This window comes from Triticum urartu, chromosome 2 (assembly GCF_003073215.2).
Source record: "Triticum urartu cultivar G1812 chromosome 2, Tu2.1, whole genome shotgun sequence".
Taxonomy (NCBI): domain Eukaryota; kingdom Viridiplantae; phylum Streptophyta; class Magnoliopsida; order Poales; family Poaceae; genus Triticum; species Triticum urartu.
In genome coordinates this window covers 638,943,437-639,015,525 of record NC_053023.1, presented here as the reverse complement: position 1 = coordinate 639,015,525, position 72,089 = coordinate 638,943,437, and the positions used below count along the sequence as shown (strand labels likewise).

Genomic DNA, 72,089 nt, shown 5'->3' with positions numbered 1-72,089 from the left:
CCGCCACCTTCTGAAGGTGATGAGGCAACTATAACCGCAATGTCAGCTCTTGCTGCAGTGGGTCAGTACCTATCCACTAACAGTGCCAAAAGCACGTTCCTGCGTAATACTGGTGAGGGAGTCCTGGATTAGGGGGTCTCCGGGCAGCCGGACTATATCCATTGGTCGGACTGTTAGACTATGAAGATACAAGATTGAAGACTTCGTCTCGTGTCCGGATGGGACTCTACTTGGCGTGGAAGGCAAGCTAGGCAATACGGATATGTGCATCTCCTCCTTTGTAACCGACCTTGTGTAACCCTAACCCTCTCCGGTGTCTATATAAACCAGAGGATTTTAGTTCATAGGACAACATACAATCATACCATAGGCTAGCTTCTAGGGTTTAGCCTCTCTGATCTCGTGCTAGATCTACTTTTGTACTACCCATATCATCAATATTAATCAAGCAGGACGTAGGGTTTTACCTCCATCAAGAGGGCCCGAACCTGGGTAAAACATCGTGTCCCCTGCCTCCTGTTACCATCCGCCTTAAACGCACAGTTTGGAACCCCCTACCCGAGATCCACCGGTTTTGACACCGACGTTGGTGCTTTCATTGAGAGTTCCTCTGTGTCGTCACCATTAGGCTTGATGGCTCCTACTATCATCGATGGCGATACTGTCCAGGGTGAGACTTTTCTCCCCGGACAGATCTTCGTGTCCGGCGTCCTTGCACTGCGGGCCAATTCGCTTGGCCATCTGGAGCAGATTGAAAGTTACGCCCCTGGCCACCAGGTCGGGTTTGGAAGCTTAAACTACATGGCCGATATCCGCGGAGACTTGATCTTCAACGGATTCGAGCCTCTGCCTTGTGCCTCACGCGGTCACGATAAGTACGATTTAGCTCTACCATCGGACAGTGTTAAGGAGATCGCACCGGCAGCCGCTCCGACCCTCAATTCGGAGCAAGTTGCGCCTTCCGCGGACGGGTGGATGGACCCCGCCACGGAGGCCTTACCCTCAGCAGCGATCGAGCCAAACATCGACTTTACCTTGCACGAGAGTCGTGTTGTTAAACTGCCGGATACTTCTCCGGCCACGGACTCCGAACCGCCTGCACCCGTTCCGATCGGATCCGGTTGGGCGCCAATCATGGAGTTTACCTCCGCGGATATCTTTCAGCACTCGCCCTTCGGCGATATACTGAATTCATTAAAGTCTCTCTCCTTGTCAGGAGAATCTTGGCCGAATTATGCCCGGCAGGATTGGGATGCGGATGACGAAGAAATTCGCCGCCCACCCACCACCCACTTAATAGCCACTATCGATGACTTAACCGACATGCTCGACTCCGACTCCGAAGACATCGACAGTATGGACGACGATGCAGGAGACGAACAGGAACCACTGCCCACAGGGCACTGGACGCCCACTTCACCACATGACGTATACATGGTGGACACACCAAAAGAAAACGACGACGAGGAACGGAAGGATGCAATGAAGGGTTGTTCCCTTGAGAAGCAGTCAAAACGGCAGCGTAAGCGCCGCCCCAAATCCCGCCTCGGTAGAAACAACGATCATACAGACCCAGCGTTAGAGCAGGGGGAACCATTGCCGGACCACGGCAACACGGAGAATCAAGCCGAACAACCCGACTCTGTCAAAAATCGTAGTCCAGATGACGTCACACCGGACAGACACCCAGAGCAACAGAATGCCCATCAAAGGCTCGTTTCCACCACGAGGAGTCTAAAAAAGCAGAAGCAAAGGCTCAAGGCTGCGCAAGACACACTCCAAATCAGATGGAGCAAAGTACTCAACACAGCAGCGAAGTACGGCGGTAATCGCCCCACCAAGAGCTACCCGAAGCGGAAGTTGCTACCTGAATTTGATGAGGAGGCCTTAGATCCCCCACAACCAAAAATCAAAACAGCCATCTGGCCGGATAGGCGACCTCACGGCCAACATAGAGCAGCAAATAACGCCGCACATAAGCCAATACGCGATCCACGCGAGGACTCGCATCAAAAGGATGGTGCAACCAGATCCATCTATGGACCACGTAAGCGCGCTCCAGCATACAATGCAACACAACAAACATCCGAACAACACGGTACACCCAGATACAGGGGTGCCGCACATCCCCTATGTTTCACCGATGAGGTGCTGGACCATGAATTTCCAGAGCGATTCAAACCCGTAAATATAGAGGCATACGACGGAACAACAGACCCTGGGGTCTGGATTGAGGACTATATCCACCATATCCATATGGCTCGAGGAGATGATATCCACGCCATTAAGTATTTACCCCTCAAACTCAAAGGGCCAGGTCGGCACTGACTTAAGAGCCTCCCCGAAAGCTCCATTGGAAGCTGGGAAGAGTTCAAAGACGCTTTTCGGGCAAATTTTCAAGGGACTTATGTCCGACCTCTGGACGCGGACGATTTGAGTCACATAACTCAACAGCCCGGAGAGTCAGCCCGAAAGCTTTGGAACAGGTTTCTTCCTAAAAAGAACCAAATAGTCGACTGTCCGGACGCCGAAGCCTTGGCAGCTGTCAGAGTAATCGACCACGGGTACCCCGAGGACAGCAAGACGATATTTCAAAACATCGGGGCTAGCAAAGCCCCTCAGTCCGACTGCCCGGCTGCTCCTGCCGGCTCCCCGTCCGACTGCTCTACCCGGCCGGCTGCCGACTACGCCAACCAGCCAGCTGCCGACTCCGCCAACCAGCCGGCTGCCGACTGCAGCCCAACCCGACACCGACAAGACCCCGACATGGCGGCCATACCGCGGACGAGACGGTTGTACCTCGATGCCATCATGTATAGTGTCACTTGTCCCCTGGCACTATTTATGAAGTGACCCAGGGGACAAGCATGACACCCCACCATGCCTACATAGCTTACTCTCTAAGCTAGCCATGCCTATATATATGGGCATCCATCCATCCATCCAGGATGATGGACACTCTCACGCACACACCCACGGCCAAGTGCCATTTGGCCACTAGAGCTTGCATGCTCATCTGGCCACCCGCATATATACGAGGTCAGATGCCTATGGCACTGACCTCAGATACAGCTCCAGGAGCAGCTCTGTACCAGATATACCAGATACACTTAGACATGCAGCAATAGGAGTATTATCTCTAGGAGAGCTCCGAAGCTGGGTAAACCACCGCGTGCTACTCGCATACCCGCTCCCGGGCCTACCAGCAGCAGTCTTACCCACACACTAAGCCCTTGTGGCATCTGTCGACTCGCAAGCCCCCCGTGAGAATACCACGGCAGTTGGAGCCCACCGTGGGGCGGTACTTTGCTACCACTCTGCTGCTGGTTTCGCAGTCCGGGCGGGACCATCTTCGTCATCTCCGCCGTGGCTGTCGCGCCGTCTCTCCGGTAGCGCTCGGGGGCTCGACTTCAACCCGCCACCGGAGCGGCCGCGCGGGACGGCGCGCCCTCGCCGTCATCCTCTTCGTCTTCACCACTATGGTGTCACGCAGTCCCTCCGTTAGCGGTCGGGGGCTCGACATCGACATGCCCCCGGAATGGCCGTGAGGGCCGTCGCGTCCTCGCCTTTGGCCTTGCCTTCTTCACCACCACCGCAACGCCGACCGTCCGTTCGCACGCGCGCCGCGCGCGGGGTCTCGTTTCGGTCGGCCGTGGCCATTCGCGCGCTGCTTGCATCTGCTCCCCTCCTCGCTGTGCCTTGCTCTGGCTGGAACGTGTTGTCGCTCCTCCACATTTCGCCTATACAAGCTAGGTAGATGCTAGTCAAACGTGGTCAAACACTATCCGTACACCATTCAGATGCTAGCCATACATTAGTCAGATGCTAAGTTTCCTCTGAGCCTCCGAGATGCTGGCTCGCCTGCGTCCCGCTTCGCCCACGCGCACGCCCAGCCGCGGCCACACTGCTCCGTCCGCGCGCCTCCGCCCGTGCCGGCACCCGTGCCCGCGCTGGCCTCCACTCTACCCCGCTTCTCCGCTGGACGGCCGCCTCCCGCAGCGCCGGATCCGGGTCCAGCTTCCCCTGCGCGCCTGCGGCTCCGCCCTGGCCGACCCCGGATTGCCTCGTCTGTCCCCGCCAGACGCCGGCTGCGGCCACGACCCATCGCCCGCTATGCCTCCTGCGCCGGCTGCTCATGGCCCGCCGGGTCCGGCCTCCGCGTCTCGCCGGTCTTCCCCGCGCTGTCCGAGCTGGCTGTGGTTACGACCCTTCGGCCAACCGCTGCCTCGCCCCGGTCCAGCTTCATGCGCGTTCGGCATCCGCCTGGCCTGCCGCCCGCAGGCCGTCTGCCCCGGCCGTCCGGCTCCCTACGCGCCCACAGCCTCCGCCGGCTGCGGCGCACGCCGTGTGCGCCGCTCGTCTCCGCCCGCCGGTCACACCGCCTGGCACCCGCCCGCCGGCACGCGGCCCGCGCCGACTGCAGTCTCAGCCGGCCCCGTGACTACGCGGCCTCCCGCCTCCTGCAGGCCGGCCTGGCCTCCCGCGCCGTCTGCGCTCCGGGCCTCGTCCCGCTCCCAGTGTCTGAGTCACCGGCTTCTGCGCCACCTCCCGCCGCGCCCGCCGGCTTCGCCCAGGCCGGCTCCGCCCACTCACCAACTCGGCACGACCGGGCCGCCGCCTCGCCTACCCGGCCTCCCACAAGACGGCTGGCCGGCTCGCTCGCCGGGTCTGGCCTCCTCCCGCGCCGCCTGTGGTTCCGGCCTCCCCCGAGCGCCTCCCGTGTCGGGCCTCCTCCTGGTCGTACGTCGGCCGCCTGCTCCACCTCAGCACCGGGCCGGCTCCACCGTGCTCCCTCCGCCGTCCTATGATACGGCCGCGCCCGAGCGCCCCCGACGTCCGCGCGCGTTCTGGCCATGCGCTGCCCGCCCTGCGGCCGGCTCCGTGTCGCCGGCGTCGCCAGCCGGCTCGCGCTCCGCCGGCTCCTCTCCGTCTCCGCCCCGCGCCTCCGCCTCCAGTCGGCCGCTACTCCGGGCCGGCTCCTGACCCGCGCGCCTCTCGCCCCCGCCTCCGTGGGCCACCCCTGGTCGGCTGGCTCCGCTTTCGCCCGCGGCGGACACTTCCTCGGCCCCACCTCCAAGCCTCACCCTCGGCCGCCTACGCCGTGTCCGCCGGGTCGCCAGGCCGGCCTGGCCGCCTGCTCCGCTTCAGCGGGCCACCAGGGTCGACTCCCACGCCCGCCTGCTGCGTTGCTCCGCCTGCCATGCTCCTCTCACCGGCTCCACCGTGCTCCAGCCGCGTCCGGCCTCTGCTCCCGCCGGCTTGCCGCTCCAGCCGGCGGCCGGCTTCGCGCGTCGGGTCCGCCTCCTCCCCGCACCCGTCCGGCTGCTAAATCCGGCTGCTGGCTCGTCGCCTCGGCTGACTGGGCTAGCTCCCAACCGCCCCCTGCGCTGGCCGGCCTTCGTGAGCACCTCCCTGGGCTCGGCCGCCGCCGACCCTCCTGCGAGCGCGCCCGCGTCGCCTCGCGCCTGCCGGCTGCTCCCAATGGGCTCTTCTGCAGGCTGCACAAAGAAGAAAGGGAGGGGGAGTCTGACTGAAAAGTCAAAAGAGCCGGCTCCCCATCCCGTCCAAAAGAGATGCCGGCTGAATATGGGTCCAGCTGCAACAAAAAAAGAAGAAGAGAGAGAGGTAGGATGCGAGCCGGCTTCTCGTTTCCAGAAGTCCGACTACCCAGCCGGATGGAAAAGAAATATGTGTCCGGCTGCCCGTAGCTGGACAAAGAGAAGGAGAAAGAAGACAAAGTAGTTGCCGGGAGATCCGGCCCGACTGCTCAGCAGTCGACCCGAATCTCGGGGGCTACACCTCGCGGGTGCGCTGACGCGCCCCCGCGAGAGAGAAGACAAAGTAGTTGCCGGGAGATCCGGCCCGACTGCTCAGCAGTCGGCCCGAATCTCGGGGGCTACACCCAGCGGGTGCGCTGACGCGCCCTCGCGCGAGAGAGAAGACAAAGTAGTTGCCGGGAGATCCGGCCCGACTGCTCAGCAGTCGGCCCGAATCTCGGGGGCTACACCTAGCGGGTGCGCTGACGCGCCCCCGCGAGAGAGAAGACAAAGTAGTTGCCGGGAGATCCGGCCCGACTGCTCAGCAGTCGGCCCGAATATCGGGGGCTACACCCAGCAGGTGCGCTGACGCGCCCCCGCGAGGAAGAAGACAAAGTAGTCGTCGGGAGATCCGGCCCAACTGCTCAGCAGTCGGCCCGAATCTCGGGGGCTACACCCAGCGGGTGCGCTGACGCGCCCTCGCGAGAGAGAGAAGAAAAAGTAGTTGCCGGAAGACCCGGCCCGACTGCTCAGCAGTCATCCCGAATCTCGGGGGCTACACCCAGCGGGTGCGCTGGTGCGCCCCCGCAAAGATTGCAGACAAGAGAAAAGTTTTGTCCGGCTGCCACCAGCCGGCAGAAGAGAAAACGAAGAAAAAGGGCGTTGCAAGACGCCTCGCCGCCTGGCCGGTCGAGCCTGACCAGCCGGGACCCCCTTCGAGCACCCGGGGGCTCGAGGGCTACACCCAGCGGGTGCGCCGACGCGCTCCGCGAGCGCCGAGTCGCGCCGGCTGTCTTCGACGACCGCGACTACATGAAAATCAATGTGAGCTCCTCGCCCGCATATTTTTGCATCGTGCAAGCACGGATAACCCCGAGCGATGCTCGGGGTCTATCTCCGCATTTTAATTACAGTTGCATCACTATTCGCCCCGGTGCCAGCCAGAGTTGGCCCGGGGGCTGGCCGCTTGGGCTAAGACGTTTTGTTCCCGCAGACGGCTTAGTAGCATGCGCAGTACCAAAGGCTCACTCTTAGTCACAGACCACAGAGCGGCTGTCCGGCTAGCAAGGGTGAACACTGGAGGCCACCCACGCGAAAAACGTCCGGGAAGAAAAACGGTTCGGGCGACCCGGCCGTTTTCCTTTACAAGTATCTACTCGGTTGAATCTGCTCCAAGACTCTGAGTACTGTACACTCCACTTCGCGGCCCACTCTTAGCCACAGACCGCAGAGCGGCTGTCCGGCAAGCAAGAGCACAAGCCAAAAAGCGGAGGGAACACGAAAAAGATTAAGGGGGCTCGGACGAAACCGAGTCGGCACCCTCCGCATAAAACTTGCAATGCTAAAAGCAAACATTTGATATATCCACATGGACTAACTTTGTCTTTTTTCATGATCATTTCCATGAACACTCGCCAAAAAACCTCCTCCCAACTTTGCCAAGTTGCCCGGAGGCTTGGGGGCTACTGTCGGAGTAATCGACCACGGGTACCCCGAGGACGGCAAGACGATATTTCAAGACATCGGGGCTAGCAAAGCCCCTCAGTCCGACTACCCGGCTGCTCCTGCCGGCTCCCCGTCCGACTGCTCTACCCGATCGGCTGCCGACTACGCCAACCAGCCGGCTGCCGACTCCACCAACCAGCCGGCTGCCGACTGCAGCCCAACCCGACATCGACAAGACCCCGACGTGGCGGCCATACCACGGACGAGACGGCTGTACCTCGATGCCATCATGTATAGTGTCACTTGTCCCCTGGCACTATTTATGAAGTGACCCAGGGGACAAGCATGACACCCCACCATGCCTACATAGCTTACTCTCTAAGCTAGCCATGCCTATATATATGGGCATCCATCCATCCATCCAGGATGATGGACACTCTCACGCACACACCCACGGCCAAGTGCCATTCAGCCACTAGAGCTTGCATGCTCATCTGGCCACCCGCATATATACGAGGCCAGATGCCTATGGCACTGACCTCAGATACAGCTCCAGGAGCAGCTCTGTACCAGATATACCAGATACACTCAGACATGCAGCAGTAGGAGTATTATCTCTACGGAGAGCTCCGAAGCTGGGTAAACCACCGCGTGCTACTCGCATACCCGCTCCCGGGCCTATCAGCAGCAGTCTTACCCACACACTAAGCCCTTGTGGCATCTGTCGACTCGCAAGCCCCCCGTGAGAATACCACGACAGCAGCTTTTAAGCATAGCGTCCGTGACGAATGGCTTGCCAGACACCTTGGCCAAGAAAATCTAAGAACAATGGTGGCATTAACAAGCCTCATGACCCGCTTTTGCGCGGGTGAGGATAGCTGGCTAGCCAGATGCAGCATCAGCAACCCCAGTACATCTGAAGTTAGAGATGGAAACGGGAAATCACGGCGCAACAACAATAACAAACACCGGAATAAAGAAGACATCACGAAGAGCACGGCAGTAAACGCCGGATTCAGAAGCTCTCAGCCAGGTCAGCAAAAGCCGCCCTCTAAAGGCGCCAGAGACGAACTGTCCAGCCTAAAAAAATTCTGGACCAAGTATGTCAGATCTATAGCACCCCTGGTAAACCCGCTAATCATACCCACAGAGAATGTTGGGTCTTCAAGCAGTCCGGCAAGCTAAACGTCGTACACAAGGGGGATAATACACCAAGCAAAGACGAGGATGAGCCTCTCAAGCAAGACACTGGGGAACAAAAGAAATTTCCACCAGAAGTCAAAACAGTAAACGTGCTACACGTGATCAAGGGGAGAAACAAAGCGGCACTCCCAAAAAAATATGCCCAATGGCCTATCACCGCGGAGTCCTGCCACTGGTTGTCTCAACCGATCACTTTCGACCATCGTCATTACTCAGCAAGTATCCGGCGTGCAGGATGGGCTGCCCTGGTATTAGACCCAATAATTGACGGATACCACTTCACACGAGTCCTGATGGACGGTGGCAGCAGTTTAAACCTGATATACCAGGATACAATCCGCGAAATGGGGATAGACCCAACGAAAATTTGCCATAGCAATACTACCTTTAAAGGTGTAACGCCTGGCCCAGGGGCTCATTGCACGGGCACGGGCTCCCTGCTACTAAAGGTTTATATTCGGCTTCCCCGATAACTTCCGTAGCGAACATTTAACCTTCCACATTGCTCCGTTCCAAAGTGGCTATCAATCACTACTTGGACGCGAAGCTTCCGCTCGCTTTAATGCAATACCGCATTACGCTTCACTCACGCTCAAGATGCCCGGTCCACGTGGCACCATTACAGTGAATGGAAATGTTGAGCGATCTTTGCGCGCCGAAGAGAATGCGACTGCCTTGGCAGCCGCACACTAAAAAAGGCCTCACCAACCAAAGCATTTGGTAGGTCATCAAGACCACGGACACGGTTAGACGAGTCCGGCGCAGCTATATGTAATTCACACCGGATTGATGGCCACACTCCTATTACAAATACAAGGGGCTCAACGCGCGCAGACAAGTGGCAATTTTTACTCATCTTGAATTATACATGGTTTCTTTAAAAACTACCTTTTTGCACGACAACTTTTTCACCTAAGTTCCTCTCTTTTACAGATGACCATCGTGCTACACCCGTCCAGAATACGGCACAACGGAGACACAGGCGCAGACGTGCAGCAGGGACCCGCTCCAAGGATTCTTTTTAGATTAAGACCCTGCGTAAACCTTTTTTACTGTCTCTTGTTGATACACATCCCTCGGATTCTTAGTACAATTGAGAAGGATGTTGACGTCTTGGCATGTGGCCACGCCAGAATAACGCACGTACCTGGACATAAGGGGCTTCTTACAAAGGGCACTATTCAGGCCCGGTTTATACCATAAAGACCGAATACCTTAGGGAGTGTTCGGCGTCGCGAGTTTGGCCTTATATGCATCAGCTCTGAATCATGTCTTTGGTCAAATGTTGGGTTTGCCCGGCTCCTGTGTTTTGGTGCCTTAAGTTCCGTTCTATCGGCTAAGGCAGCACCAGGAGAACTACTGCGATTGTGCCCTGGTTCATCCGGACAAGCACCTCAGTAGAGAAAGCTGAAAACTGACTGTCATGATATAGCGCGAGACTGGTCAACCACTCGATGACCTGTCGGAATGTTAGAATTCCTCCGCTTAAACGAAGGGTCGTTTCCCGGCCAGGCATATACGCACCCCGAATTCAGGAGAGTGCGGAGCCACCAGGGGCTATATAGTAGCCCCACCGTCAAACTCCTATGGCTAAGTGAAAGTGTTAAAGCATCATAGTCCGGTTGCCTCGTTCGCTGCGCTATCACCTCCTTAGTAGGACCAAGACGCTGGGTTAAGTGTGAACACACGTTTTCTACGAGCACCTCCGCATTATATGCATGGGGGTTGAAGCCGACGACTGCAATCTTTCAGGTTATATACATATATACATAAACAGCCGCACAGGAGGCATCATATTACTTTCCGGCAAAAGTATAAATACAGCCTTACTACATTTCATAAAAACATTGTGTTTACAATGGGAATACATGTCACTCAAACATAATATTCTTCGAGCACTGGGCCTCTATTAAACGAGCACCCTCAAGAACTTCTTCAAAATAGTGCTCGGCAGCCACTCGGCCTATGGCCGAACCCTGCGCCGCAACAGTGGTAGCATCCATCTCTGCCCAGTATGCTTTGACACGGGCAAAGGCCATCCGTGAGCCTTCTATGCACGTCGACCTCTTCATCGCATTGATGCGCGGCACCGCACCAAGGAACTGTTGCACTAAGCTGAAATAGTTGTTCGGCTTCGGTTTCTCCGGCCACAGATGATCTACGACTGACCTCATGGCAAGTCCGGACAATCTATTAAGTTCGGCCCATTCGGCTAGCTCATCAGTCAAGGGAAGCGGACGCTCTGGAACGTTAAATTGCAACCAGAACAGCTTGTCCACTTCACGATCTGTCCGCTCTTGGAAGTATTCGACCGCATCAACAGCGCTCGCTGCCAAGTCCATATATGCGTCTGCCGAACTCCACAACCGATCCAGAGAGGCATACCACGGATCTCCGAACTTCCTCTGCAGCAGAAAGGGCTTCCCAGCCGCAATATCCCCGGCTTCACGCAGCTCCTCCTTCTTCGCCCTCATAGCAGAGCGGGTGTCTTTGGTCGCCATCGTGGCCTTTTCAAGGTCCGCTGCCTTCACTCGGTTCTCTTCTTCAAGGAACTGGCAACGGTCGGCAGTGTCTTATTTTTACGGCCATCTTAGCCATCTTCTCTCTGCTTTCGCAATGCGCAGCCTTCTCGGCTCTTAACTCTTCGGCTGCCTTTAAAGCAGCCGCATTACTAACTCTTGCTTGTTCCTTGGCTCGGGCAAGTTCCGCCCGAAGGGTCTCCATGGTGGCAGCTCCGTCTGCAGTAACAACATATTAAAGATACTGGCATCATGCTGCTCTTATTATGTGACATTCACCAGAAAACATTACTTACCATATGACTCGTCAAGCCGCTTGTTAACAAGCTCGATGTCGGCGTCTGCCGCATCCAGTTGCCGCTTTAGTTCGGCAAACTCATTAGTCCGGCTAGCCACCGGAGCTTCCACCACCTACACATAAAGGCAGTCTGGTTATTACCTGGGACTATGATCCTCTATTCGCAGCCGTTCTCGACAACAACCAGAGTCTCAGGGGCTACTATCTACATAGGGCACACCTAACATGTGCGGTACTATCAAAAAGTATATCATTTCACGTACCTCAAAGCCCATCAGTAGACTCATAAAGGCTTCATGTAATCCGCTTTCGGTGGACGAAATTCTTTCCATCACCATACCCATCGACGTACGGTGTTCTTCTGAGATGGCCGCTCGCTCCAACAGCTCCCTCAGAACATCCGACCGCATACCAGACGGTGCCAGACTCTTTTGTTTTCTCTCTTCGAGAGCCGGACGCTGGGGACTTCGGGTGACTATGGGATTATCTTCTTGCCTCACCGGATCCAGAGAGGCCCTCCGTGAAGACACTTCAAGGTCGCCCGCTTCTTGAGCGGGGGAGTCCGGGGGAGGCGTTTCGCTCTCCATCATCTCCGGAAGAAGATCCCCCGAAGACGAGCTTAGCTGAGAAGGGCTAAGATCCGAACTGCAAGATATATGCTTCTGTTATTTTCCTCATAGGAAAGGTAGTATATCTTCACTATTAAAGTATTTTTGATCACTTACGGCTCGTTAGAGGGCTGATCCCCGCGCGGACTTTGTGCGGCAAGAGCACCCCCCCGAGGTAGGACCCTCTGTTGGAGACTTCTTCTCCCGTTTGGAAGCCTCGGTTTCTGGATCCTCAGAGGCAGTCCTCTTCCTCCCCCGTAGCGAGAGAAGTTCAGAGTCTTCTCCTTGGTTATCCTCCCTTATGTAGGCGCTCATTCCCTCGGTTGGAACTGGCAGCGATGGGGGCCCGCTTTCGCCCACATTATTCCCCCCTGTATCTTCCTTCGAGGGCTCCGAGCAAGGTGCGAGCTCGAGCATCTTTTCCAGTACCAGATTTTCCAAACCCTCAGGGAGGGGGGCCGAACACCGAATCATCTTCGCCTTTGTTAGCCAGTCCTGGTCAAAGGGTGATTTCTTAGAAATGACGTCATGGTAAATAAAAGACGGTGTGTTCGGCTAGAGGATTACTTACTTGGTCGGCGGCACGGTTGCTACTCAGGCCCACGTCCTCGGTAGTATCCGGACACTCTGCTTGAGGTTCGGAGAATGACTTGTACATCTCCTCGTGCGTCAGGCCGAGGAAACTTTGAATAGCGCGCGGTCCTTTTGGGTTGAATTCCCACAAGCGAAGGGGCCGACGTTTGCAAGGCTGGACTCGACGAACCAGCATGACTTGCATTACCATAACCAAATTAAAATCTCCCTCGAAGAGATCTTGAATACGGCTTTGCAGTATAGGCACGTCCTTGGCTGGACCCCAGCTCAGCCCTCTGCTAATCCATGACATCAGTTGTGGTGGGGGGCCCGAGCGGGAAGCGGGGGCGGCCACCCACTTGGCACTTCTGGGGGCTGTGATGTAAAACCACCCCCGTTGCCATAATCCGGACACCTCTAGAAAGAAACCTTTTGGCCACGGAGCTCCTGCAATCTTGCTTATTAATGCTCCTCCGCACGCTGCGTGCTGTCCCTCGATTGTCTTCGGCTTCACATCAAAGGTCTTGAGCCACAGGTCGAAGTGAGGGGTAATGCGGAGGAAGGCCTCACACACGACAATAAATGCTGAGATGTGGAGAAAGGAATCTGGGGCTAGATCGTGGAAGTCTAGCCCGTAATAGAACATCAAACCCCTTACGAAGGGATCCAGAGCGAGGCCTAGACCTCGGAGGAAGTGGGAGATGAACACAACGTCTTCGTTGGGTTTGGGAGTAGGGACGACCTGCCCTCGGGCAGGCAGCCGATGCGAAACCTCGGCGGTCAGGTATCTGGCCTCCCTCAACTTCTTGATATCTTCTTCCGTAATGGAGGAGGGCATCCATCGGCCTTGAAGGCTGGATCCGGACATGATTAAAGGTCCAGAGCACCTGACCTGGGGGAAGGATTCGATTGAGCACGGGAGAGAAAAGAGTAAAAGCCTTGGCCCTTTATAAAAAGGGTGAATACCAAGCGTCCTCTCCATGGCCGTTTGGGGCTTGCCTATAATCTAGGAGTCCTAGATGCGGTTGGGTTACCCACGCCCGTATTGATGAGAATCCCGTGATAAGGGGACACGATCTTTGCTTTGACGAGACGTGTCAAAAAAACTGCCTTGCGTTATGTGCGGGGCTAGTTAAAGGAACGGTTTGAATAATCATCGGGCCGTGACATAATGTCGTATTGCCAAAACAAGTCAGCAAATTGGATTTGTGGAAATATTATTCTCTCTACGATGGTATGTGGAACTTATTTTGCAGGGTCAGACACTATCCTTGTATTCAAATTCTTCCGTGGTGTATTCGGAGGAGGAACCCGCCTTGCAATGCCGAAGACAATACTGCGCGCCGGACTCATCGTCATTGAAAGCCTGGTTCAGGGGCTACTGAGGGAGTCCTGGATTAGGGGGTCTCCGGGCAGCCGGACTATATCCATTGGCCGGACTGTTAGACTATGAAGATACAAGATTGAAGACTTCGTCTCGTGTCCGGATGGGACTCTACTTGGCGTGGAAGGCAAGCTAGGTAATACGGATATGTGCATCTCCTCCTTTGTAACCGACCTTGTGTAACCCTAACCCTCTCCGGTGTCTATATAAACCGGAGGGTTTTAGTCCGTAGGACAACATACAATCATACCATAGGCTAGCTTCTAGGGTTTAGCCTCTCTGATCTCGTGGTAGATCTACTCTTGTACTACCCATATCATCAATATTAATCAAGCAGGATGTAGGGTTTTACCTCCATCAAGAGGGCCCGAACCTGGGTAAAGCATCGTGTCCCCGGCCTCCTGTTACCATCCGCCTTAGATGCACAGTTCGGGACCCCCTACCCGAGATCCGGCGGTTTTGACACCGACAACTGGGTTGGTTGTTAAGGAAATCTCGTCCAAACTGCCTCATGATCAAGATATGCAAGCTCAAAACAATGTTATATCTGCGCTCCAGACACAAGTCCTTCCCTAACAGGGACCCTTTGTGAAATAAGGACAAACATTGTTCCATGTCGTCAAGATATGCATGGTTTTGAAACCAGACTATCAGACATTTGCTATGTTGTTCAGAAGCCTAGGAGAAATGAAGGCGAAGGTTATGGTGCTCCATCGGACAATACAGCATGAAAACGTAACAGTCAGGTCAAATGAACTGAGCTTCTAAACTTCTGGTGGTGCATTTATCTGCCAGACTATTAACTTTTATGCCAACCTTCCTTTTGTTTTATAGTTGTAATTTGTTTTGTTGCGATATAAAATTTGTTCTTAACGTCCAGCCACCGGCTGAAGAAAACAGCAAGCCATTTTTGTATAGTGTAGGGTGTTCCCTATATTTGCACTGGTGGCCATCTTTGATGCCTTAATAGCCTAGCGTTAGTTTCGGGCTTAATTATTTCCTAGTCTTCTTTTTCCCTGGTTTGCTAGTGGCCGCAACAACCATGGGCCATATACGGACCGTGGTAACCTTGACCCTGCTACGGGCCATAGGAGGGCGTCCTACGGGCCGTCTTTAAATGGGCCTCCAACACGGCAGTAGAATCGGTGGGCCTCGGGCCGTCGTATAAATGGGTCTACATGGGCCATAAACGGGCATAATTGGTATCGTCCCAGTACGGTAATGGGTCGTTAATAGGCTGGAGGACAGCAAAGGCTTAATTCTGTCACAGGCATAACAGATCATTAATGGGCCAGAATATAGGACGGGCTGGAAATGGCGCAACGGGTTAACAGGACAGAAACGGGCCGACTCTTGCCACGGGCCGAATTTGGCCCATTAGGGGAACATGCCAGTAACGGGCCGAAAGTAATCAAGGGCCGGAAAGGAGCCCAAGAACGTATGGGCCATCGGTAGGCCGAAAGCTAACATGGGATGGAAACGGCCCATGTGAATCATGGCCCGTTAACGGGTACAAAGAAATTTACTGTTCATTATGGGCTAGAGTCACCGTGGGCCTTTAAAGGGCCTAATGATACGAAGGCCTCATATGGGCCAAAAGACATCGTGGGCCATACATGGATCAAAAGTGAAATGGGCTGGTGTTATATTCGACGGCCCACATGACGTTGTTGGGCCGATTTCATGTAGGCCCTGACGGGCCGTGAGTTACCAGGCCATAAAATGGGCTATTTGCGAAGAGACCGTTAACAGGCTTTTCATGGGCCAGCCCGCTATCTTTTGACCAAGTCAAACGGGCTGGCCTTTGTAAGCTAAATGGGCTAGTGGTGGGTCGTCACACGTGTCGATATATCATAGGTGCCTATCTAACCCAGTGACGAGCTGACATGTGTTTCCTCCGTCCAATCAGAATTTTACACGTGGAAATTTCCCATTGGTCCGGGCTGTTAACGGGTTATCGGATCCAAAACCGGACCCGATAGCTTAACCGCGTCCCGTTATGGTGGATGCCATGTGTCGGTCACCCTTGACGAAAGCACTTCTGTGACACGCGATTTATCGTCATGGAAGTGGACACTTCCATGATGATAATTTTGGTAATGTCATGGAACACTTCTACGACAGCACATGTATGACTATCTTGATTCTGTCATATATTTGTCAAGGATGTACATGCATGACAGAAAAACGTGACCTACTATGACAAACACATATCATCATGGAAGTGTATTTTTTGTAGTGCATGCTTCCTTGGCCACGGTGAAAGGTCGGAGATGTGCAATATCTTCAGGGGGTGGCCTCTTGGAGAATGCAAAGAGCGGACTCGTTGAATTGATGATCCGCGGCTTCTCTAGGCGTGAAGTTGCTTGGGTCATGCGGGTAGAAACCTTGCTCGATAATTCTCCAAAGGTTAGTATAACTATGATTTAAGTGACGTTTAAAGCGATAGACCCAAGAGGCAAAATCCTCATTTTTCACAAGATTAGGAGGAGGGCCAACATGATTCAAATGAGTGGAAGGAACCGGTCCTCCATAAGTAAGAGGTGGTTCAACATGGGCAAAGACGCCGTTTCCACTTTTACCACTAGACAAAGGAACTTTATCACTAGTAGCTTCCCCCTTGTCGGAGTTAGCATTCGTCACCTTGTTAGTGGGATCGACCACTTCCAACGCTGCGGTGGATAATTTAAGACCATCAAGAAAGTTCTTAAGCATGCCTTTCACCTCGATCGTCATGGAGGTTTTCAATGTGTCTAAGGCCACATTGAACTCCTCACGTGAGACCGAGGTTCCCCCATCGGCCGTAGACGAGGACGGAATCACACCGGGGTGCTCCTCCTCACCATCTACGGTGTCAACCATACTCTTTGGATGACAAAGTCCTTAATAAAGAGACGAGGCTCTGATACCAATTGTAAGGATCGATATAGTTGACTAGAGGGGGGGGTGAATAGGAAACTAACAATTTTTAGCTTTTCTTTACCAATTTAAACTTTGCATCAAAGTAGGTTGTCTAGATATGCAACTAGGTGAGCAACCTATATGATGCAGCAACAAAAAGCACACAAGCAAGCAAGGGATACAACACAATATAGGCTTGCACAAGTAAAGGTAAGAAATAACCAAGAGTGGAGTCGGTGGAGACAAGGATGTGTTACCAAAGTTCCTTCCCTTTGAGGGGAAGTATGTCTCCGTTGGAGCGGTGTGGAGGCATAATGCTCCCCAAGAAGCCACTAGGGCCACCATATTCTCCTCGCGCCCTCACACAATGCGAGATGCCGTGATTCCATTATTGGTGCCATTGGAGGCGGCGACCGAACCTTTACGAATAAGGTTGGGGCAATCTCCACAACTTAATTGGAGGCTCCCAACGACACCATGAAGCTTCACCACAATGGAATATGGCTCCACGGTGACCTCAGTCGTCTAGGGTTCTCAAACACCCAAGAGTAACAAGATCCGCAAGGAATTAGTCGGGGGAATCAAATTTCTCCTGGTGGAAGTGTAGATCGGGACCTTCTTAACCAATCCCTACAAAATCAACAAGTTTGATTGGCTAGGGAGAGAGATTGGGCGAAAATGGAGCTTTGAGCAACAATGGAGCTTCAAGGAGGAAGAGGTAGTCAACTTGGGAAGAAGACCCCCTTATATAGTGAGAAGACAAATCCAACTGTTACCCACCTACTCAGCCCGTGACATGCGGTACTACCGCACTGGCTTGCGGTACTACAGCTGGGAGGTGCGGTACTACCGCTCGTGCGGCAGGAGCCAAGTGAGGCTCTGTTGCACAAGGCAACGAGCGGTAGAACCGCCAGAGCGGTACTACCGCGCGCCCTTGCGGTATGATAACCCACAAGTATAGGGGATCGCAACAGTTTTTGAGGGTAGAGTATTCAACCCAAATTTATAGATTCGACATAAGGGGAGCCAAAGAATATTATCAAGTATTAGCAGATGAGTTGCCAATTCAACCACACCTGGAAACTTAATATCTGCAGCAAAGTATTTAGTAGGAAAGTAATATGATAATAGTGGTAACGGTAGCAAAAGTAATATTTTTGGTTTTATAGTGATTGTAACAGTAGCAACGGAAAAGTAAATAAGCGAAGAACAATATATGAAGAGCTCGTAGGCAATGGATCAGTGATGGATAATTATGTCGGATGCAATCAATCATGCAACAGTTATAACATAGGGTGACACAGAACTAGCTCCAGTTCATCAATGTAATGTAGGCATGTATTCTGAATATAGTCATACATGCTTATGGAAAAGAACTTGCATGACATCTTTTGTCCTACCCTCCCGTGGCAGTGGGGTCCTATTGGAAACTAAGGGATGTTAAGGCCTCCTTTTAATAGAGTACCGGACCAAAGCATTAACACATAGTGAATACATGAACTCCTCAAACTACGGCCATCATCGGTAATGGTCCCGATTATTGTCACTTCGGGGTTAACAGATCATAACACATAATAGGTGACTATAGACTTGCAAGATCGAATCAAGAACTCACATATATTCATGAAAACATAATAGGTTCTGATCTGAAATCATGGCACTCGGGCCCTAGTGACAAGCATTAAGCATAGCAAAGTCATAGCAACATCAATCTCAGAACATACTGGATACTAGGGATCAAACCCTAACAAATCTAACTCGATTACATGATAAATCTCATCCAACCCATCACCGTTCAACAAGCCTACGATGGAATTACTCATGCATGGCGGTGAGCATCATGAAATTGGTGATGGAGGAAGGTTGATGATGACGATGGCGAAGGATTCCCCTCTTCGGAGCCCCGAACGGACTCCAGATCAGCCCTCCCGAGAGAGTTTAGGGCTTGGCGGCGGCTCCGTATCGTAAAACGTGATGAATCCTTCTCTCCGATTTTTTTCTCCCCGAAAGTGAATATATGGAGTTGGAGTTGAGGTCGATGGAGCGCCAGGGGGCCCACGAGGCAGGGGGCGCGCCTAGGGGGGTAGGCGCGCCCCCACCCTCATGGACAGGGTGTGGGCCCCCTGACGTGGATTCTTCTTCCAATATTTTTTATACATTCCAGAAATAATCTCCGTTGATTTTCAGGTCATTCCAAGAACTTTTATTTCTGCATAAAATAACACCATGACAATTCTGCTGAAAACAGCGTCAGTCCGGGTTAGTTCCATTCAAATCATGCAAGTTAGAGTCCAAAACAAGGGCAAAAGTGTTTGGAAAAGTAGATACGACGGAGACGTATCAACTCCCCCAAGCTTAAACCTTTGCTTGTCCTCAAGCAATTCAGTTGATAAACTGAAAGTGATAAAGAAAAACTTTTACAAACTCTGTTTGCTCTTGTTGTTGTAAATATGTAAAGCTAGCATTCAGGTTTTCAGCAAAGATTATGAACTAACCATATTCACAATAACATTTAGGTATCATGTTTACTCATATCAATGGCATAATCAACCAGCGAGCAATAATAATAAATCTCGGATGACAACACTTTCTCAAAACAATCATAATATGATATAACAAGATGGTATCTCGCTAGCCCTTTCTGAGACTGCAAAACATAATTGCAGAGCACCTTTAAAGATCAAGGACTGACTAGACATTTTAATTCATGGTAAAAGAGATCAAGTCACAGTCATACTCAATGTAAACTAACAGTAATGGATGCAAATGACAGAGGTGCTCTCTAACTGGTGCTTTTTAATAGGAGGATGATGACTCAGCATAAAAGTAAATGGATAAGCCCTTCGCAGAGGGAAGCAGGGATTTGTAGAGGTGCCAGAGCTCAGTTTTGAAATAGAGATGAATAATATTTTGAGCGGTATACTTTCATTGTCAACATAACAACCGAGAGATCCCGATATCTTCCATGCCACACACATTATAGGCGGTTCCCAAGCAGAATGGTAAAGTATATACTCCCCCACCACCAACAAGCATCAATCCATGGCTTGCCCGAAACAACGGGTGCCTCCAACTAACAACAGTCATGGGGGAGTTTTGTTTGCAATTATTTTGATTTGCTTTGAGCATGGGACTGGGCATCCCGGTGACCAGCCATTTTCTCATGAATGAGGAGCGAAGTCCACTCCTCTTGAGAATAACCCGCCTAGCATGGAGGATACAGACAGCCGTAGTTGATACATGAGCTATTCGAGCATACAAAACAGAATGTTTATTTGAAGGTTTAGAGTTTGGCACATACAAATTTACTTGGAACGGCAGGTAGATACCGTATATAGGAAGGTATGGTGGACTCATATGGAATAACTTTTGGGTTTATGGAATTGGATGCACAAGCAGTATTCCCGCTTAGTACAAGTGAAGGCTAGAAAAAGACTAGGAAGCGACCAGCTAGAGAGCGACAAGAGTCATGAACATGCATTAAAATTAATCAACACCGAATGCAAGCATGAGTAGGATATAATGCACCATGAACATAAATATCGTAGAGGCTATGTTGATTTTGTTTCAACTACATGCGTGAACATGTGCTAAGTCAAGCCACTCGAATCGTTCAAAGGAGGACACCACCCTATCATACCACATCACAACCATTTTAATAGCATGTTAGCACGCAAGGTAAACCATTATAAACTCCTAGCTAATTAACCATGGCATAAGCAACTACAATCTCTAATTGTCATTGTAAACATGTTTCTTTCATAATAGGCTGAATCAGGAATGATGAACTAATCATATTTACAAAAACAAGAATGGTTGAGTTCATACCAGCTTTTCTCATCTCAATCAGTTCATCATATATCATCATTATTGCCTTTCACTTGCACGACCGAATAGTGTGGATAATAATAATAGTGCACGTGCATTAGACTAAGTTGGAATCTGCAAGCATTCAATTCAAGAGAGAAGGCAAGGTAATATGGCTCTTTGTTAGATCAACAATAATGCATATAATAGCCACTCAACATTTTTATTATGGTCTTCTCCTCTTGACCCCCAAAGGAAAGAAATAAAACAATACTATTTACACGGGAAAGCTCCCAACAAGCAAAAGAAGAACGGGAAATCTTTTGGGGTTTTCTTTTCATTACTACTACTACAGGCATGGAAAGTAAACTAGTTAAAAGCTACAACTATTTTTTTTGTTTTTCTTAAGGTCTTTCAAACACACAAGAAGAAAGCTTAAAAAGAAAATAAACTAGTATGGATGATACAATGAAAAAGTATGAGCACCGACAACTGGCATGAGTGTGAGAACATGAATGTAACATCAGTGAGAAATACGTACTCCCCCAAGCTTAGGCTTTTGGCCTAAGTTGGTATATGCCCATGGATGGTCTGGTGGATATCCAAAGTTGAAGCTGGGGTCGTACTGAAATGCACCAGCTACTACCTGAAGAGCTGCAGGTTGGAGGCGGGCTGCCTCCGTCCTCCTCCCATACTCGTCCGCCTCCTCCCTGGTTATAACATATCTCCTTTTTGCCTGAAAGTCAAAGAAAGCAGGAGCAGGGAGAGCGACGTGATAGGTGCGTCGTCTGTCAAAGATTAGTCGGTACTGGAGGGACTGATTGTTCCTCTCAACGAACTAATGATGAACCATAGCATCATAATCTAAATAAGCAGGAGGCAACTCAATATCATATCCACGAATGGGTATCTCAAGAAAATCAGCTAAACGGGCTGCATAAATTCCATCAAAGAAATATCCATTAATTTTGTTATTATGCAACCTACGTGCAACAATGGCCCCCAAGTTATATTGTCTATCTCCTAACACAGCACTCTTGAGAACACTAAGATCTGGCACACACATGTGACATGCCTCATCCTTACCATTTATGCATCTACCTATGAAGAGAGCAAAATAATGTATAGCAGGAAAATGAATGCTCCCTATGGTAGCTTGCGTGATTTCCCTTGATCCCCCCACAGTGATACTAGCAAGAAAATCATTATATTCAGATTTACGAGGTTCACTAACATTACCCCACTGTGGGAGTTTACAAGCAGTATTAAAATCTTCTAAGTCCATGGTATAAGATTTATCATAAAGATCAAACAGGACAGTTTGAGAATTGCGTGATGATGTAAATTCAAACCTTCTCACAAAGGAATCAGTGAGGTAGTAGTACTGACAGCACTTATCTGCCTCGAAGATCTCAAGACCAACGTTACGCACATATGCGTCAAAATCCTCCTTGATTCCTCCTCGAACCATGAAGTCCTCTGACGGCCATTCACAAGGCCACACTTGAGCCTCCCTTGGTAGTTCATTGTCCGGCTCGCGTATTGCGGGCCTGGGTCCTTGTTTCCTTGAGGAACCACCTTGGTACATTTTCCTAAACATATACCTTCCTCTGAAAAATTTCTGAAATTTTTAGTAACTCAAAAATAAAAGTGAACCAAACTCGACAAGATTGATAGTAACTACTCCTACAAGTTCCTAGAGGCAATATCATGCATTAGAACTACTTTTGACCATATAAATTTGACATGCAAGCTCAATAAAAGGGTCACCTAAGCAGCAAAAATTTGCAATAAATAAATCACTAGAACAAAAACTAATTGGACCATTGGAGGAGTCACATACCAAAGAACAATCCCCCAAAGCAGTTTTGTGAACGGAGCTTTGAGCAAGGAGATCGAAAATGGCAGCAAGATCTGCAATAACTCGGGTTTGAGCTGGCTAGTGATTTTTTTGGGAGGAAGGAGTGTGTGGTGGCTGGAATAAGTGGAGGGGGCCACCAGGGGCCCAAGAGGCAGGGGCGCGCCCAGGGGGTGGGCGCGTGCTGGCTCCCCCTAATGTGTTCTTAGTGCGAGATATTCTCAAATATTCTAGAAAAAATCATATCTAATTTTCAGGGCATTTGGAGAACTTTTATTTTGGGGGTATTTTTTATTGCATGGATAATCCAGAAAACAGACAGAAAATACTATTATTGCTTTATTTAACATAAATAACAGAAAGTAAAAAAGGGTACAGAAGGTTGTGTTTTCTAATTTCATCCATTTCATGCTCCTCAAAAGGAATCCACTAATAAGGTTGATTAGGTCTTGTTAACAAACTCATTTCGAATAACATGAAACCGGAGAAATTTCAAATAACACTAGGTTACCTCTACGGGGATATGCACATCCCCAACAATAAGAATATCATATTTCTTCTTGACAGTAGGAAGAGGAAATTCAAAACCTCCAATAGTGATTGTTGAAATTTTTCCAATAGAATTGATATTGTGGACCTGAGGTTGTTTCCTTGGAAAGTGTACCGTATGCTCATTACCATTAACATGAAAAGTGACATTGCCTTTGTTGCAATCAATAATAGCCTCTGCAGTATTCAAAAAGGGTCTACCAAGGATAATCGACATACTATCGTCCTCGGGAATATCAAGAATAACAATGTCTGTTAAAATAGTAACGTTTGCAACCACAACATGCACATCCTCACAAATACTGATAGGTATAGCAGTTGATTTATCAGCCATTTGCAAAGATATTTCAGTAGGCGTCAACTTATTCAAATCAAGTCTATGATATAAAGAGAGAGGCATAACACTAACACCGGCTCCAAGATCACATAAAGCAGTTTTAACATAGTTTCTTTTAATGGAGCATGGTATAGTCGGTACTCCTGGATCTCCAAGTTTCTTTGGTATTCCACCCTTAAAAGTATAATTAGCAAGCATGGTGGAAATTTCAGCTTCCGGTATCTTTCTTTTATTTGTAACAATATCTTTCATATACTTAGCATAAGGGTTCATTTTAAGCATATCAGTCAAATGCATACGCAAAAAGATAGGTCTAATCATTTCAGCAAAGCGCTCAAAATCCTCATCATCCTTTTTCTTGGATGGTTTAGGAGGAAATGCATGGGTTTCTGAACCCATGGTTCTCTTTCTTTACTGTGGTTCCTAGCAACAAAGTCTCTCTTATCATAACGTTGATTCTTTGATTGTGGGCTATCAAGATCAACAGCAGGTTCAATCTCTACATCATTGTCATTGCTAGGTTGAGCATCAACATGAACATCATCATTAACATTATCACTAGATTCATGTTCATTACCAGATTGTGTTTCAACATCAGAAATAGAAATATCGTTGGGATTCTCAGGTGTGTCTACAACCGGTTCACTAGAAGCATGCAAAGTCCTATCATTTTTCGTTTTCTTCCTTTTAGAAGGACTAGGTGCATCAACATTAGTTCTCTGAGAATCTTGCTCAATTCTCTTAGGATGGCCCTCAGGATACAAAGGTTCCTGAGTCATTTTACCACCTCTAGTCATAACTCTAACAGCATTATCATTTTTCTTATTATTTAGTTCTTTGAGCAAATCATTCTGAGCCTTAAGTACTTGTTCTACTTGAGTGGTAACCATAGAAGCATGTTTACTAATAAGTTTAAGTTCACCTTTGACTCTAGACATATAATCACTCAAGTGTTCAAGCATATGAGCATTATGTTTCAATTGTCTACCAACATAAGCATTGAAGTTTTCTTGTTTAACCATAAAGGCATCAAACTCATCCAAGCATTGGCTAGCAAACTTAGTAAATGGGATTTCACATTTATCAAATCTATAGAGAGAATTTACCTTTACTACCTGTGTCGGGTTATCAAGACCATGTATTTCTTCAATAGGTGGTAAATTCTTAACATCTTCAGCTTTAATACCTTTTCTTTCATAGATTTCTTTGCCTCTTGCATATCTTCAGGACTTAGAAATAGAATACCCCTTTTCTTCGGAGTTGGCTTACGAGTTGGTTCAGGAAGTGTCCAATTATTTTCATTAGTCAACATATTATTCAATAGCAATTCAGCTTGATCAACAGTTCTTTCCCTGAAAACACAACCAGCACAACTATCCAGGTGGTCTCTGGAAGTATCGGTTAGTCCATTATAAAAGATATCAAGTATTTCATTTTTCTTGAGAGGATGATCAGGCAAAGAATTAAGTAATCGTAGAAGCCTCCCCCAAGCTTGTGGGAGACTCTCTTCTTCAATTTGCACAAAATTATATATTTCCCTTAAGGCAGCTTGTTTCTTTTGAGATATTTAGCACTAAAGTAATAAATCATATCCTGTGGATTACGCACACAACCAGGGTCAAGAGAATTAAACCATGTTTTAGCATCACCCTTTAATGAGAGCGGAAACAACTTAAGGATAAAGTAATAGTGAGTTTTCTCATCATGAGTAAACAGGGTGGCTATATCATTTAATTTAGTAAGATGTGCCACAACAGTTTCAGATTCATAGCCGTAGAAAGGATCAGATTCAACCAAAGTAATTATCTCAGGATCGACAGAGAAATCATAATCCTTATCAGTAATAAAGATAGGTGAAGTAGCAAAAGCAGGGTCATATTTTATTCTAGCATTCAAAGACTTTTCTTTAAGCTTAGCTAATAATTTCTTAAGATCAGATCTATCATTGCAAGCTAAGAAGTCTCTAGCAGTTTCTTCATACATAACATAACCCTCAGGCACAACAGGCAATTCATATTTAGGGGGAGAATCTTCATCATCACTTTCATCAATATTATCAGTTTCAATAATTTCATTCTCTCCAGCCCTAGCAAGTTGTTCATCGAGAAATTCACCTAGTGGCACCGTAGTATCAAGCATAGAAGTAGTTTCATCATAAATATCATGCAAAGCAGAAGTGGCATCATCAATAACATGCGGCCTATCAGAATCAATAGCATGTGTAGGTGTCGCAAGTTTACTCAAAACAGAAGGTGAATCAAGTGCAGAGCTAGATGGCAATTCCTTACCTTCCCTCGTAGTTGAGGAAAAAATCTTGGTTCTTTGATCTTTCAAGTTCTTCATAGTGACCAGCAGATATAAATCCCAAGTGATTCAAAGAATAGAGCTATGCTCCCCGGCAACGGCGCCAGAAAATAGTCTTGATAACCCACAAGTATAGGGGATCGCAACAGTTTTCGAGGGTAGAGTATTTAACCCAAATTTATTGATTCGGCACAAGGGGAGCCAAATAATATTCTCAAGTATTAGCAGCTAAGTTGTGAATTCAACCACACCTGGAAACTTAATATCCGCAGCAAAGTATTTAGTAGCAAAGTAATATGATAATGGTGGTGTAAGTGCATCTAGTGCCACCCCTAGTTGGTTTTGGAGTATTGACGACAAACCTAGTTGAGGGACTAATGTGTTTGTGAGAATTGCAGGATAACACAGGTAGAAGTCCCTCATTGATTCGGTTTTACTACCAGAGATGACCCCTAAAAATATATGAAGACATTGAAGCCAAAGGTGGTATATGAAGATATTCACATTGAAGACTATGACAAAAGAAGACACGTTATGAAGCCTATGGAGCTCGAAGACTTAGATCTTTCGTAGTTCTTTTTCTTTTGTGTTGAGTCATAGGAACCACCGTACTGTTAAGTGGGGTCCAGGAGAACCAGTCAGAATGACTGAAGTGATGCCTAAACCAAAAACCTATGTCTTCGAGTGAAGACAACGAGAGTGAATCTTGTCCAGAGCCGGACAAGTCAGCTTTGCTTGTAGCCCAAGTAAAGTTTCCATGAGAGTTTGAAATCTAGCCGTTGAGACACGTGTCAGTTCCTTAGTGACCCAGGGTCATTTCGGACAAATCAGGTCGGGTTGCCAGGTGGCTATAAATAGCCCACCCCCTACAACCATAAACGGTTGGCTGCTCAGATTTCAGTGCACGGCTTTTGTCGTTTGAGAGCAACCCACCTCGAAGCCTTTGAGAGAAAATTCCTAGCGAGGAGAAAAGCCCTAACCACCCAGAGCCAGAGAACATTGGGCATCACTTAAGTCTTCTTGTCTGTGTGATCTGAAGACTTATTACACTTGAGGACTGTGAATCCTCTAGACGGTTAGGCGTCGCGTTCAGAGCATCCAAGAGACATTGTGGATTGCCAGTGAACGAAGTCTGTGAAGGTTTGGGAGTCTACCTTGAAGACTTACCAGAGTGATTGGGCGAGGACTATGTGACCTTAGCTCAAGGAGAATACGGTGAGGACTTGGTGTCCTGAGCTGCGTGTTCAGGACTGGGTGTCCGGGACTGTGTGTCCTAAGGTTTAAATACCTAGCCGCTCCAACCAGACGTACAGTTGTCACAGCAACTGGAACTGGTCCAACACATCATTGTCTTCAACGAGTCACCGGTTTCATCTTCACTTCCTTTTTCTTACTGTTACTCATTGTGAAGCCATTGCATGCTTGCTTTGGCTTCATAACTTCATAACTTCTTCCTACCTGATCCTTATTACACTGCAGTTGTTTGTCCTTGTGCTTTCACTCTATTGAATACTTGACCATGGCTTGCCTAGTGTAATCTAACTTCCGCTGCATAGTAATAGGCAAAATCTTCGCTGTTTGTCTTCATAACTCCCACGTTTTGAAGACTTTCATAAAAATCGCCTATTCACCCCCCCTCTAGTCGATATTACGCACTTTCAGGTGGTAACGGTAGCAAAAGTAATATTTTTGGTTTTATAGTGATTGTAACAGTAGCAATGGAAAAGTGAATAAGCGAAGAACAATATATGAAGAGCTCGTAGGCAATGGATCAGTGATGGATAATTATGTCGGATGTAATCAATCATGCAACAGTTATAATATAGGGTGACACAAAACTAGCTCCAGTTCATCAATGTAATATAGGCATGTATTCCGAATATAGTCATACGTGCTTATGGAAAAGAACGTGCATGACATCTTTTGTCCTACCCTCCCGTGGCAGCGGGGTCCTATTGGAAACTAAGGGATATTAAGGCCTCCTTTTAATAGAGTATCGGACCAAAGCATTAACACATAGTAAATACATGAACTCCTCAAACTACGGTCATCACCGGTAATGGTCCCGATTATTGTCACTTCGGGGTTAACAGATCATAACACATAATAGGTGACTATAGACTTGCAAGATCGAATCAAGAACTCACATATATTCATGAAAACATAATAGGTTCAGATCTGAAATCATGGCACTCGGGCCCTAGTGACAAGCATTAAGCATAGCAAAGTCATAGCAACATCAATCTCAGAACATAGTGGATACTAGGGATCAAACACTAACAAAACTAACTCGATTACATGATAAATCTCATCCAACCCATCATCGTCCAGCAAGCCTACGATGGGATTACTCATGCACGGCGGTGAGCATCATGAAATTGGTGATGGAGGAAGGTTGATGATGACGATGGCGACGGATTCCCCTCTCCGGAGCCCCGAACGGACTCCAGATCAGCCCTCCCGAGAGAGTTTAGGGCTTGGCGGCGGCTCCGTATCGTAAAACGCGATGAATCCTTCTCTTCGATTTTTTCCTCCCCGAAAGTGAAAATATGGAGTTGGAGTTGAGGTCGATGGAGCGTCAGGGGGCCCACGAGGCAGGGGGGCGCGCCCAGGGGGTAGGCGCGCCCCCCACCCTCATGGACAGGGTGTTGGGCCCCTGATGTGGATTCTTCTTCCAGTATTTTTATATAATCTCCGTTTATTTTCAGGTCATTCCGAGAACTTTTATTTCTGCACAAAAATAACACCATGACAATTCTGCTGAAAACAGCGTCAGTCCAGGTTAGTTTCATTCAAATCATGCAAGTTAGAGTCCAAAACAAGGACAAAAGTGTTTGGAAAAGTAGATACGACGGAGACGTATCACGGTACTACCGCAAGGCAAAGCACATCCTGGGCTGGGAAGGCACGAACTAATAAAATTACATCTGTGACTACTTCCGCTGAGTTTTGGTCAGTGCAAAAATCCGACACGGTACATCAGCTCACAGGGAGTGGCCAGCTGCGGTACTACTGCTTCCTTAAGCAGTACTACCGCATGCCGCAAATCATTAGCACTATGATGCCTTCATCTTCGCAGCTACAAGGGAACAACCGGTGCTCCAAAGAAGCAAGGAAAGGTGGTGCAAAGAAATAGATGTGTACGTGATGATTTCATCCTAACCTTTCCAAAGCGGACCCTCTCTTAATAGTACGGCTTTTCTATGACTCAAATCCACCGAAAAGAGACATAGAGAAACGCCGTCTTCGATAGGCTCCGAGGGGCACCAAATCGTGTTGTGCCTAGACATGAGATATCTGAAATGCTCAATGCACGATTAGTCCGCAAATGCATTGTTATCAATCACCAAAACCACTTAGGGATAAATATGTCCTTATAGCACCCAATGCTGCTCGGGCAAGGATGGTGCCGAAGGAGAAGGGTTGACACCCGCTCTGCTTCGGATGTGGAGCGGGGCGGGCGGGCGCGACAAGCATTCCGTCGGCGGGACCCGAAGGAGTTGGCGGCGGAGCTCCTCATCATCCGGCACGTCGCTGCCGGAGCCGATGTCCTCCTCCTTCACGAGGTCATCCCAGTCCATAGGATCGGACTCGCTGCCGGAGTCCTTCACGGACTTGGCCATGGCCGAGGGGCAGGGATGAATTTGAGAGGAAGCGATGGGACGAGCAACGGAGAAAACGAGTGGACTGAGAAAGTGAGGATTTGACTAGGGATCGTCTGACGGGGTGAGGTATTTGTGGTGCATCGGCAGGGTGGCGCGGGCCTAGTGGGTCGATTCGATGTGGCCCCCGCGTCCAATCGCGAGCATCCCATATCCGCCCTAGATATTGGCCGGGTATGGGGAGTGCCGGTCAGTCCGATTGTGTGGGCGCCTATGAGACGTCCAGTTGGATGGCTTTTCTCCGGTCTGGCACTGACGTTTTGCAGATGCTCTTAACCTCTAGCTCCGGCCAAGTGCAAGGGTGATAATGATTTGGACCACTGGTTAGGCCATCGACGGTTAGGAGAACCTGTGCAAGCCGGTGCCCCGTCTTCCAACCAGGGACATATATTCGCGCTTCTGTAGGTACCTTTCCGTAATTACACCATCTCGCCGGTCACCGTCGGCCGTCCTCGTGGTGCTCTACCCAACGACGGGCGCCGCGGTCAGCGAGCACGCGAGCACACACGTGTTCCGACTACCTCCCGAACCCTTCGCCTTCTCCACCGAACCGAGCCCCCGACGCCGACGGCCATGTGCATCGCGGCGTGGACATGGCAGGCTCACCCGGCGTACGGCCTGCTCCTCCTCTTCAACCGCGACGAGTTCCACTCCAGGTGCGCCGCCCCCCTCGTAGCCCAGATCCGCCCCCACTTCGTGTTCCAATCTCTCTATCCTTCTGACCGTGCGCGCGCGAATTATGTGAAGGCCGACGCGGCCAGCGCAGTGGTGGGCCGCCGCGGGGGAGGGCGAGGAGATCCTCGGGGGCATGGACGAGCTAGGCGGGGGCACGTGGCTGGGGTGCACTAAGGGAGGGAAGTTGGCCTTCCTGACGAACGTCCGGGAGCCCAGCCCCCGGGTTGGGGCGAGGTCCAGAGGGGAGCTTCCCGTCAGGTTTCTCCAGGTGCGACCTTCTCAAATTTGCTCTGTTTTCTCCGTACCTTCGGTAGTTGAACTCAAAACAGATTCTTGCATGATGTATCCTACTAAGATTTTGAGTAATGTGTGATCCTGCTCTGCATATGCTCCAATGGAATAAGCCCTTCTTTTGTGCGCCCACAACTCCAAAAGCAAAGTTAGTGTACCATAATTTGTATGTGTATACAAAGATAATTCTATTATACAGCATGCCATAGTTGTGTCGAATGTTATCCTGGCATATGATGCTGATTCAACTTCATCTTTCAAATTCAAAATAGGAGGTTTGCCTCTGTTGAATGACCTCTTCAATTTGCAAGTGACCAGCCCATTTGACTTTCCTTACATATGGGAGGTCACTGCATTTTCTGCAGTCTCCCTCCATCATACCTTTCAACCTCATTGACTATTGTTTAAGGAATCCATGCTGTGTTCTTGACTATGTTTGTGTTGCTGTGATATTTTTGATATAGGGCAGGCAGGGTCCATTGGAGTATGCAACTGAAATTGCAAAGGAAGCAGATCAGTACAATGGTTTTAATCTTGTACTGGCCGATGTGCGTTCAGGAACCATGGTGTACATCTCTAATAAGCCAGGTGACGCTCCTGTGGTTCAAACAGTTTCTCCTGGGTGTCATGTGCTTTCTAATGCTGCTATTGATTCCCCTTGGCCAAAGGTACATGCAACAACTGTACTCATGACTGGAGTGTGATTTTGTATGTTTTTCTGGATAGTTCTTTGCTGCTACTACGCTCAAGTTATTGTTCTGCAAAAAAAAAAGGAAGTCAAGATGCTTGAGATTCAGGCACCTCGTGGAAGTTTCATGTGACCAAACTTGTCTGGCTTAAAACTTAAAATTGCAATAGCCCAGTTTAATGCTCCATCTGTCGTTTATGTGAATCTTCCATTCATTTCTCAATTTGTGATGACATGCTTTCTGGACCAGATTTGTTGGTCTATTGCTAAAGTTGAACAAAAAAATCCACTAAATTTTGGTTACTTTGTCCATAGATACTAACAAACTGGTCTGGTATGTTAAGAGTTCATATTTTTGCTGGTTAATTTGAATTTATGATAATCCAGAAAACTACCACTCTCTCCTATCCATATTAATTGTTGCTGGGTATTGGAAATGAACTTGTTTTTTTGTGTGCAATTGACCTTCACATATTCCAAGTCCGTTCTATTCTGTACAATCTGAAATTCTTGTGCAGTTGGGCAACTGGTCTAGATATTTATCTTTGCTTCCACTGAAGTTCATTTTGTTTTCTTAGAGAACACGTAAACAAGAGTTTGCCTTTGCCCTTTATCTTGAAGAGAAACTGAATCTAATTGAGCGAATACTGTGGTCAATTAAAATTCGCACCTGTATTTAGTGGGTTCTCTTTTATAGTTTTAGAATGCATACATGATACATGTTTCTAAACACTATAAGTGCACTGTCTTGTGATAAGCAGGTTTTATGCACCATTTCACCGATACGGATAAATATACAAACGGACAAATTCTGAGGAAACCCGGAGCTTCTGATTGCTTCAAGTCTAATTTTTCCCGAGCTAGAGTTGTGTACTAGTTTCACGCATCGTCTTCTTTTCTCATCCTGCAGGTGTTGCGCTTGGGACAGAGCTTCAACGGATTTCTTGCAGCACATGATGACGCAGAAGTCTCTTTGAAGCAGATGGTTGAAGAACTGATGACAGATACGGTCAAAGCTGACAGATCTGTGGTGCCTGACACTGGCGTGGATCCTGACTGGGAATACGAGTTGAGCTCTATATTCATCGACACGAAAAAGGGACAGGTAAATCGTATCAAGATGTTGTTTCGCGCAAACAGCGCTTCACATGGATGGTGCAGATTGCTCGCACAAATGCCTGCCATGTAACAGATTGACTTTCTTGCTTTGGCAATTGTATTGTGCAAGGAGATGCTGAAATTTCTATCTGCTTTTTCAGGCAAGATACGGGACACGAAGCATGGCTGCCATTGGGGTGAAACTGGATGGTGAGGTAACTTTCTACGAGAAGTCCTTGGCCAGCAGCTTGTGGAATGAGAATGTAGTACAGTTTGAAATGGAGATGGCACAATAGCAAGACGCAAGGAACATATAGTGGGTGTGAGTGTTTGCACAGGGAAACTGAGGGTGTTAGACACGATTGTATGATACCGGTGGTTGTGACTCAGAAAGCAGAAACCGATGCATTGCAATCTCAAAAGTCTTTGAAGTCCACTGTACCCCCATGTTTTGTTCTTCTTTTTCGAATTAAGGAGGAGAGCTCCCAATTTCATTTCATTCAAAATGAAACTGATGACACAGCTGTTGGTGAAGACCCCTTGAAAACGAAAGCTTTAGTAGCATTTCTCAATTTTTTTTTGGACAAACTGAACAGAAACTACAGAGAGAGAACTCTATTCATATTACATCCAAGAGCATCATATCAAGCAATACATCAGCAAGTTCGTCCTCATCCTTCAGCCGAAAACTCGCAAACCAGGCCATCGCACCATTATATATATAAAGCAGCACAATTTTAATATTTTATATATAAAACACAAACGGCTGAATAGATAAAAATCGTTTGAAATCCTCATACACGCATGTCAAAAGAGAAAAAGACATCCGAGCGGTAAGCGAGAACACCACCAACTAAAAGCCGAGCATGAAAAAAGGTGGCGACCTAGACTACCGATAGGAACAAAACCATGCTGCCTTGGGAAACCACTGGACCCCATTGCACCGAACACACCAAGATATCACCGGAGAGGGTCACATGCCCTCTCGCCAGTGGATAGCGAGGGCCGGGGATGGTGACAAAAAGGACACATTTAAAAGGTTGGAGACCCACGAATCAACTACATGCCTAAGTTGAAGAAGCTTCACGCCAGGATCAAAGCAAACCCGAAGACGCCGACACACTGCAACCAGTAGGCACCTAAGGTCCCCGATGCTGCCCCCCAAGAGGGTAACGGCGCAATGCGCCGCCACTGCTGAACCCAAAACGACGGGCTAGGGTTTTCACCTTGAACCCTGACACGGAGAAGGGACCCACAGTGATGCCCCCGAGAGGGAAGCAACACCCGCATGCATCACTATTGTCAGTGCCCCCGGAGCTTTTGCTCGGAACCTCAACCGTGCCCCCCGAGGTAGAAAGATCACCGACATGACCCAAGGGAAGGACCACTGCCGCCAACACGAGACCTCCGGATCTTGACCAGGGAGCCGCCACTGTCGAAGTCACAACAACGCCAAGATATCCTGTCACCCTCCCCCCTCTACCCTCATGGCCAAGGAGAAATGCAACCACCCTTGTGCGAGCTTTGGCTTGACGCATGTCGGCGGCGAGGTTATCCATGTGCTCATTCAAGATGGTGTTGGCGTCATTCATGGCTCGTTGGAGGCTGAAGTGACGAGACTTGGCGACAAAGTCATGCACGTCCTCTTGTTCGTCAAAGACCGGATGAGATGTACCTTCTTTGTCCATAATGACACTTGAGCAAGATGCAAGTAGAGATGAAAAACAATACCAAAGTTATCTCTTTCCAATGCTGGTGAATGGTCAAGAGACTGAACGTTTGATAATGAAAATTGAGTGCAATTGGTAATGAACCTTGTACAACCTCACACCTACACGCAAAGGCAATGTAGCTTGGTACTAATTAGTGGCACAATATCATGCAACAAGTGGATCAAGTTGTTGAAAATGTTGGGTAAGATCCAAATGAGATACAAGTAGATCACAAATTAGAGAAACAGCGGCGGAGAAACACACACACAAAGATAACGGGGCTAGTGCAACCAAAGGAATGAGCCAATGAAGACCAATGCTCACGCAGAGGCAAGGAGCGACGCTAGCACGGTTGCTCTTGAGGTGTATATTCGCAGCTTGCGCACCAACCTACAAGAACAAGCGTAACAAGTCACTACCTGAAGTATCCTTGTGACATGTATCTTTCTTGTTGTACTCTCTCTCTCCCCCTTGAACTTCCTCTTCCTTTCACCACTTTCTTTAAGCCTTGACCAAATATGCAATACAAGTATATAAGATATGCACGGGGTAACTATAGCACACGATAGGAAGCGAAGCTATCACAATGGCGCACAAGTTGACAGGCCCGGCAATTCTCGAATAGCAAGTCCTATCAGGAGCAAAGGTAATCACAAATGGTCTAATGGCTATCAAGTGCAATGACAAAGGAAAGATAAGTGTTTGGCATAATGGATACCTCATGTCACCTTTACCCTTAATGAAGTTAGATGGACCGGCCTTGCTTCCGGTGAAGGTGTCAAATGAGGGAGTTGTTGTTGTCATTTACGAAGTCATTGCTGGTGGAGTCATTGTAGAGTTACCCAAGGGAGTACCCATGTCGTCTGCTCCGACGGGGACCCAATGTAGTGATGGGATAACGAAGATGCACAATAAAAGAGCCAACCAGATGAAAAGTGTTGGGGAACGTAGTAATTTCAAAAAAATCCTACGCACACGCAAGATCATGGTGATGCATAGCAACAAGAGGGGAGAGTGTTGTCTACGTACCCTCGTGGACCGAAAGCGGAAGCGTTAGCACAACGCGGTTGATGTAGTCGTACGTCTTCATGATCCGACCGATCAAGTACCGAACGTACGACACCTCCGAGTTCAGCACACGTTCAGCCCGATGACGTCCCTCGAACTCCGATCCAGCCGAGTGTTGAGGGAAAGTTTCATCAGCACGACGGCGTGGTGACGATGTTGATGTTCTACTGGCGCAGGGCTTCGCCTAAGCACCGCTACAGTATTATCGAGGTGGACTATGGTGGAGGGGGGTACCGCACACGGCTAAGAGATTAAGAGATCAATTGTTGTGTCTATGGGGTGCCCCCTTGCCCCCGTATATAAAGGAGCAAGGGGATGCGGCCGGCCAGGGAGAGGGCGCGCCAAGATGAGTCCTACTCCCACCGGGAGTAGGACTCCCCCCTTTCCTAGTTGGAATAGGATTCAGGAGAAGGAAAGAAAGAGGGGAAGAAGGAAAGAGGGGGGCGGCCCCCTTTGCCCTAAACCAATTCGGTTTGGGCCTTGGGGGCGCGCCCCACACTTCCCTTGCTGCCCTCTATTTCCACTAAGGCCCATGTAGGCCCATTAAGCTCCCGGGGGGTTCCGGTAACCTCCCGGTACTCCGGTAAAATCTCAATTTCACCCGGAACACTTCCGACATCCAAATATAGGCTTCCAATATATCAATCTTTATGTCTCGACCATTTCGAGACTCGTCGTCATGTCCTTGATCACATCCGGGACTCCGAACAACCTTTGGTACATCAAAACATATAAACTCATAATATAACTGTCATCGTAACGTTAAGCGTGCGGACCCTACGGGTTCGAGAACTATGTAGACATGACCGAGACACATCTCCGGTCAATAACCAATAGCGGAACCTAGATGCTCATATTGGCTCCTACATATTCTACGAAGATCTTTATCGGTCAAACCGCATAACAACATACGTTGTTCCCTTTGTCATGGTATGTTACTTGCCCGAGATTCGATCGTCGGTATCTCAATACCTAGTTCAATCTCATTACCGGCAAGTCTCTTTAATCATTCTGTAATACATCATCCCGCAACTAACTCATTAGTTGCAATGCTTGCAAGGCTTAAGTGATGTGCATTACCGAGAGGTCCCAGAGATACCTCTTCGACAATCGGAGTGACAAATCCTAATCTCGAAATACGCCAACCCAACAAGTACCTTTGGAGACACCTGTAGAGCACCTTTATAATCACCCAGTTATGTTGTAACGTTTGGTAGCACACAAAGTGTTCCTCCGGTAAAAGGGAGTTGCACAATCTCATAGTCATAGGAACATGTATAAGTCATGAAGAAAGCAATAGCAACAAACTAAACGATCAAGTGCTAAGCTAACGGAATGGGTGAAGTCAATCACATCATTCTCCTAATGATGTGATCTCGTTAATCAAATGACAACCCATGTCAATGGTTAGGAAACTTAACCATGTTTGATCAACAAGCAAGTGAAGTAGAGGCATACTAGTGACACTCTGTTTGTCTATGTATTCACACATGTATTCTGTTTCCGGTTAATACAATTCTAGCATGAATAATAAACATTTATCATGATATAAGGAAATAAATAATAACTTTATTATTGCCTCTAGGGCATATTTCCTTCAGTCTCCCACTTGCACTAGAGTCAATAATCTAGATTACACAATAATGATTCTAACACCCATGGAGCCTTGGTGCTGATCATGTTTTGCTCGTGGAAGAGGCTTAGTCAACGGGTCTGCAACATTCAGATCCATATGTATCTTGCAAATTTCTATGTCTCCCACCTGGACTAAATCCCGGATGGAATTGAAGCGTCTCTTGATGTGCTTGGTTCTCTTGTGAAATCTGGATTCCTTCGCCAAGGCAATAGCTCCAGTATTGTCACAAAAGATTTTCATTGGACCCGATGCACTAGGTATGACACCTAGATCGGATATGAACTCCTTCATCCAGACTCCTTCATTTGTTGCTTCCGAAGCAGCTATGTACTCCGCTTCACATGTAGATCCCGCCACAACGCTTTGTTTAGAACTGCACCAACTGACAGCTCCACCATTCAATGTAAACACGTATCCGGTTTGCGATTTAGAATAGTCCGAATCAGTGTCAAAGCTTGCATCAACGTAACCATTTACGATGAGCTCTTTGTCACCTCCATAAACGAGAAACATATCCTTAGTCCTTTTCAGGTATTTCAGGATGTTCTTGACCGTTGTCCAGTGATCCACTCCTGGATTACTTTGGTACCTCCCTACTAGACTTATAGCAAGGCACACATCAGGTCTGGTACACAGCATTGCATACATGATAGAGCCTATTGCTGAAGCATAGGGAATATCTTTCATTTTCTCTCTATCTTCTGCAGTGGTCGGGCATTGAGTCTTACTCAACTTCACACCTTGTAACACAGGCAAGAACCCTTTCTTTGCTTGATCCATTTTGAACTTCTTCAAAACTTTGTCAAGGTATGTGCTTTGTGAAAGTCCAATTAAGTGTCTTGATCTATCTCTATAGATCTTGATGCCCAATATGTAAGCAGCTTCACCGAGGTCTTTCATTGAAAAACTCTTATTCAAGTATCCCTTTATGCTATCCAGAAATTCTATATCATTTCCAATCAGCAATATGTCATCCGCATATAATATCAGAAATGCTACAGAGTTCCCACTCACTTTCTTGTAAATACAGGCTTCTCCAAAATTCTGTATAAAACCAAATGCTTTGATCACACTATCAAAGCGTTTATTCCAACTCCGAGAGGCTTGCACCAGTCCATAAATGGATCGCTGGAGCTTGCACACTTTGTTAGCTCCCTTTGGATCGACAAAACCTTTCGGTTGCATCATATACAACACTTCTTCCAGAAATCCATTCAGGAATGCAGTTTTGACATCCATTTGCCAAATCTCATAATCATAAAATGCGGCAATTGCTAACATGATTCGGACAGACTTAAGCATCGCTACGGGTGAGAAAGTCTCATCGTAGTCAATCCCTTGAACTTGTCGAAAACCTTTCGCAACAAGTCGAGCTTTGTAGACAGTAACATTACCGTCAGCGTCAGTATTCTTCTTGAAGATCCATTTATTCTCAATTGCTTGCCGATCATCGGGCAAGTCAACCAAAGTCCATACTTTGTTCTCATACATGGATCCCATCTCAGATTTCATGGCCTCAAGCCATTTTGCGGAATCTGGGCTCACCATCGCTTCTTCATAGTTCGTAGGTTCATCATGATCTAGTAGCATGACTTCCAGAACAGGATTACCGTACCACTCTGGTGTGGATCTTACTCTAGTTGATCTACGAGGTTCAGTAACAACTTGATCTGAAGTTTCATGATCATCATCATTATCTTCCTCACTAATTGGTGTAGGTGTCGTAGAAACCGTTTTCTGCGATGAACTACTTTCCAATAAGGGAGCAGGTATGGTTACCTCATCAAGTTCTACTTTCCTCCCACTCACTTCTTTCGAGAGAAACTCCTTCTCCAGAAATGTTCCGAATTTAGCAACAAAAGTCTTGCCTTCGGATCTGTGATAGAAGGTGTACCCAATAGTCTCCTTTGGGTACCCTATGAAGACACATTTCTCCAATTTGGGTTCGAGCTTATCAAGTTGAAGCTTTTTCACATAAGCATCGCAGCCCCAAACTTTAAGAAACGACAACTTTGGTTTCTTGCCAAACCACAGTTCATAAGGCGTCGTCTCAACGGATTTCGATGGTGCCCTATTTAACGTGAATGCGGCCGTCTCTAAAGCATAACCCCTAAACGATAGCGGTAAATCAGTAAGAGACATCATAGATTGCAACATATCTAGTAAAGTACGATTACGACGTTCGGACACACCATTACACTTTGGTGTTCTCGGTGGCATGAGTTGCGAAACTATTCCGCATTGTTTCAAATGAAGACCAAACTCATAACTCAAATATTCTCCTCCACGATCTGATCGTAGAAACTTTATTTTCTTGTTACGATGATTTTCTACTTCACTCTGAAATTCTTTGAACTTTTCAAATGTTTCAGACTTATGTTTCATGAAGTAGATATGCCCATATCTGCTTAAATCATCTGTGAAGGTGAGAAAATAACGATATCCGCCACGAGCCTCAATATTCATCGGACCACATACATCTGTATGTATGATTTCCAACAAATCTGTTGCTCTCTCCGTAGTACCGGAGAACGGCGTTTTAGTCATGTTGCCTATGAGGCACGGTTCGCAAGTACTAAGTGATTCATAATCAAGTGGTTTCAAAAGTCTATCAGTATGGAGTTTCTTCATGCGCTTTACACCGACATGACCTAAACGGCACTGCCACAAATAAGTTGCACTAGCATTATCAATTCTACATCTTTTGGTTTCAATATTATGAATATGTGTATCACTACTATCGAGATTCAAAAAATAGACCATTCTTCAAGGGTGCATGACCATAAAAGATATTACTCATATAAATAGAACAACCATTATTCTCTGATTTAAATGAATAACCGTCTCGCATCAAACAAGATCCAGATATAATGTTCATGCTCAACGCTGGCACCAAATAACAATTATTTAGGTCTAAGACCGCGATCACATCGACTTTGGAACCATTTCCTACGCGCATCGTCACCTCATCCTTAGCCAATCTTCGCTTAATCCGTAGTCCCTGTTTCGAGTTGCAAATGTTAGCAAAATAACCAGTATCAAATACCCAGGTGCTACTGCGAGCATTAGTAAGGTACACATCAATAACATGTATATCACATATACCTTTGTTCACTTTGCCATCCTTCTTATCCGCCAAATACTTGGGGCAGTTCCGCTTGCAGTGACTAGTCTGCTTGCAATAGAAGCACTCAGTCTCAGGCTTAGGTCCAGACTTGGGTTTCTTCTCCTGAGCAGCAACTTGTTTGCTGTTCTTCTTGAAGTTCCCCTTCTTCTTCACTTTGCCCTTTTTCTTGAAACTGGTGGTCTTATTGACCATCAACACTTGATGCTCCTTCTTGATTTCTACCTCCGCGGCCTTTAGCATCGTGAAGAGCTCGGGAATAGTCTTATTCATCCCTTGCATGTTATAGTTCATCACAAAGCTTTTGTAGCTTGGTGGCAGTGATTGAAGAACTCTGTCAATGACACTATCAACAGGAAGATTAACTCCCAGTTGAGTCAAGTGATATGATACCCAGACATTTTGAGTATATGTTCACTGACAGAACTATTCTCCTCCATCTTGCAACTATAGAACTTATTGGAGACTTCATATCTCTCAATCCGGGCATTTGCTTGAAATATTAACTTCAACTTCTGGAACATCTCATATGCTCCATGACGTTCAAAATGTCGTTGAAGACCCGATTCTAAGCCGTAAAGCATGGCACACTGAACTATCGAGTAGTCATCAGCTTTGCTCTGCCAGACGTTCATAACATCTGGTGTTGCTCCTGCAGCAGGCTTGGCACTTAGCGGTGCTTTCAGGACGTAATTCTTCTGTGCAGCAATGAGGATAATCCTCAAGTTACGGACCCAGTCCGTGTAATTGCTACCATCATCTTTCAACTTTGCTTTCTCAAGGAATGCATTAAAATTCAACGGAACAACAACACGGGCCATCTATCTACAATCAACATAGACAAGCAAGATACTATCAGGTACTAAGTTCATGATAAATTTAAGTTCAATTAATCATATTACCTAAGAACTCCCACTTAGATAGACATCTCTCTAATCCTCTAAGTGATCACATGATCCAAATCAACTAAACCATGTCCGATCATCACGTGAGATGGAGTAGTTTCAATGGTGAACATCACTATGTTGATCATATCTACTATATGATTCACGCTCGACCTTTCGGTCTCCGTGTTCCAAGGCCATATCTGTTATATGCTAGGCTCATCAAGTGTAACCTGAGTATTCCGCGTGTGCAACTGTTTTGCACACGTTGTATTTGAACGTAGAGCCTATCACACCCGATCATCACATGGTGTCTCAGCACGAAGAACTATCGCAACGGTGCATACTCAGGGAGAACACTTGTACCTTGATAATTTAGTGAGAGATCATCTTATAATGCTATCGTCAATCAAAGCAAGATAAGATGCATAAAAGATAAGCATCACATGCAATCAATATAAGTGATATGATATGGCCATCATCATCTTGTGCTTGTGATCTCCATCTCCGAAGCACCGTCATGATCACCATCGTCACCGGCGCGACACCTTGATCTCCATCATAGCATCATTGTCGTCTCACCAACTTATGCTTCTACGACTATCGCTACTGCTTAGTGATAAAGTAAAGCATTACAGGGCGATTGCATTGCATACAATAAAGCGACAACCATATGGCTCCTGCCAGTTGCTGATAACTCAGTTAAAAAACATGATCATCTCATACAATAAAATTTAGCATCATGTCTTGACCATATCACATCACAACATGCCCTGCAAAAACAAGTTAGACGTCCTCTACTTTGTTGTTGCAAGTTTTACGTGGCTGCTACGGGCTTAGCAAGAACCGTTTTTACCTACGCATCAAAACCACAACGATAGTTTGTCAAGTTGGTGCTATTTTAACCTTCGCAAGGACGGGGCGTAGCCACACTTGGTTCAACTAAAGTTGGAGAAACTGACACCCGCCAGCCACCTGTGTGCAAAGCACGTCGGTAGAACCAGTCTCGCGTAAGCGTACGCGTAATGTCGGTCCGGGCCGCTTCATCCAACAATACCGCCGAACCAAAGTATGACATGCTGGTAAGCAGTATGACTTATATCGCCCACAACTCACTTGTGTTCTACTCATGCATATGACATCTACGCATAAAACCTGGCTCGGATGTCACTATTGGGGAACATAGTAATTTCAAAAAAAATCCTACGCACACGCAAGATCATGGTGATACATAGCAAAGAGAGGGGAGAGTGTTGTCTACGTACCCTCGTAGACCGAAAGCGGAAGCGTTGCACAACGCGGTTGATGTAGTTGCACGTCTTCACGATCCGACCGATCAAGTACCGAACGTACGGCACCTCCGAGTTCAGCACACATTCAGCCCGATGATGTCCCTCGAACTCTGATCCAGTCGAGTGTTGAGGGAAAGTTTCATCAGCACGACAGTGTGGTGACGATGTTGATGTTCTACCGATGCAGGGCTTCGCCTAAGCACCGCTACAGTATTATCAAGGTGGACTATGGTGGAGGGGGGCACCGCACACGGCTAAGAGATCAATTGTTGTGTCTATGGGGTGCCCCCTTGCCCCCGTATATAAAGGAGCAAGCGGGGTGCGGCCGGCCAGGGAGAGGGTGCGCCAGGAGGAGTCCTACTCCCACCGGGAGTAGGACTCCCCCCCTTTCCTAGTCGGAATAGGATTCTGGAGAAGGAAAGAAAGAGGGGAAGAAGGAAAGAGGGGGCCGGCCCCCTTTGCCCTAAACCAATTCGGTTTGGGCCTTGGGGGGCGCACCCCACACTTCCCTTGCTGCCCTCTATTTCCACTAAGGCCCATGTAGGCCCATTAAGCCCCCGGGGGGTTCCGGTAACCTCCCGGTACTCCGGTAAAATCCCGATTTCACCCGGAACACTTCCGACCTCCAAATATAGGCTTCCAATATATCAATCTTTATGTCTCGACCATTTCGAGACTCCTCGTCATGTCCTTGATCACACCCGGGACTCCGAACAACCTTCGGTACATCAAAACATATAAACACATAATATAACTGTCATCGTAACGTTAAGCGTGCGGACCCTACGGGTTCAAGAACTATGTAGACATGACCGAGACACATCTCCAGTCAATAACCAATAACGGAACCTGGATGCTCATATTGGCTCCTACATATTCTACGAAGATCTTTATCGGTGAAACCGCATAACAACATACGTTGTTCCCTTTGTCATCGGTATGTTACTTGCCCGAGATTCGATCGTCGGTATCTCAATACCTAGTTCAATCTCGTTACCGGCAAGTCTCTTTACTCGTTCTGTAATACATCATCCCGCAACTAACTCATTAGTTGCAATGCTTGCAAGGCTTAAGTGATGTGCATTACCGAGAGGGCCCAGAAATACCTCTCCCACAATCTGGGTGACAAATCCTAATCTTGAAATACGCCAACCCAACAAGTACCTTTGGAGACACCTGTAGAGCACCTTTATAATCACCCAGTTACGTTGCGACGTTTGGTAGCACACAAAGTGTTCCTCCGATAAACGTGAGTTGCATAATCTCATAGTCATAGGAACATGTATAAGTCATGAAGAAAGCAATAGCAACAAACTAAACGATCAAGTGCTAAGCTAACGGAATGGGTCAAGTCAATCACACCATTCTCCTAATGATGTGATCCCGTTAATCAAATGACAACCCATGTCAATGGTTAGGAAACTTAACCATCTTTGATCAACGAGGTAGTCAAGTAGAGGCATACTAGTGACACTCTGTTTGTCTATGTATTCACACATGTATTCTGTTTCCGGTTAATACAATTCTAGCATGAATAATAAACATTTATCATGATATGAGGAAATAAATAATAACTTTATTATTGCCTCTAGGGCATATTTCCTTCAAAAAGAGCTTGGCGAAATAGTTTGACAGATTTCGTGCCGAGCAGTTCTAGCAGGCCAAACGCCTACTCCGGAAAAATCTGACACTAAAAAAATTACGGGAAGAAAGAAAAAAAAAGGGGAAATTTGACAAAATTGGGATAATGCAATGGAAAGTGAGGCCAGATCTACCAGTAACACATCGAATCCATGGAGCAAAACCAACAAAATATCATGAAATTCAACAAATTATAAGAGATTGGGTGAGGCTATTTTTGATGAGGATTTCTAAATGAGGTAAGAAAAATAATCAAAACAAGGCTAGAAAATGGGGGCTTTAATTTGTTCCAATCTGGCTCATTATACCAAATGATATGGGGCAAACCACAAGTGTGGCCCAATCTTCATGAATTGAAGGTGGATTGAGAAGAAAACAAGGAACAAGTACAAATCAAGGGGGGGGATAAGAGGAAAACACTCAATAGGATAAAATTCACACCAATTACTCTCAAATCCAAGGTTGGTGCAAGAGTTCCATCTTAGATTCAAGAACAACAAGGATAATGAAGGAAACAATGGTAGCCCCCCCCCCCCATATCTAGGAGATATGGAGGTATTGAGAGATATTCTTCCCCGAATCTCAAAGAGAGATGGAGGCCTTGAAATCCAAGAGGATTCTTCTCTAATTATGAGATCTTGATCCTCTAGGTGGAGATAGATTGATAAAACCTCTCTCAAGTTCTTAGTTTATGCTTTGCTAACCCTAAAAAGTGCTAGAGGTACAATTTATATAGTCTAGGTATGAAAGGGTCGGTGAGGGAGAGAGATACACGACCTTTATAGCCAAATCTCCAAGCAGGAAGTTGGCCGGACAATCCAGCCGAATCTGGTCGAATAGTCTAGCAGCTAATGTTGGCTTGGCTTCGGGCTGGTGCAGGAGTCGGTCTGTGGATGTCATTTAGGGGTCGTACAATCCAACAAAGTTGCCAGACAAAGTGTCAAACGTCTAGGGCTTTCTCTGTCTTGGGGTTTTTGCTCTCGATTGTCCAAAAAATGACCCCAGATGAACCGTCGGGCATTGGCCGGATTTCTTGGGTAGCCAAGCAATTTGCCGGACAGTCCGACAAACTATCAATAGCCGCCTTTCCTCCTCTACTTCCCTTCCAAGCCTTTGCCATCCATCCTTGCTTATCCATGCTTAATGCCTTCATACATTGTGTTGGAAATATGCCCTAGAGGCAATAATAAAAGCATTATTATTATATTTCCTTGTTCATGATAATTGTCTTTATTCATGCTATAATTGTGTTATTCGGAAATCGTAATACATGTGTGAATAACAGACACCAACATGTCCCTAGTAAGCCTCTAGTTGACTAGCTCATTGATCAACAGATAGTCATGGTTTCCTGACTATGGACATTGGATGTCATTGATAACGAGATCACATCATTAGGAGAATGATGTGATGGACAAGACCCAATCCTAAACATAGCATAAGATCGTATAGTTCGTTTGCTAGAGTTTTCCAATGTCAAAGTATCTTTTCCTTAGACCATGAGATCGTGTAACTCCCGGATACCGTAGGAGTGCTTTGGGTATACCAAACGTCACAACGTAACTGGGTGACTATAAAGGTATACTACGGGTATCTCCGAAAGTGGCTGTTGGGTTGACACGGATCAAGACTGGGATTTGTCACTCCGTATGACGGAGAGGTATCACTGGGCCCACTCGGTAATGCATCATCATAATGAGCTCAAAGTGACCAAGTGTCTGGTCACGGGATCATGCATTACGGTACGAGTAAAGTGACTTGCCGGTAACGAGATTGAACGAGGTATTGGGATACCGACGATCGAATCTCGGGCAAGTAACATATCGATTGACAAAGGGAATTGCATACGGGGTTGATTGAATCCTCGACATCGTGGTTCATCCGATGAGATCATCGTGGAGCATGTGGGAGACAACATGGGTATCCAAATCCCGCTGTTGGTTATTGACCGGAGAGTCATCGATCCCGCTGTTGGTTATTGACCGGAGAGTCATCTCGGTCATGTCTACATGGTCTCCCGAACCCGTAGGGTCTACACACTTAAGGTTCGGTGACGCTAGGGTTGTAGGGATATGTATATGCAGTAACCCGAATGTTGTTCGGAGTCCCGGATGAGATCCCGGACGTCACGAGGAGTTCCGGAATGGTCCGGAGGTAAAGATTTATATATGGGAAGTCCTATTTCGGCCATCGGGACAAGTTTCGGGGTCACCGGTATTGTACCGGGACCACCGGAAGGGTCCCGGGGGTCCACCGGGTGGGGCACCTGCCCCGGGGGCCACATGGGCTGTAAGGGGGTGCGCCTTGGCCTACATGCGCCTAGGGTTTCCAAAGGGGAAGAGTCCCACAAGTGGAAGGCACCCCTAGGTGCCTTGGGGGGGAGGGAAACCTCCCTTGGCCGCCGCCCCCTAGGAGATTGGATCTCCTAGGGCCGGCGCCCCCCCTTAGGCCCTCCTATATATAGTGGGGGAAGGAGGGCTTTTTCATCCATGCCTTTGGTTGCCTCCTTCTCCCTCTCCAACACCTCCTCCTCCTCCATAGCGCTTGGCGAAGCCCTGACGGAGTACTGCAGCTCCATCACCACCACGCCGTCGTGCTGCTGCTGGAGCCATCTTCCTCAACCTCTCCTTCCCCTTGCTGGATCAAGAAGAAGGAGACGTTACGCTGACCGTACGTGTGTTGAACGCGGAGGTGCCGTCCGTTCGGCGCTAGGATCTCCGGTGATTTGGATCACGTCGAGTACGCCTTCCTCATCCCCGTTCTTTGAACGCTTCCGCGCGTGATCTACAAAGGTATGTAGATGCAATCCAATCACTTCGTTGCTAGATGAACTCATAGATGGATCTTGGTGAAACCGTAGGAAAATTTTTTTGTTTTCTGCAACGTTCTCCAACAGTGGCATCATGAGCTAGGTCTATGCGTAGTTCTTCTTGCGCGAGTAGAACACAATTTGTTGTGGGCGTAGATGTTGTCAACTTTCTTGCCGTTACTAGTCTTATCTTGCTTCAACGGTATTGTGGGATGAAGCGGCCCGGACCAACCTTACACGTACGCTTACGTGAGACCGGTTCCACCGACTAACATGCACAAGTTGCATAAGGTGGCTGGCGGGTGTCTGTCTCTCCTACTTTAGTTGGAGCGGATTCGATGAAAAGGGTCCTTATGAAGGGTAAATAGAAGTTGACAAATCACGTTGTGGCTTTCACGTAGGTAAGAAAACGTTCTTGCTAGAACCCTACTTCAGCCACGTAAAACTTGCAACAACAATTAGAGGACGTCTAACTTGTTTTTGCAGCAAGTGCTTTGTGATATGATATGGCCAAAGTTGTGATGTATGAGTTGTTCATGCTATTGTAATAGGAATCACGACTTGCATGTCGATGAGTATGACAACCGGCAGGATCCATAGGAGTTGTCTTTATTTTTTGTATGACCTGCGTGTCATTGAGAAACGCCATGTAAATTACTTTACTTTATTGCTAAACGCGTTAGCCATAGTAGTAGAAGTAATAGTTGGCGAGCAACTTCATGGAGACACGATGATGGGGATCATGATGATGGAGATCATGGTGTCAAGCCGGTGACAAGATGATCATGGAGCCCCAAGATGGAGATCAAAGGAGCTATGTGATATTGGCCATATCATGTCACTATTATAATTTGATTGCATTTGATGTTTATCATGTTTTGCATCTTGTTTACTTAGAACGACGGTAGTAAATAAGATGATCCCTCATAATAATTTCAAGAAAGTGTTCCCCCTAACTGTGCACCGTTGCGACAGTTCGTTGTTTCAATGCACCACGTGATGATCGGGTGTTTGATTCAAACGTTCACATACAACGGGTGTAAGACAGATTTACACATGCAAACACTTAGGTTGACTTGACGAGCCTAGCATGTGTATAGACATGGCCTCGGAACACAGAAGACCGAAAGGTCAAGCATGAGTCGTATAGAAGATACGATCAACATGAAGATGTTCACCGACGTTGACTAGTCCGTCTCACGTGATGATCGGACACGGCCTAGTTGACTCGGATCATGTTATACTTAGATGACTAGAAGAGGGATGTCTATCTAAGTGGGAGTTCATTGAATAATTTGATTAGATGAACTTAATTATCATGAACTTAGTCTAAAATCTTTACAATATGTCTTGTAGATCAAATGGCCAACATAGTCCTCAACTTCAACGCGTTCCTAGAGAAAACCAAGCTGAAAGACGATGGCAGCAACTATACGGACTGGGTCCAGAACCTGAGGATCATCCTCATAGCTGCCAAGAAAGATTATGTCCTACAAGCACCGCTGGGTGACGCACCTGTTCTCCCTGCAGAACAAGACGTTATGAACTCTTGGCAGGCATGTACCGATGACTACTCCCTCGTTCAGTGCGGCATGCTTTACAGCCTAGAGCCGGGGCTCCAAAAGCATTTTGAGAGACATGGAGCATATGAGATGTTCGAAGAGCTGAAAATGGTTTTCCAAGCTCATGCCCGGGTCGAGAGATATGAAGTCTCCGACAAATTCTTCAGTTGTAAGATGGAGGAAAATAGTTCTGTCAGTGAGCACATACTCACTATGTCTGGGTTACATAACCGCTTGACTCAGCTGGGAGTTAATCTCCCGGATGATGCGGTCATTGACAGAATCCTCCAGTCGCTTCCACCGAGCTACAAGAGCTTTGTGATGAACTTCAATATGTAGGGGATGGAAAAGACCATTCCTGAAGTATTTGCTATGCTGAAATCAGCAGAGGTAGAAGTCAAGAAGGAACATCAAGTGTTGATGGTCAATAAAACCACTAAGTTCAAGAAGGGAAAAGGTAAAAAGAACTTCAAGAAGGACGGCAAGGGAGTTGCCGCGCCCGGCAAGCAAGCTGCCGGGAAGAAGCCAAAGAATGGACCCAAGCCCGAGACTGAGTGCTTTTATTGCAAGGGAAGTGGTCATTGGAAGAGGAACTGCCCCAAATACTTGGCGGACAAGAAGGCCGGCAAAACAAAAGGTATATATGATATACATGTAATTGATGTGTACCTTACTAGTACCCGTAGTAGCTCCTGGGTATTTGATACCGGTGCAGTTGCTCACATTTGTAACTCAAAGCAGGGGCTGCGAAATAAGCGGAGACTGGCAAAGGACGAGGTGACGATGCGCGTCGGGAATGGTTCCAAGGTCAATGTGATCGCCGTCGGCACGCTACCTCTACATTTACCTTCGGGATTAGTTTTAAACCTTAATAATTGTTATTTAGTGCCAGCTTTGAGCATGAACATTGTATCGGGATCTCGTTTAATTCGAGATGGCTACTCATTTAAATCCGAGAATAATGGTTGTTCTATTTATATGAGAGATATGTTTTATGGTCATGCTCCTATGGTGAATGGTTTATTCTTAATGAATCTCGAGCGTAATGCTACACATATTCATAGTGTGAGTACCAAAAGATGTAAGGTTGATAATGATAGTCCCACATACTTGTGGCACTGCCGCCTTGGTCACATAGGTGTCAAACGCATGAAGAAGCTCCATGCAGATGGACTTTTAGAGTCTCTTGATTACGAATCATTTGATACGTGTGAACCATGCCTCATGGGTAAGATGACCAAGACTCCGTTCTCAGGAACAATGGAGCGAGCAACCAACTTATTGGAAATCATACATACTGATGTGTGCGGTCCAATGAGTGTTGAGGCTCGCGGTGGCTATCGTTATGTTCTCACCCTCACTGATGATTTGAGTAGATATGGGTATATCTACTTAATGAAACACAAGTCTGAAACCTTTGAAAAGTTCAAGGAATTTCAGAGTGAGGTTGAGAATCAACGTGACAGGAAAATCAAGTTTCTACGATCAGATCATGGAGGAGAATACTTGAGTCACGAATTTGGCACACACTTAAGAAAATGTGGAATAGTTTCACAACTCACGCCGCCTGGAACACCTCAGCGTAATGGTGTGTCCGAACGTCGTAATCGCACTCTATTAGATATGGTACGATCTATGATGTCTCTTACCGATTTACCGCTATCTTTTTGGGGCTATGCTTTAGAGACTGCCGCATTCACTTTAAATAGGGCTCCATCGAAATCCGTTGAGACGACACCGTTTGAATTATGGTTTGGGAAGAAACCTAAGCTGTCGTTTCTAAAAGTTTGGGGATGCGATGCTTATGTCAGGAAACTTCAACCTGAAAAGCTCGAACCCAAGTCAAAAAAATGCGTCTTCATAGGATACCCTAAAGAAACTATTGGGTATACCTTCTACCTCAGATCTGAAGGCAAGATCTTTGTTGCCAAGAATGGATCCTTTCTAGAGAAGGAGTTTCTCTCAAAAGAAGTAAGTGGGAGGAAAGTAGAACTTGATGAAGTATTACCTCTTGAAAAGGGAAAATGGCGCAACTCAAGAAAATGTTCCTGAGGTGCCTGCACCGACTAGAGAGGAAGTTAATGATAATGATCAAGATACTTCTGATCAAGCTCCTACTGAAATTCGTAGGTCCACAAGGACACGTTCCGCACCAGAGTGGTACGGCAACCCTGTCTTGGAAATCATGTTGTTAGACAACGGTGAACCTTTGAACTATGAAGAAGCGATGGCGGGCCCGGATTCCGACAAATGGCTAGAAGCCATGAAATCCGAGATAGGATCCATGTATGAAAATGAAGTATGGACTTTGACTGACTTGCCCGTTGAACGGCGAGCCATAGAAAATAAATGGATCTTTAAGAAGAAGACAGACGCGGATGGTAATGTGACCATCTATAAAGCTCGGCTTGTCGCTAAGGGTTATCGACAAGTTCAAGGGGTTGACTACGATGAGACTTTCTCACCGGTAGCGAAGCTGAAGTCCGTCCGAATCATGTTAGCAATTGCCGCATTCTACGATTATGAAATATGGCAAATGGACGTCAAAACGGCATTCCTTAAGGAAGAATTGTATATGATGCAGCCGGAAGGTTTTGTCGATCCTAAGAATGCTAACAAGGTGTGCAAGCTCCAACGCTCGATTTATGGGCTGGTGCAAGCATCTCGGAGTTGGAACATTCGCTTTGATGAGATGATCAAAGCGTTTGGGTTTACGCAGACTTATGGAGAAGCCTGCGTTTACAAGAAAGTGAGTGGGAGCTCTGTAGCATTTCTCATACTATATGTAGATGACATACTTTTGATGGGAAATGATATAGAACTCTTGGACAGCATCAAGGCCTACTTGAATAAGAGTTTTTCAATGAAGGACCTTGGAGAAGCTGCTTATATATTAGGCATCAAGATCTACAGAGATAGATCAAGACGCCTCATAGGTCTTTCACAAAGCACATACCTTGATAAGATATTGAAGAAGTTCAATATGGATCAGTCTAAGAAGGGGTTCTTGCCTGTGCTGCAAGGTGTGAAATTGAGCTCAGCTCAATGTCCGACCACGGCAGAAGATATAGAAGAGATGAGTGTCATCCCCTATGCCTCAGCCATAGGTTCTATTATGTATGCCATGCTGTGTACCAGACCTGATGTAGACCTTGCCGTAAGTTTGGTAGGAAGGTACCAAAGTAATCCCGGCAAGGAACACTGGACAGCGGTCAAGAATATCCTGAAGTACCTGAAAAGGACTAAGGAAATGTTTCTCGTTTATGGAGGTGACGAAGAGCTCGTCGTAAAGGGTTACGTCGACGCTAGCTTCGACACAGATCTGGATGACTCTAAGTCACAGACCGGATACGTGTATATTTTGAATGGTGGGGCAGTAAGCTGGTGCAGTTGCAAGCAGAGCGTCGTGGCGGGATCTACATGTGAAGCGGAGTACATGGCAGCCTCGGAGGCAGCACATGAAGCAATTTGGGTGAAGGAGTTCATCACCGACCTAGGAGTCATACCCAATGCGTCGGGGCCGATCAAGCTCTTCTGTGACAACACTGGATCTATTGCACTTACCAAGGAGCCCAGGTTTCACAAGAAGACAAGGCACATCAAGCGTCGCTTCAACTCCATTCATGAAAATGTTCAAGATGGAGACATAGATATTTGTAAAGTACATACAGACCTGAATGTAGCAGATCCATTGACTAAACCTCTCCCTAGAGCAAAACATGATCAACACCAAAATTCCATGGGTGTTCGATTCATCACAATGTAACTAGATTATTGACTCTAGTGCAAGTGGGAGACTGTTGGAAATATGCCCTAGAGGCAATAATAAAAGGATTATTATTATATTTCCTTGTTCATGATAATTGTCTTTATTCATGCTATAATTGTGTTATTCGGAAATCGTAATACATGTGTGAATAACAGACACCAACATGTCCCTAGTAAGCCTCTAGTTGACTAGCTCGTTGATCAACAGATAGTCATGGTTTCCTGACTATGGACATTGGATGTCATTGATAACGAGATATGCGCCTAGGGTTTCCAAAGGGGAAGAGTCCCACAAGTGGAAGGCACCCCTAGGTGCCTTGGGGGGGAGGGAAACCTCCCTTGGCCGCCGCCCCCCCTAGGAGATTGGATCTCCTAGGGCCGGCGCCCCCCCTTAGGCCCTCCTATATATAGCGGGGGAAGGAGGGCTTTTTCATCGATACCTTTGGTTGCCTTCCTTCTCCCTCTCCAACACCTCCTCCTCCTCCATAGTGCTTGGCGAAGCCCTGACGGAGTACTGCAGCTCCATCACCACCAAGCCGTCGTGCTGCTGCTAGAGCCATCTTCCTCAACCTCTCCTTCCCTCTTGCTGGATCAAGAAGAAGGAGACGTTACGCTGACCGTACGTGTGTTGAACACGGAGGTGCCGTCCGTTCGGCGCTAGGATCTCCGGTGATTTGGATCACGTTGAGTACGCCTTCCTCATCCCCGTTCTTTGAACGCTTCCGCGCGTGATCTACAAAGGTATGTAGATGCAATCCAGTCACTCGTTGCTAGATGAACTCCTAGATGGATCTTGGTGAAACCGTAGGAAAATTTTTGTTTTCTGCAACGTTCTCCAACACATTGAGCATGCACAAGGTCTTGGAATGAGGTAGTAACCACGTCTCGCATGTGTACATAGAGAATGCAAAGAAAAAAATGATGCCACCTCAATTTTGATGGCATGTGCGCGAGCTATTGTCATCGGTCCACTTGGGGCTTCTGGTGTTGATGAAGAGTTCATGGTGATGTCCGATGACCCACAAGTATAGGGGATCAATCGTGCTCCTTTTGATAAGTAGGAGTGCCGAACCCAATGAGGAGCAGAAGGACATGACAAGCAGTTTTCAGAAGGTATTTTTTGCAAGCACTGAAACTATCGGTAACAGATAGTTTGGTAGCAAGATAATTTGTAGCGAGTAATTAATATTTAATAATAACGGTAACAAAAATGCAGTAAGGTAGCCCAATCCTTTTTGTAGCAAAGGACAAGTTGAAACCAACTAGCATCATCTACAAGGTGTAATCAACACTACTAGCAACCCACTCGTACCAATCTGAGGTTTCAATACAAAGATTGAATACAAGAGATGAACCAGGGTTTGACATGAGATGGTGTTGGTGAAAATGTTGATGAAGATTGATCCTCCCATGATGAGAGGGTTTTTGATGATGACGATGGCTTCGATTTACCCCTCCCGGAGGGAAGTATCCCCGGCGAAATCGCTCCATCGGAGAGCAAAAGTGCTCCTGTCCAAGTTCCACCTCGAGTTGGCAGTGTTTCGTCTCAAAAGTCCTCTCACTATTTTTCTAGGGAAAATGAGCTTATATACCAGAAGATGGGCACCTGAGACTGGCCAGGGGGCCCACAAGCCACCAAGGCACGCCCTGGTGCCTCGTGGGTACCTGGGTGGCCCCCTCTGGTACTTCTTTTCTCCAATTTTTTATTTATTCCAAAATAAATCTCCATGAAATTTTAGCTCATTTGGAGATGTGCATAATAGGTATCTCTGACATAGCTTTTTCAGGTCCAGAATTCCAGCTACTGGCAATCTCCCTCTTCATGTAAATCTTGCATATTAAGAGAGAAAAGGCATTAGAATTGCTCCACAAAGTGTTATATTGATTAAAATAACTATAAAATAACAGTAGGAAAACATGATGCAAAATGGACGTATCAATGTCTATGGGAGCCTCCACATCGGTGTCTTGGCCTCTTCCCCTTTAATATATGAATTATGTGTATTCCAAAAAAAGTCTGCTCTCATCCACTGAGGGGGCTAACACAACAAATAATGCAATAGCCATGCACACACAAATCAACAATGAACTAGTGGCCGCCTACCACTCTGAGAAGAAGCCAAACTGATATGGGACGATAAGACCCAGTATACTCTCATAGACATGAGGAAGCCTACATGTCGATGATTGATATTTTTACACTCATTCATCCTTTGTTTAAACCGAGATATTCGCTCTAATATTGCTACCAGTGACTAATGAATGCAAAGAATTCCACAAATCCTCTCTTTGATGTGTTTCCACATGAAATGGGCTAAAAGGGGAAGAAATCACGTGTGAACATGGAAAAGGAGTGGAAAGGAGATAGAAGAAATCAGGAGGAGGTGCATCAGAGAAGGCAACACAAAAGACGGTGTTCCATACGACCATGAGCACTCGTATGAATAGACATATGGCTTGGATTCCGAGGCTCCTCGTCCACCTGAACAAATTTTATAAAGGGGACCACGTCGAAATGTCAACAGAACATCTGCGAGCGAAGCCAGAACAGAGCCATCTTCATCCCCTCTCATCAACCCTAGCCGCCACCATTTCCATCTCCATAGCCACCATCACCACCAGAGTGCTTCCTCTCTAGATCATAATTGTAATTTTGCATCACACAAGGCATCCATTGTAAGACATATTATCAATCAAATGATCTTCAAGATGTGTTCTTCACGCGATTTGATCTCCACGTGTGAGTAGTTTAGTAAGGTATGGGTTGAGGCATAGGCCTTGCAACCCTCTGTATTTGCTGTGGGGATCAATGGAAGTGCATTGAATTAATGTCCCCTGTGTGTGAAATAAAATTGTTCTTTAGATGTCTCATGTCTCATCCGTGTTCTTTATAACTGCAGGTATTCAGGATCATGGAGAACGAGCCACAGAGAGGCTAAGGGAAGGGACAATGTAAAGTGTTATTCTAAACACCAGTGAAAGAAAGGTTTAGTACGGTAACAGGGATCTAATCCTTGGGGATTCATGAGGTGTAGTCATTAAACACCCAAAGCTCTTGTCTGATTATTATAATCTTAATTATCTAGGCAACCCCGCGTGGCGGATAGGGCCTTCAGTTGGACAACTGATTCTTGATGCAGGACTCGCGTTGGTCAAGATGTTATTTGGACACATCCCCCACTTCGATTCGTAACAAGCACATCTTGATGAGTGACTTCCAACACACAAATTAAGATTATATTTGGTCCCAACACAAATACATGATTGTAAACACCTCATACCCGTACCTATTTTTTATAAGTGTTTCATCACAATTAGCTTGATTTATCCGATCAAAAGCTGGAATTATTTCTTTGACAAAAGCTTGTTAGAGACCATCACTTCAAGGGAACCTTCCTCCCGTGGGTTCGATAACCCAAGGTTAGCTCTTTTCTTCTTCCTCCTCCAAACCTCTCCAGACCCTACCAAAACTTTGCCCAATCTCTCTACTCGTTCAATTTTAGTTCAAATCCTTCTGTGTGATCGATCTACGGTACGTTTCTCATCCGATCCCCAATTTATTTTCCGCAAATCCATGTTCTACATGCCTAGCATTGCCATATCTAGGAAATTCTTATTATTTATCCAAATTTGAGTTTGGCTTGGATTCGTTGATGTTTTTAGAGGAGTATGATGTTGTTACTACTGTATGATCAATATTGTTTAATTGTATTGGACTGGAAAAAATGTTTTCTAGATGTCTACAAGATCCACTCGCGTACGTGGTGCTTCAAGTTTGTCCACTGCACAACGACAGCAAGTTTTCACTCAGAAGATCGTCTTCACCAACCGTGAAGCAAGGAAGAAATTTCAGAAGCTTAGAACAAGGAAGATTAAAGCAACCAAGTGGGCATGCGAGTCAACACTCGCTAAGATAGGTATTACTAATGGTTTTAATATGCTTTGTGGTAATGCCGGATTGCATGATTTTGTTTATCAGGGATGTGAGACATATGAATGTTGGGGAACGTAGTAACTTCAAAAATTTCCTATGCACATGCAAGATCATGGTGATGCATAGCAACGGGAGGGGAGAGTGTTGTCTACGTACCCTCGTAGACCGATAGCGGAAGCGTTATGACAACGCGGTTGATGTAGTCGTACGTCTTCACGGCCCGACCGATCAAGCACCGAAACTACGGCACCTCCAAGTTTTAGCACACGTTCAGCTCGATGACGATCCCCGGGCTCCGATCCAGCAAAGTGTCGGGGAAGAGTTCTGTCAGCACGATGGCGTGGTGATGATCTTGATGTTCTACCGTCGCAGGGCTTCGCCTAAGCACCGCTACAATATTATCGAGGAGTATGGTGGAAGGGGCACCGCACACGGCTAAGAAAACGATCACGAGGATCAACTTGTGTGTCTAGAGGTGCCCCCCTGCCCCCGTATATAAAGGAGCAAGGGGGAGGAGGCCGGCCCTAGGAGGGGCGCGCCAGGGAGTAGGATTCCTACTCCTAGTTGGAGTAGGTTTCCTCCTTTCCTAGTCCAACTAGGAGAAGGGGGGAAAGGGGGGAAGAGGGGAAGGAAGGGAGAGAGGGGCCGCGCCCCAAACCCCTTGTCCAATTCGGACTGGGCTTGGGAGGGGCGCGAGTCACCTCCTGGTCCTTCCCACTAAGGCCCATTAAGGCCCATTGCTTCTTCCTCGTATTCCCGTAACTCCCCGGTACCTCCGAAAATACCCGAATCACTCGGAACCTTTCCGATGTCCGAATATAGTCATCCAATATATCGATCTTTACGTCTCGGCCATTTCGAGACTCCTCGTCATGTCCCCGATCTCATCCGGGACTCCGAACTCCTTAGGTACATCAAAACTCATAAACTCATAATATAACTGTCATCAAAACCTTAAGCGTGCGGACCCTACGGGTTCGAGAACAATGTAGACATGACCGAGACATGTCTCCGGTCAATAACCAATAGCGGAACCTGGATGCTCATATTGGCTCCCACATATTCTACGAAGATCTTTATCGGTCAGACCGCATAACAACATACATTGTTCCCTTTGTCATCGGTATGTTACTTGCCCGAGATTCGATCGTCGGTATCTCAATACCTAGTTCAATCTCGTTACCGGCAAGTCTCTTTACTCGTTCCGTAATACATCATCTCGCAACTAACTCATTAGCTGCATTGCTTGCAAGGCTTAGGTGATGTGCATTACCGAGAGGGCCCAGAGATACCTCTCCGACAATCGAAGTGACAAATCCTAATCTCGAAATACGCCAACCCAACATGTACCTTTGGAGACACCTGTAGAGCACCTTTATAATCACCCAGTTACGTTGTGACGTTTGGTAGCACACAAAGTGTTCCTCTGGCAAACGGGAGTTGCATAATCTCATAGTCATAGGAACATGTATAAGTCATGAAGAAAGCAATAGCAACATACTAAACGATCGGGTGCTAAGCTAATGGAATGGGTCATGTCAATCACATCATTCTCCTAATGATGTGATCCCGTTAATCAAATGACAACACATGTCTATGGTTAGGAAACATAACCATCTTTGATCAACGAGCTAGTCAAGTAGAGGCATACTAGTGACACTATGTCTGTCTATGTATTCACACATGTATTATGTTTCCGGTTAATACAATTCTAGCATGAATAATAAACATTTATCATGATATAAGGAAATAAATAATAACTTTATTATTGCCTCTAGGGCATATTTCCTTCAGTCTCCCACTTGCACTAGAGTCAATAATCTAGATCACATCGCCATGTGATTAACATCAATAGTCCACATCATTATGTGATTAACACCCATAGTTCACATCGCCATGTGACCAACACCCAAAGGGTTTACTAGATTCAGTAATCTAGTTCACATCGCTATGCGATTAACACCCAAAGAGTACTAAGGTGTTATCATGTTTTGCTTGTGAGAGAAGTTTAGTCAACGGGTCTGCCACATTCAGATCCGTATGTATTTTGCAAATTTCTATGTCAACAATGCTCTGTATGGAGCTACTCTAGCTAATTGCTCCCACTTTCAATATGTATCCAGATTGAGACTTAGAGTCATCTGGATCAGTGTCAAAATTTGCATCGATGTAACCCTTTACGACGAACCTTTTGTCACCTCCATAATCGAGAAACATATCCTTATTCCACTAAGGATAATTTTGACTGATGTCCAGTGTTCTACTCCTAGATCACTATTGTACTCCCTTGCCAAAAAACAGTGTGGGGTATACAATAGATCTGGTACATAGCATGGCATACTTTATAGAACCTATGGCCGAGGCATAGGGAATGACTTTCATTCTCTTTCTATCTTCTGCCGTGGTCGGGCTTTGAGTCTTACTCAACTTCACACCTTGTAACACAGGCAAGAACTCTTTCTTTGACTGTTCCATTTTGAACTACTTCAAAATCTTGTCAAGGTATGTACTCATTGAAAAACTTATCAAGCATCTTGATCTATCTCTATAGATCTTGATGCTCAATATGTAAGCAGCTTCGCTGAGGTCTTTCTTTGAAAAACTTCTTTCAAACACTCCTGTATGCTTTGCAGAATAATTCTACATTATTTCTGATCAATAATATGTCATTCACATATACTTGTCAGAAATGTTGTAGTGCTCCCACTCACTTTCTTGTAAATACAGGCTTCACCACAAGTCTGTATAAAACTATATACTTTGATCATTTCATCAAAGCGCATATTCCAACTCCGAGATGCTTGCACCAGTCCACAGATGGATCGCTGGAGCTTGCATATTTTGTTAACACTTTTAGGATTGACAAAACCTTCTGGTTGCATCATATACAACTCTTCTTTAAGAAATCCATTAAGGAATGCACCTTTGTTTATCCATTTTCCAGATTTCATAAAATGCGGCAATTGCTAACATGATTCGGACAGACTTAAGCATAGATACGAGTGAGAAACTCTCATCGTAGTCAACATCTTGAACTTGTCGAAAACCTTTTTGCGACAATTCTAGCTTTGTAGATAGCAACACTACTATCAGCGTCCGTCTTCCTCTTGAAGATCCATTTATTTTCAGTTGCTTGCCGTTCATCGGGCAAGTCAACCAAAGTCCATACTTTGTTTTCATGCATGGATCCCATCTCATATTTCATGGCTTCAAGCCATTTTGCGGAATCTGGGCTCACCATCGCTTCTTCATAGTTCGTAGGTTCATCATGATCTAGTAGCATGATTTTCAGAACAGTATTACCGTACCACTCTGGTGCGGATCTCACTCTGGTTTACCTATGAGGTTCGGTAGTAACTTGATCTGAAGTTACATGATCATCATCATTAGCTTCCTCACTAATTGGTGTAGTAGTCACAAGAACAGATTTCTGTGATGAACTACTTTCCAATAAGGGAGCAGGTACAGTTACCTCAACAAGTTCTACTTTCCTCCCACTCACTTCTTTCGAGAGAAACTCCTTCTCTAGAAATGATCCATTCTTAGCAACGAATAACTTGCCTTCGGATCTGTGATAGAACGTGTACCCAACAGTCTCCTTTGGTTATCCTATGAAGACATATTTCTCCGATTTGGGTTTGAGCTTATCAGGATGAAACTTTTTCATATAAGCATCACAACCCCAAACTTTAGGAAACGACAACTTTGGTTTCTTGCCAAACCACAGTTCAGATGGTGTCATCTCAACGGACTTAGATGGTGACTTAGATGGTGCCCTTTTAAACGTGAATGCAGCTGTCTTTAATGCATAACCCCAAAACGATGTTGGTAAATCTGTAAGAAACATCATAGATTGCACTATATCCAATAAAGTACGGTTATGACGTCCGGACACACCATTATGCCGTGGTGTTCCAGGTGGCACGAATTTGTGAAACTATTCCACATAGTTTTAATTGAAGACCAAACTCGTAACTCAAATATTTGTCTCTGCGATCAGATCGTAGAAACCATATTTTTCTTTTTACGATGATTTTCCACTTCACTCTGAAATTCTTTGAACTTTTCAAATGTTTCAGACTTATGTTTCATCAAGCAGATATACCCATATCTGCTCAAATCATATGTGAAGGTCAGAAAATAACGATACCCGCCACGAGCTTCAACACTCATCGGATCGCATACATCGGTATGTATTATTTCCAACAAGTCAGTTGCTCGCTCCATTGTTCCGGAGAACGGAGTCTTTAGTCATCTTTCCCATAAGGCATGGTTCGCAAGCACCAAATGATTCATAATCAAGTGATTCCAAAATCCCATCAGCATGGAGTTTCTTCATGCGCTTTACACCAATATGACCTAAACGGCAGTGCCACAAATAAGTTGCACTATCATTATTAACTTTGCATCTTTTGGTTTCAATATTATGAATATGTGTATCACTACGATCGAGATCCAACGAACTATTTTCATTGGGTGTGTAACCATATAAGGTTTTATTCATGTAAACAGAACAACAATTTATTCTCTTACTTAAATGAATAACTGTATTACAATAAACATGATCAAATCATATTCATGCTCAACGCAAACACCAAATAACACTTATTTATGATCAACATTAATCCCGAAAGTATAGGGAGTGTGCGATGATGATCATATCAATCTTGGAACCACTTCCAACACACATCGTCACTTCACCCTTAACTAGTCTCTGTTTATTCTGCAACTCCTGTTTCGAGTTACTAATCTTAGCAACTGAACTAGTATCAAATACTGAGGGGTTGCTATAAACACTAGTAAAGTACACATCAATAACATGTATATCAAATATACTTATGTTCACTTTGCCATCCTTCTTATCCGCCAATCACTTGGGGTAGTTTCGCTTCCAGTGACCAGTCCCTTTGCAGTAGAAGCACTTAGTCTCAGGCTTAGGACCAGACTTGGGCTTCTTCACTTGAGCAGCAACTTGCTTGATGTTCTTCTTGAAGTTCCCCTTCTTCCCTCTGCCCTTTTCTTGAAACTAGTGGTCTTGTCTACCATCAACACTTGATGCTCTTTCTTGATTTCTACCTTCATCGATTTCATCATCATGAAAAGCTCGGGAGTCGTTTTCGTCATCCCTTGCATACTATAGTTCATCACGAAGTTCTACTAACTTGGTGATGGTGACTAGAGAATTCTGTCAATCACTATTTTATCTGGAAGATTAACTCCCACTTGATTCAAGCGATTGTAGTACCCAGACAACCTGAGCACATGCTCACTAGTTGAGCGATTCTCCTCCATCTTTTAGCTATAGAACTTGTTGGAGACTTCATATCTCTCAACTCGGGTATTTGCTTGAAATATTAACTTCAACTCCTGGAACATCTCATATGGTCCATGACGTTCAAAACATCTTTGAAGTCCCGATTCTAAGCCGTTAAGCATGGTGCACTAAACTATCAAGTAGTCATCATATTGAGCTAGCCAAACGTTCATAACGTCTGCATCTGCTCCTGCAATAGGTACGTCACCTAGCGGTGCATCAAGGACATAATTCTTCTATGCAGCAATGAGGATAAACCTCAGATCACGGATCCAATCCGCATCTTTGCTACTAACATCTTTCAACAAAATTTTCTCTAGGAACATATATAAAACATAGGGAAGCAACAATGAGAGCTATTGATCTACAACATAGATATGCTAATACTACCAGGACTAAGTTCATGATAAATTAAAGTTCAATTAATCATATTACTTAAGAACTCCCACTTAGATAGACATCCCTCTAATCCTCTAAGTGATCACGTGATCCAAATCAACTAAACCATGTCCGATCATCACGTGAGATGGAGTAGTTTCAATGGTGAACATCACTATGTTGATCATATCTACTATATGATTCACGCTTGATCTTTCGGTCTCAGTGTTCCGAGGCCATATCTGCATATGCTAGGCTCGTCAAGTTTAACCTGAGTATTCTGCGTGTGCAAAACTGGCTTGCACCCGTTGTAGATGGACGTAGAGCTTATCACACCCGATCATCACGTGGTGTCTGGGCACGACGAAATTTGGCAACGGTGCATACTCAGGGAGAACACTTTTATCTTGAAATTTAGTGAGAGATCATCTTATAATGCTATCGTCAATCAAAGCAAGATAAGATGCATAAAATATAAACATCACATGCAATCAATATAAGTGATATGATATGGTCATCATCATCTTGTGCTTGTGATCTCCATCTCCGAAGCATCGTCATGATCACCATCGTCACCGGCGCGACACCTTGATCATCATCGTAGCATCGTTGTCGTCTCGCCAATCTTATGCTTCCACGACTATCGCTACCGCTTAGTGATAAAGTAAAGCATTACAGCGCAATTGCATTGCATACAATAAAGCGACAACCATATGGCTCCTGCCAGTTGCCGATAACTTGGTTACAAAACATGATCATCTCATACAATAAAATTTAGCATCATGTCTTGACCATATCACATCACAACATGCCCTGCAAAAACAAGTTAGACGTCCTCTACTTTGTTGTTGCAAGTTTTACGTGGCTGCTACGGGCTTAAGCAAGAACTAATCTTACCTACGCATCAAAACCACAACGATAGTTTGTCAAGTTGGTGTTGTTTTAACCTTCGCAAGGACCGGGCGTAGCCACACTTGGTTCAACTAAAGTTGAAGAAACTGACACCCGCTAGCCACCTTTGTGCAAAGCACGTCGGGAGAACCGGTCTCGCGTAAGCGTACGCGTAATTTCGGTCCGGGCCGCTTCGTCCAACAATACCGCCGAACAAAAGTATGACATGCTGGTAAGCAGTATGACTTATATCGCCCACAACTGATTTGTGTTCTACTCGTGCATATAACATCAACACATAAAACCTAGGCTCGGATGCCACTGTTGGGGAACGTAGTAATTTCAAAAATTTCCTACGCACACGCAAGATCATGGTGATGCATAGCAACGAGAGGGGAGAGTGTTGTCTATGTACCCTCGTAGACTGATAGTGGAAGCGTTATGACAACCCGGTTGATGTAGTCGTACGTCTTCACGGCCCGACCGATCAAGCACCGAAACTATGGCACCTCCGAGCTTTAGCACACGTTCAACTCGATGACGATCCCCGGACTCTGATTCAGCAAAGTGTCGGGGAAGAGTTCCGTCAGCACGACGGCGTGGTGACGATCTTGATGTTCTACCGTCGCAGGGCTTCGCCTAAGCACCGCTACAATATTATCGAGGAGTATGGTGGAAGGGGCACCGCACACGGTTAAGAAAACGATCACGAGGATCAACTTGTGTGTCTAGAGGTGCCCCCCCCCCCCCCCCCGTATCTAAAGGAGCAAGGGGGAGGAGGCCGGCCCTAGGAGGGGCGCGCCAGGGAGTAGGATTCCTACTCCTAGTTGGAGTAGGTTTCCTCCTTTCCTAGTCCAACTAGGAGAAGGGGGGAAAGGGGGAAGAGGGGAAGGAAGGGAGAGAGGGGCCGCGCACCAAACCCCTTGTCCAATTTGGACTGGGCTTGGGAGGGGCGCGAGCCACCTCCTGGTCCTTCCCACTAAGGCCCATTAAGGCCCATTACTTCTTCCTCGTATTCCCATAACTCCCCGGTACCTCCGAAAATACCCAAATCACTCGGAACCTTTCCGATGTCCGAATATAGTCATCCAATATATTGATCTTTACGTATCGACCATTTCGAGACTCCTCGTCATGTCCCCGATCTCATCCAGGACTCCGAACTCCTTCGGTACATCAAACCTCATAAACTCATAATATAACTGTCATCGAAACCTTAAGCATGCGGACCCGACGGGTTCGAGAACAATGTAGACATGACCGAAACATGTCTCCGGTCAATAACCAATAGCGGAACCTAGATGCTCATATTGGCTCCCACATATTCTACGAAGATCTTTATCGGTCAGATCGCATAACAACATACGTTGTTCCCTTTGTCATCGGTATGTTACTTGCCCGAGATTCGATCGTCGGTATCTCAATACCTAGTTCAATCTCGTTACCGGCAAGTCACTTTACTCGTTCGGTAATACATCATCTTGCAACTAACTCATTAGCTGCATTGCTTGCAAGGCTTAGGTGATGTGCATTACCGAGAGGGCCCAGAGATACCTCTCCGACAATCGAAGTGACAAATCCTAATCTCGAAATACGCCAACCCAACATGTACCTTTGGAGACACCTGTAGAGCACCTTTATAATCACCCAGTTACGTTGTGACGTTTGGTAGCACACAAAGTGTTCCTCCGGCAAACGGGAGTTGCATAATCTCATAGTCATAGGAACATGTATAAGTCATGAAGAAAGCAATAGCAACATACTAAACGATCGGGTGCTAAGCTAATGGAATGGGTCATGTCAATCACATCATTCTCCTAATGATGTGATCCCGTTAATCAAATGACAACACATTTCTATGGTTAGGAAACATAACCATATTTGATCAACGAGCTAGTCAAGTAGAGGCATACTAGTGACACTATGTTTGTCTATGTATTCACACATGTATTATGTTTCTGGTTAATACAATTCTAGCATGAATAATAAACATTTATCATGATATAAGGAAATAAATAATAACTTTATTATTGCCTCTAGGGCATATTTCCTTCAATGAATGCAGGATGCTTGAGTTTCTTAGTACTCTATCGCATAATGTTGAGCTCATGCCAAATGCATTTGAGGAGAAGCGGACCGCTTTCCGTGTCTTGGACCAAGATTTCTGTTAGGGAACGTAGTAATTTCAAAATTTTCCTACGCACATGCAGGATCATGGTGATGCATAGCAACGAGAGGGGAGAGTGTCGTCTACGTACCCTTGTAGACCGTTAAGTGGAAGCGTTATGACAACGCGGTTGATGTAGTCCTACGTCTTCACGATCGACCGATCCTCAGTACCGAACGTACGGCACCTCCGCGTTCAGCACACGTTCAGCTCGGTGACGTCCCTCTAACTCACGATCCAGTAGAGCTCGAGGAAGAGTTCCGTCAGCACGACGGCGTGGTGACGATGTTGACGAAGCTACCGCAGCAGGGCTTCGCCTAAACACCGCTACACTATGACCGAGGTGGATTATGGTGGAGAGGGGCACCGCACATGGCTGGGAGAGATCTTTGTGATCAACTTGTGTGTCTAGAGGTGCCCCCTGCCCCTGTATATAAAGGAGCAAGGGGAAGGCCGGCTGGCCCTTGTTGGCGCGCCTAGGAGGAGGAATCCTCCTCCTAGTAGGAGTAGGATTCCTCCCTTTCCTACTCCTACTAGGAGGGGGAAAGGCAGGGAGAGAAAGAGAAGGAAAGGGGGGCGCCGCCCACCCTTCTCCTAGTCCAATTCGGACAGGGGGAAGGGGCCGTGCTGCCTGCCCTAGGTCGGCCCCTCTCTCTTTCCCTTATGGCCCAACAAGGCCCATTAGCCCCCGGGAGGTTCTGGTAACCCCTCCGGTACTCCGGTAAAATCCCGATTTCACCCGGAACTATTCCGATGTCCAAATGTAGGCTTCCAATATATCAATCTTTATATATCGACCATTTCGAGACTCCTCGTCATGTCCGTGATCACATCTGGGACTCCGAACTACCTTCGGTACATCAAAACATATAAACTCATAAAACCAATCGTCATAGAACTTTAAGCGTGCGGACCCTACGGGTTCGAGAACTATGTAGACATGACCGAGACACGTCTCCCGTCAATAACCAATAGCAGAACCTGGATTCTCATATTGGTTCCTACATATTCTACGAAGATATTTATTGGTCAAACCGCACAACACTATACGTTCTTCTCTTTGTCATCGGTATGTTACTTGCCCGAGATTCGATCGTCGGTATCCAATACCTAGTTCAATCTCGTTACCGGCAAGTCTCTTTACTCGTTCCGTAATACATCATCCCGTAACTAACTCATTAGTTATCATGCTTGCAAGGCTGATAGTGATGTGTATTACCGAGAGGGCCCAGAGATACCTCTCCGACAATCGGAGTGACAAATCATAATCTTGATCTATGCCAACTCAACAAGTACCATCGGAGACACCTGTAGAGCACCTTTATAATCACCCAGTTATGTTGTGACGTTTGGTAGCACACAAAGTGTTCCTCTGGTGTTCGGGAGTTGCATAATCTCATAGTCATAAGAACATGTATAAGTCATGAAGAAAGCAATAGAAGTAAACAAATGATCAAGTGCTAAGCTAATGGAATGGGTCAAGTCAATCACATCATTCTCCTAATGATGTGATCCCATTGATCAAATAACAACTCATGTCTATGGTTAGGAAACTTAACCATCTTTGATCAATGAGCTAGTCAAGTAGAGGCATACTAGTGACACTATGTTTGTCTATGTATTCACACATGTATTATGTTTCCGGTTAGTACAATTCTAGCATGAATAATAAACATTTATCATGAAATAAGGAAATAAATAATAACTTTATTATTGCCTCTAGGGCATATTTCCTTTAGTCTCCCACTTGCACTAGAGTCAATAATCTAGATTACACAATAATGATTCTAACACCCATGGAGCCTTGGTGCTGATCATGTTTTGCTCGTGGAAGAGGCTTAGTCAACGGGTCTACAACATTTAGATCCATATGTATTTTGCAAATCTCTATGTCTCCCACCTGGACTTGATCCCGGATGGAGTTTAAGCGTCTCTTGATGTGCTTGGTTCTTTTGTGAAATCTGGATTCTTTTGCCAAGGCAATTGCACTAGTATTGTCACAAAAGATTTTCATTGGACCCGATGCACTAGGTATGACACCTAGATCGGATATGAACTCCTTCATCCAGACTCCTTCATTCGTTGCTTCCGAAGCAGCAATATACTCCGCTTCTCATGTAGATCCCGCCATGATGCTTTGTTTAGAACTGCTCCAACTGACAGCTCCACCGTTTAATATAAGCACGTATCCGGTTTGCGATTTAGAATCGTCTAGATCAGTGTCAAAGCTTGCATCAATGTAACCATTTACGATGAGCTCTTTGTCACCTCCATAAACGAGAAACATATCCTTGGTCCTTTTCAGGTACTTCAGGATGTTCTTGACCGTTGTCCAGTGATCCACTCCTGGATTACTTTGGTACCTCCCTGCTAGGCTAATAGCAAGGCACACATTAGGTCTGGTACACAACATTGCATACATGATAGAGCCTATGGTTGAAGCATAGGGAACACTTTTCATTTTCTCTCTATCTTCTGTAGTGGTCGGGCATTGAGTCTTACTCAACTTCACACCTTTTAACACAGGCAAGAACCCTTTCTTAGCTTGATCCATTTTGAACTTCTTCAAAACTTTATCAAGGTATGTGCTTTGTGAAAGTCCAATTAAGCGTCTTGATCTATCTCTATAGATCTTGATGCCCAATATATAAGCAGCTTCACCGAGGTCTTTCATTGAAAAACTTTTATTCAAGTATCCTTTTATGCTGTCCAGAAATTCTATATCATTTCCAATCAATAATATGTCATCCACATATAATATTAGAAATGCTACAGAGCTCCCACTCACTTTCTTGTAAATACAGGCTTCTCCAAAAGTCTGTATAAAACCATATGCTTTGATCACACTATCAAAACGTTTATTCCAACTCCGAGAGGCTTGCACCAGTCCATAAATGGATTGCTGGAGCTTGCACACTTTGTTAGCTCCCTTTGGATCGATAAAACCTTCAGGTTGCATCATATACAACTCTTCTTCCAGAAATACATTCAGGAATGCAGTATTTACATCCATTTGCCAAATTTCATAATCATAAAATACGACAATTGCTAACATGATTCGGACGGACTTAAGCATCACTACGGGTGAGAAGGTCTCATCGTAGTCAACTCCTTGAACTTGTTGAAAACCTTTTGCAACAAGTCGAGCTTTGTAGACAGTAACATTACCGTCAGTGTATGTCTTCTTCTTGAAGATCCATTTGTTCTCGATGGCTTGTCGATCATTGGGCAAGTCAACCAAAGTCCACACTTTGTTCTCATACATGGATCCCATCTCAGACTTCATTGCCTCAAGCCATTTTGCGGAATCTGGGCTCGTCATCGCTTCCTCATAGTTCATAGGTTCATCATGGTCAAGTAACATGACCTCCAGAACTGGATTACCGTACCACTCTGGTGCGGATCTTGCTCTGGTTGACCTACAAGGTTCGGTAGTAAATTGATCTGAAGTTTCATGATCATCATCATTAGCTTCCTCACTAATTGGTGTAGATGTCACAGGAACCGGTTTATGTGATGAACTACTTTCCAATAAGGGAGCAGGTACAATTACCTCATCAAGTTCTACTTTCCTCCCACTCACTTCTTTCGAGAGAAACTCCTTCTCTTGAAAGGATCCATTCTTAGCAACGAATATCTTGCCTTCGGATCTGTGATAGAAGGTGTATCCAATAGTTTCCTTTGGGTATCCTATGAAGACACATTTCTCCGATTTGGGTTCGAGCTTATCAGGTTGAAGCTTTTTCACATAAGCATCGCAGCCCCAAACTTTAAGAAATGACAACTTTGGTTTCTTGCCAAACAATATGTCATAAGGCGTCGCCTCAACGGATTTTGATGGTGCCCTATTTAACATGAATGCAGTCGTCTCTAAAGCATAACCCCAAAACGATAGCGGTAAATCAGTAAGAGACATCATAGATCGCACCATATCTAGTAAAGTACGATTACGACGTTCAGACACACCATTACGCTGTGGTGTTCCGGGTGGCGTGAGTTGTGAAACTATTCCACATTGTTTCAAATGTAGGCCAAACTCATAACTCAAATATTCTCCTCCACGATCAGATCGTAGAAACTTTATTTTTCTTGTTACGATGATTTTCCACTTCACTCTGAAATTCTTTGAACTTTTCAAATGTTTCAGACTTATGTTTCATTAAGTAGATATACCCATATCTGCTCAAATCATCTGTGAAGGTGAGAAAATAATGATACCCGTCGCAAGCCTCAATATTCATCGGACCACATACATCGTTATGTATGATTTCCAACAAATCTGTTGCTCGCTCCATAGATCCGGAGAACGGCGTTTTAGTCATCTTGCCCATAAGGCATGGTTCGCAAGTACCAAGTGATTCATAATCAAGTGATTCCAAAAGTCCATCGGTATGGAGTTTCTTTATGCGCTTTATACCAATATGACCCAAACGGCAGTGCCACAAATAAGTTGCACTATCATTATCAACTCTGCATCTTTTGGCTTCAACATTATGAATATGTGTATCACTACTATCGAGATTCAACAAGAATAGACCACTCTTTAAGGGTGCATGACCATAAAAGATATTACTCATATAAATAGAACAACCATTATTCTCAGATTTAAATGAATAACCGTCTCGCATCAAACAAGATCCAGATATAATGTTCATGCTATGTGTTTGATCTCTCTCTCTCTCTCTCGTGTTCTTCAGATGATACGATCTTGATGTATCGCGAGCTTTGCTATTATATTTGGATCCTATGATGTTTCTTCCCCCCTCTACTCTCTTGTAATGGATTGAGTTTCCCCTTTGAAGTTATATTATCGGATTGAGTCTTTAAAGATTTGAGAACACTTGATGTATGTCTTGCCATGCGTATCTGTGGTGACAATGGGATACCACGTGATTCACTTGATGTATGTTTTGGTGATCAACTTGTGGGTTCCTCCCATGAACCTATGCATAGGGGTTGGCACATGTTTTCGTCGTGATTCTCCGGTAGAAACTTTGGGGCACTCTTTGAGGTCCTTTGTGTTGGTTGAATAGATGAATCTGAGATTGTGTGATGCATATCGTATAATCATACCCACAGATACTTGAGGTGACATTGGAGTATCTAGGTGATATTAGGGTTTTGGTTGATTTGTGTCTTAAGGTGTTATTCTAGTACGAACTCTAGGGCTGTTTGTGACACTTATAGGAATAGCCCAACGGATTGATTGGAAAGAATAACTTTGAGGTGGTTTCGTACCCTACCATAATCTCTTTGTTCGTTCTCCGCTATTAGTGACTTTGGAGTGACTCTTTGTTGCATGTTGAGGGATAGTTATGTGATCCAATTATGTTAGTATTGTTGAGAGGACTTACACTAGTGAAAGTATGAACCCTAGGCCTTATTTCCTATCATTGCAATACCGTTTACGCTCACTTTTATCACTTGCTACCTTGCTGTTTTTATTATTTCAGATTACAAATACCTTTATCTACTATCCATATACCACTCGTATCACCATCTCTTCGCCGAACTAGTGCACCTATACAATTTACCATTGTATTGGGTGTGTTGGGGACACAAGAGACTCTTTGTACTTTGGTAGCAGGGTTGCTTGAGAGAAACCATATTCATCCTACGCCTCCCACGGATTGATAAACCTTAGGTCATCCACTTGAGGGAAATTTGCTACTGTCCTACAAACCTCTGCACTTGGAGGCCCAACAACGTCTATAATAAGAAGGTTGTGTAGTAGACATCAAGCTCGTTTCTGGCACCGTTGCCGGGGAGGTGAGTCCTTGAAGGTATATCTTTAGATGTTGCAATCGATTCTTTTAGTTTCTTGTTTTATCACTAGTTTAGTTTATAAAAGAAAATTACAAAAAAATGGAATTAAGTTTGCCTCATACGCTTCATCTTTTTAATATCTTTCATGAGTATGATGGAAAGGAAAATTGTGCCAAAGTGTTAGAAGAAGAATGCATTAAAATGTTTGGCACTAAATCTTTGAATGATGAGCATGATTGCAATGTTGTTAGTATGAACTCCTTGAATATCCATGGTACTAATGATGATTGCACTAGTTATGATGAAAATGTCTCCTATAAACATGTCAATTTTTGTGGAGTGCATTGGGTTTGCAAGTACACACCAAATAGGGAAGATAGATATTGCAAGAGGCATAAGCATTTAGAAACTAAATTGTTGCAAGAAAGGCTAGATGTTTGTGCTGAAAGATTCAATATTTATCGCCATCCTTGTGAACTTTGCAATGAACATGGTCACTTAAATCTCCAATGCTATTTGTTTCATGATCAAGTCGTGTCCAAAAATTGTGATGACTTGATTTCTCTTGCACATCATAATGAACTTAGTTTGCTTATGGGTTACGAAGAAATGAAACGTATAACTAACTATCTTCCAGTATTTGCCCGTGATAAACTTCTTGGCTTTGATCTAGAGGAAATTTATATGTATTGTGCGGTGAATTGTATTGAAAATCCTTATATTGCCAACTACATAAAGAAAACAAAACAAATAAAAGATGAAGAGAATACTAATGAAAGGGAAGAGACTTCCCAATATCCTCCTATTATTTCTTATGATGAATCAAGTAATGAGGAGGAACCTTCTATTCAACCAATCTCATTAATAAGGAGCTCCAAAAAGAGGGTTGAACCCACACATGATGTGAAGAAGAAAAAGAAAAGACGGAGAAGCAAAGGTAAAAAGGTATCTCTCCTAAATGATGTTGCTCCTATTACTCCTTGTGATGATGATAATTGCTATACTATTGGCGCTATCCATACTATTAATGATGAAAGTGATTATGCTTATGATATGAAAAGGCCCAGGCTTGGGGATGCTATGTTTGATGAAGATGATGTTTTTGAGAATATATTTGCTGCAATTAATGTTAGTCCCAAGCTTGGGGATGCTATGTTTAATGAAGATGATATTTCTAGTCTCCCAAGTTTTGATATGCAAATTTATTATGATAATAGCATGCCTCCTACTTATGATGATTATATTGATGAAAGTGGATTTGGAGAGGTCATGACTTTATTTAGTAATGATTCCACTATCTTGGAAGAGGTTTCAATCGATTATGATGAGAACAAAGTTGCTACTTATGATAATTATTGTGATGATACATATGCTATAAAAAGTAGTGATGATTATATTTATAAAACTTGTCATGATTATGATTACCCTTTTTCTGAACATTACTCTTTTAATGTGTAAACAATTTATAGTATTCGAGTTTCTTATGATACTCCCACTATTCCAAATGAGAAGAATTTTGCTTATGTGGAGAGTAATAAAATTTCTATGCTTGTAGATCATGAAAAGAATGCTTTAGGTGCTGGTTATATTGTTGAATTCATTCATGATGCTACTGAAAATTATTATGAGGGAGGAATATATGCTTGTAGGAATTGCAATAATATCAAGTTTCCTCTATATGTGCTTAAAGTTTTGAAGTTATACTTGGTTGATTCTTGTTCCCACAAGTTGTTTGCTCACAAAATCCCTATGCATAGGAAGTGGGTTAGACTTAAATGTGCTAGTCATATTCTTCATGATGCCCTCTTTATGTTTCAATTCTTATCTTTTATGTGAGCATCATTGAAATCATCATGCCTAGCTAGGGGCGTTAAACGATAGCGCTTGTTGGGAGGCAACCCAACTTTATTTTTGTTCCTTGCTTTTTGTTCCTGTTTATGAATAAATAATTTATCTAGACGCTGTTATGTTTGTGTTTTTTGTGTTTAATTAGTGTTTGTGCAAAGTAGAACATTTGGGAAGACTTGGGGAAAGTCTTTGCGATCTTGCTGTAAAAAACAGAAACTTTAGCGCTCACGAGATTAGATGCCATTTTTATTGGAGAGTGATATTTAGTTAATTATTTTTGCAAATGATTAATAGATAAATTCCTCTCGTCCAGCAATTTATTTTATAATTTTTGGGGT

The 72,089-nt window shown here is 45.8% G+C and overlaps 1 protein-coding gene across 1 annotated transcript; it reads left to right on the top strand.

Moving 5' to 3' along the window:
• The first annotated feature begins 29,613 nt into the window (after positions 1 to 29,613).
• Positions 29,614 to 32,518, top strand: LOC125539349 (transport and Golgi organization 2 homolog). Its single transcript, XM_048702788.1, has 5 exons — positions 29,614 to 29,861; positions 29,953 to 30,148; positions 30,636 to 30,839; positions 31,770 to 31,964; positions 32,119 to 32,518. Exons 1-5 carry the CDS (start codon positions 29,779 to 29,781, stop codon positions 32,251 to 32,253), a joined length of 813 nt encoding a protein of 270 aa, XP_048558745.1. The 5' UTR covers positions 29,614 to 29,778; the 3' UTR covers positions 32,254 to 32,518.
• Positions 32,519 to 72,089: the final 39,571 nt, after the last annotated feature.

Coding starts and splice junctions, on each gene's coding strand:
- LOC125539349 (XM_048702788.1), top strand. CDS start 29,779: ATGTGCATCGCGGCGTGGACATGGCAGGCTCACCCGGCGTACGGCCTG. Junction 30,149..30,635: donor TTCCCGTCAGGTTTCTCCAG/GTGCGACCTTCT, acceptor TTTTTGATATAG/GGCAGGCAGGGTCCATTGGA. Junction 30,840..31,769: donor TTGATTCCCCTTGGCCAAAG/GTACATGCAACA, acceptor CTCATCCTGCAG/GTGTTGCGCTTGGGACAGAG.